Source organism: Papilio xuthus, unplaced genomic scaffold, assembly GCF_000836235.2.
Source record: "Papilio xuthus unplaced genomic scaffold, Pxut_1.1 DF827679.1, whole genome shotgun sequence".
NCBI classification, from domain to species: domain Eukaryota; kingdom Metazoa; phylum Arthropoda; class Insecta; order Lepidoptera; family Papilionidae; genus Papilio; species Papilio xuthus.
This window is the reverse complement of record NW_013530970.1, coordinates 4348007-4420095: the sequence shown is the minus strand read 5'-3', so window position 1 is coordinate 4420095 and position 72089 is coordinate 4348007. Positions and strand designations below refer to the sequence as shown.

The following is a 72089-nucleotide window of genomic DNA, read 5'->3' as shown; positions in this document are numbered from 1 at the left end:
CCAGGGGAGACGCATAGGAAGGGGAAATATCCATGTACTCTGTCCATTAAAGATATGGTATTTATAATTGCTATCTATGGATAGCATTCGCCATTTCGGCGAATTCAGAAGACCATTCACTTGTTTGCCAACTTATTATATCTGAAAACATTCATACTGAAGGATAAATTAAGATTCTAATGGTATTTTCAAATCGGTACGGTAGTTTTTGAGTTAATTCGTTCTGACTAATCTTACTTTTCACTAATATTATAAATACTAATGTTTGGATGGATGTATAATATGTTTGAACGTATCTCCAGAACGGCTGTATAGATGTCGCAGAAATTTTGGATAGATGTAGAACATAGTCTGGAAGAACATATACGCTCTTTTTCTTTCTAACACAACGCGGACGGCGTGCGACAGCTAGTTTATAAATAAAAATATCATACAGTAAATAATTTTATTTTCAACACTTTAAATGTCATACAAATGAAACATATCATACTTATATATTTATATAAAAGCTATATAACATACATATATCATAACATCATAATATACTATATAAAGATTATGACAAGTTATATATTGTATTTTTAAACTATTATTAAACTTTGGCAATATTATAACACTAAACTGATATAAAAAAACGACTAAACACTCACGTATATATGTCCGGTGGCGGCACCGACTAGTTTCGAGCCCATCGGGGGCCCTTCATCAGGATGAGGTACTGGTATTATTTCGCGGACGCGGCCCTCAGCTCACTGAACTAGCTCACGCTCTCTAGTCGGTGCCGCCACCGGACGAATATACGTGAGTGTTTAGCTGTTTTTATATATCAGTTTAGTATAATGTCTCACGAAAGTTTGAATAATTAAATATTATAACACATACAATAAAACATATAAATAAATATATATTTAACTTTTAAAGCATACTATGTTATACTTTCAAGTAAAATTATATTTTTATACATAATTATCCTTTTTCTATTAATGTTGCATGTAAAAAAAATTTAATCAGTAAAAATTATATTCAATTCATTTATAATATAATTATAATATTATTTATGTAATTAAATAATAATCTATAGTTATAAATAAACGTCCCAATTAATTTTACTAATAGTGTAATAATTTATTATTATTAAGTTATTAATTTAACAGTGGTAGAGCACGCTTTAACATCTTCGCACGAATTGTCCCGGCTCGCCCGGTGAAATACAACGACCACACAGAAGACAGGCGTGAAGTGGAAGCAATTCCGCGTACAGTCTGATGAGTGTGCGTCCCGGAGACCTAATTTAGTCCTTTTTCCCTTCCCATAGTTTTTCTTATATGAAAAGCATGGGATATGGAAGTGGACTTTCTGGATGAGAGGATGCATGGAAAGGGAAAATATTTTCTCTCTGTGCATAATCTCCTCCGTCGATTAAAGGTAGGCAACGCATATGCAATTGCGTATGTCTATGGGCAACGGTCACTTCACTATTTCAGCGATTTCGGTGACCGTTCGCTCGTTTGCCACCTTATGATATAAAAAAAATATATACTAAAATTACACAAATCTATAATCTATAAAAAACACTATAAGATAGACCTATCTTACGAAAACAGTTACATCTTTTAAGAGACCTCATAAGAGATATAACTCTTTACTACATATGAAACATAAAAAACTAAATAAAAGCACAATTCTAATTCCTTAATAACAATTTCAAATCTTAACCCAAACACATAAGGTTCATATTCCCTTACAACTCAACTACTATCATGCCTCATGAAATACCTCTCGAAGAAATGCAGCAGTTCGAAGCAGACTTCAGCCAATATGAGCGCTATGACCATCCATTCTAAACGGACGTGATGTCTGTCAGCTGCCCACGAGGAGAGCAATTCTAACAGTTCCACGCAATGGGAAAGACGCTCGTTCAGTACCTAATATAGACATATTCATCATCATCATCAGCTCATACGTCCCCACTGGGGAGCTCGGAGCCTACCCTATGTTAGGGGGGACTAGGCAGTCAACACTGGCCCAGTGCGGGTTGACTTCACATATATCTTTGAATTTCTTCTCAGATATGTGCAGGTTGCATCATATTTTATATAGATATATATATATATATATATATATATATATATATATATATATATATATATATAGAAATATTATTAGACCCTTTTTCCACTAGCGAATAGCTTTGTTACGATTTATATTTCTGTTCTGTTTCTTGTTTATGGCTCTCCCTCATCGGATTGGGCCAATGTCAAGTGTTTATGGTTCTGTTTAAACTTGTTAGAGACTATGATTTATATTTACTAATTATTATAAATGGAAATATTGATATTTATGTTTGTTTAAAGGTATCTCCAGAACGGCTGAACTGATCTTGATGAAATTTGGCATGCATGTAGAACACAAGTGATTTCCGAGACCAAAATTTGCATTTAAATCAAAAAAAAATTGTCTCAGAAGCCAATGTAATGCCTTAATAACCTTGACATAAATATTAAATTACACCTAGTGCAAATTGAAGTCATATGACGAAAAGAGTTACATCTTATGATATATAACTCTTTTCGTTGCATAGGTTGATATATTTATAATGCAACATACCCTTGTTCGCCTAGGTATGGTGAAGTAAGCAACTGTATTAGAATACAATCTCTCTAACTCTTCTTCTTCCCAGTAAAAATCAGGTGTGTCCAATAAATCAGATTCCACATTGAGTCGATGTCGCAATGAAAAAAGTTCCCCTAACTTCCTTACTACCTGAAATAAACATTATTTTAACAATTAATACAAAACTCTTCTTTTTTCAGAGGAATCCTTAAGCATACTCCGCACCCGGGATGCAGTGATGTGGGTTTCTCTTCCAGATGGAAAGCATACCCACTTAATTCCTCTGTTCCTACGCATATAAGCAAGGCCAAAGTAATGCAATACCCATGGCATTAGTGTAGGATGTGGAGGTCTAACGCTCAGGGCGCTAGACACAAAGGAGCGCCATAGGTCTAAAAATTACTATCTCAGTCTCCCTAAATGCATGGTATTAAAGGGGTGTTCTATAAATCTCGCCCAGGGCGCTAGTAAAGATGTTACTGGTATTAACAATTTTAATCTATCAGAAATTTTTATATCAATCTGTCTTCATAATAAAAAAAGTTTAAATAAAATATTTGTACACAAAAAATTGTTGTTTTATTTGACTTTTATGCAAGAATTACAAACTAAGGATGTCACCATTGTATCATATCTAACCGCGGGTTTCTGAGACCAAAATCATCAATCATCAAAAACAAGTGAAATTATGTTATGTTTTATATAGAGATTTTGGTGTTCCCACTCCGCACCAATAATTTAACCATAAATTCACAAAATTTATGGTTAAATTATTGGTGCAGTAACTATGGGTATAGTTAGTATCAATAAGTTATGGATTTAATAAATAAGAATTTAATGTATATTTTTAGGGTTCTGTACCTCAAAAGGATAAAAACGGAACACTTATAGGATCACTTTGTTGTCTGTCCGTCTGTCTGTCAAGAGCTTTTTTCTCAAAAACACGTGAAGGTATCAAGCTGGAATTTATTTAGTATCAGTACTTACTTCTTTCTTATCAACATAAGTAGCTCCGTCCCTTTCCATGATCGCACTATGTTCTCTCACGGAAGCAGCTAAGGACTCCAAACGTGCTTCCCAAGCCCCTAGTCGAGCTGATTGAGCCATGGCATGACTAGAAACATACAAATAAAATTACAAGTAAAAGATTCAAAAACAACAATGAAATGTAAATATAAATTAACTAGTTGTTGCACGTGAATTAGTCAGTTCTGAATTTAAAAAAAACTTAATTAGTAGCCTATGTTTTCTTCCAGACTATGTTCTACATGTATGGCAAATTTTAGCAAGATCTGTTCAGCCGTACTGAATATACCTTCTAACAAACATCCATCCATCTAAACTTTCGCATATTAGTAAGATTACTATTGTATTGTTTGCAGTTCTCTCTACAGTTTTTATTTATCTCTGATAGATTGAAAATTATATATTTAATAAGAAAAAAAGAAATATGTTTACACTCACCTAAAACTATACTTTTCTAAAGAATTATCTCTGTCTGGTACTAAAACGAAACAGGACTCTTGCAAGTGACATTTTTTACTGTAATACAAATATTATTTTTTTTACTAAAAATATTCATTAATTTTTAATTTTAAATATAAGATTTTAAAAAAAATTATAAAATATACAAAAATAGCTGTTGCCTGCGACTCCATCCGCACTGTATTAAATAAAAACATAATTAGTAGCCTATGTGTTCTTTCCGAATATGCGTGTCAAATTTCATCCAGATCAATAAAGATGTGGCGATGATACCTTCAAACAAACATCCATCCATCCAAACATTCACATTTATAATATTAGTAAGATAGATCACCACCAGCTGTGGAATCTCATTCCTTAATCAACCAGTGGTCAGGGCTACAGAGCCAGAAATCTCCTCACTATGTCCACAGTTTCTAAAATAACTGCACTGTGTACCAGGCATTAATCCTACTGTTTAGTAAGATCTTCTTAAGATGATCAAAGCTCTTCACAATCAGTCCATTCACAGATATAACTATCGGAATAATATTATTATTTATACAGTAAATATAAAGTTTTAAATAAATACATGTATATAAGTAAATAATAATTTGAAAATATACTCACACATTTGGTTGATATACATAAGTCATCACTTCTCTTTCTCTTTCCACAACATCTTTTGGATAACTTTCTATTTCATACCTGGAATATTAAAAAAAAAACAATGTATCCCAATTGGGTTATAGATTATCTTTTAAAAGATCTATATGTAATTGTGGTTATATCACATACAAACCTTTTAACAAAATCTAAAACATTGCTTGCTTCCAATTCTGTACAATTCCAAAACACAACTGCACCCTCTTTAAAAAAGATTATTTCTCTGGGTTCAGTACCTATTGTGTAGACAGGGTTTGCAATTACAACATCTCCCACTTCATGTGCCTTTAACCTTAAAAAAAATTAATTGTTTCCATGGTCATTGAGTATCCATAGAAGTATTAATTGGAAAAGGTGTATCAAGACAAGCCTAAAGAAATCCATAGTCTCTCCATGACAGACATGAGACAAACAAAATAATGTAACCAACAATTATGTTTTCTTTTGTTGATTTGATAAATGATTTTGACCCCACTGCTAATATTTAATTACTGCTGCTTACTAATGTTAATTTAAATTAATTTCGGCAGTTTGACTAAATTAAAAATAAATGTTACAACATCAGGTAATTACGTCATAATAACGAAAAATTACAATATTTTGTGTAACCTTACTTTCCCGGTTCATAAAGTTTTTGTTGTACTAGAGCTTCCTTTAATGCTTTCAAATCGTAGGAATTTGCTGTTGCATAAGCAAAAGTTAAATAATGTCCTTCCTTCTTCGTTAAATCCTCAAGTACCGCCTTTTTGTGCGCTGTCTTCTTTTTCAAAGGTATACTGGCGTTTTCTAAAGCAACTACCGGTTGGATGGTATCGGTAGTGAAATTTCTTACTATTAACTGTCGCGATAAATTAAATACATCACTTCTATTATTCAAAAACAATTTGACCGGCGAAAATTCGACTACATTGGAAAGTGTGAAACTCTTATTGGAAATGTTTCGGATCGCACTAACGGCAATTCTTGTTAAATACACTGACATGATTATATATGTATCGGAACAATTAACATTAAGATTATAGTAATACACTTAAAAACTACAAAATCAAACTTTATTCTTATGCATTTACTAGGTTAAAAACTATTTGTTTTGACGTTTGAAAATGACAATGTCAGTGAGTGACACTGACAGTAATGATGAGTATTATCAATACCAGCACCAGATAATAAAAGTTGAACCATTTTGTACGTGGAAGAAATATCCTAGGATGGAGAGTTCGAAACGTAGCAGCTAGCAGTCGTGTATACGGTTATTTAGCAAAGGAAACCACGAACTAATTTTTATTATATCTTTTATAAGATTGCATTAAAAATATTTATTTGTCAACAATTTTAAATACACAATTATCATTCAATTAACATATTTCCATCTTCGGCAGTCATTAGGGTGTGTAATTTCCTCGCAAATTCAGGACCAATCCGCCTTGCTCTACTGCCTGGGACTGCCGAGCGAGTCACTCCTAATTCTGCCACTGTCTTCACACCTTCTGGCAGCTTCAAAGTCTAAAATAATAAGGAAAATTGTATGATTTTTTTACATTAGTTTTTGCTTTAATTTGGTAAAAGATGGCGCTGCAATATAAATCGAATAGAATTCACACGATAATTTGATATTTTAAGCATTAATAAAAATATTGGGTACCTCATACAAGTCCAACGGTGTTTTGTACTGTGCGCATAGAGCACGCGATGTCTCCAGGCTGCTTTGTGGCAACACCGCTAGCATTTGCTGCCATAAACAACTCAATCCGTTACCTTTAAAAAAATGTAATGTTAAAAGTATTTAAAATGTTAAAGTCAGTTATTATATTTTTTTCTGGAAAAATAACTTAGTAAATTACCTTCTTTATCCACTGAAACGCATTTCTTATTATCCCCGCGCATGTAGAAGTCTGCTTGCTCGTCGCAAGCGCGTTTTAACTGTCTGAAACATACAAAAAACTGCTTAAAACGACCGCGATCAAAACAACATCCGTTATAGCGACCAAAATCTTGGATGTTGACTCATTTATTATGAGGTTCAGGTTCTACCTTCTAAACCTTGTCGACTATTAACAGAATATTGCCTCATTTTGTTATCCATCGTTTAGTCCGGTTTGATCTGTATACTTACAATAGTTGTGTTAGAACATATTCTGGCTATTCGTATTTTTTTTAATTACGCGCGGACTGAGTCGCGGGCGATAGCTAGTATGTCATACAATTCAATGCAATAATACATACTTGTATGGTGCTTCCGCTATCGCTTTAGTGAACTGCAAAATGAGTAATGCAAGTTCATTGGCTTGATTCAACACAACTGTATCACATCCTGTACTAACAAGCAGATCTGAAACAGAATAATGATATCTTATTAATATTATAAATGCGAATGTTTGAATGGATGGATGTTTGTTTGAAGACATGGATGAAGAGATGGATCTCACTAAAATTTGGCTTAGGTGTAGAACATAGTCTGGAAGAAGACATAGGCTACTAATTAAATTTATATCACTATATATAGTCTAAATCATTATGTACATTTTATGTTTCTTTTAACTTAGGCACAAAATTTTTGCATTAGTCCGGGAAATTCACGTTAAGGGATTGTAAAGGGACTTATTTATTATCTTACCGGAGATAGCCATTTCTAAATCCACTTCGCTCATAACCTGATTGTTCGTTCTTTTCTTTGATGCAGTTCTAAAAATAGTCACAAATTTAATCCTACAAGAACATCTAAATACCACATTCTTTTCGGATGAAAGATTGCATGTGGCTGAAATATTATTATAAACCGAAGGGTGCCGGATTATTGGAATGTTCGGATTACTGGATTATAGTGAAAGTCATCGGTAAGGTATAAAATAAAGCATTTTATAGAGGAAATAAATGTATTGGATTAACATGTAGGTACATATGTAATTAACTAATTTTAAAATAATCATAAATTGAGGTCGGCTTATGTGCAGTTGTACTTGAAAATTTTTTGAGGTTAGACTGCTAGTTGACGACTCAGCGACCAAAGCATACAGGTATAGAGGCAGAGGGTGCCGGATTATTGGACGTACCCATGTATCAAAGTGCCGGATTAGTGAGATTATACTGTAGTAACTTACTTGAAATATTCCTGTTCACCAAATATAACAAGTGTCACTTTGACATTAGCTATCTCATTGACAGTAGCAATGTGTTGTGACAACTTGTGTTCACATATGTATTGAGCAGCGTCCGCAGCTATCATCACATAGAGCCCACGATCACTGACTTCGTGACGTGGTGTTATATCTAACTGGAATTGTGAATAAAGTATTTTAATAAAGCTATATTTCTATACCAACCTTATGACCCAAAAACTATACAAATAGAACACAAATTTAAAATTATATAATTACTAACTGTCCCTGGTGATTCTGACCGCGCAGGATTAAAATAAAACTTAATAAGTTGCTTATGTGTTCTTCCAGACTATGATCCTGACATGATGCCAATTTACAGCGAGATCAAACATCCATCCATCCATCCATCTAAACATTCACATTAATAATATTAGTATGAAGTTAGATTACCAAACAAACTTACACTAATATTAAAAGATGAATTTCATTATAATTTAAATAAAAATCATCGTCAATCAGGAATAAGTCAATTTTAAAGTCACTGGTATTTCTTAAAGTCGGACAAAATCAGACATGACTGACTCTGGTCAGTAATGTTTTAACATATGTTTTGTTCTTTACTAGTCTTACAAATACTTACTTCTCCATCTTTAGAAACCAATGTTTGCGGTACACTTCTCTTCCACAGAACCAGACTGGGATCAAATAGTTCTAAAGAGGTGACAATTTTTGCACCACTGGGTGACATTTCCCGTTCTATGTCACCCGCATACCACTTTTCCAAGAAAGATGGATGCACCTCTACTTGCATGTACTGTGAAAAATGTATGTTAACATATATGTATCATGATACTAGGATTTTTTTTAATGAAATGTAATTCCCTAAATATGTGACTAAATACTTTCTAAACAGTATTTGTACTCCAGAGACTTGCCTCCAAACCATAAGAGCCCTTTGGCATTCTAACTAGAACTAATATAAGTCTGTTGTAAAAAATTTGTATTTTATACAGTAAACTTTAACCATTTTTAAACCATTTATCAAAATATTTTGATGATAAAATAAAAATTATTTAAAACTCAATTTTTTATAAATGAATGTTGTAAGTGTGGTAATCGAGAAGTCTGGAGCAAAGAGAGAACTTTTGTCTTATAAATGTTCATAGAGCTAAAAAGTTATCATATTTGGTTCAATAATTAATCTACCTCTATGGCATTGTGTTATCAATTTTAAATTATTACCTTCATGCATTCACCAGGCTTATAAATCTTATTTAATTCTTGCATCTGCTTCTTTGCAGCTTTTTCTACGGCTGTCTTCTGCTTGGCGCTTTCTCTGTCAGATTTTTTATTTCTACTACCCTCCACTGCCTTGTCTGTAAACCAATAATTCCTAAAACATTAGATAGTAATCACTAAGACAGTTTATGGCAAGAAATACAACTGTGGAAGTCTATGCGCTATCGCTTCACTATTTTGGCAAATTCATGGGGCCGCTCACTTATTTGCCACCTTATAATATAAAAAACATATCTTTTTTTATATCATAAGGTGGCAAACGAGCGAGCGGACACCTGAAATCGCTGAAATAGCGAAATGACCGTTGCCCATAGACGTACACATTTGCATATGCGTTGCCTACTTTTAATCAACGGAGGAGAGGATGCACAGAAAGAAAATATCTTCCCCTGCCATGTATCCTCTCATCCGGAAAGTCCACTTCCACTTCCGACCCTTTCCTTATAAGTAAAAGGGTGGGAAGGGAAAGAGGACTAAATTAGGCCACCGGGACTCACACTCATCAAACGAAACGCGGAATTGCTTCCACTTCACGCCTGTCTTCTGTGTGGTCGTGGTATTTCACCAGGTGAGCCGGGCTAATTCGTGTGATGATGTTAAAGCGTCTTTACCACTGTTAAATTGGTTACTGAATAAGAAGAATTTTGCAACATAATGTATTTAAAATAGTAAATAATTTAAAAAATATACTCATAAGGTACATGTTTAGCAAAGAAAAGAAAGAATTACAGATTAAGCCAACAAAGATTTTAATATTTTTATCTTCAAAGCGCAAATTTTACCATTATTCGTTCTTGTATTTTTCCTTGTTGATTGTTCGGACCCGCTATTTGAAGTTGAACCTACAAGAAAAAAAACAATAGTCTTGAATATGGTAATGAAGTATTAAATAATATACATTTAAAAGTATATAGCTGAGGTTCTTTATAAAAATGTAAAATTGAATATAAAGATTTGTCTGTGATCTTTTGTGATGATTTAAAATCCGTATTCTACGTTTGATTTTATACTTCGGGTAGAAAATAAGTCTCGATCAAGGCATGCAAATGACGATTACCGTACCTGAATATGACAGGTTCATGTCCACCGCAGGCAAATCCTCCAGACAATCATTATGATTCTCTTCTGGGTGTGATGATACGTATAAATCATAGCATAAGTCGTCAATACAATCAATGTTTTTATTTGTGTATCCGTTTGTTATACTTCGTAATGTTCTACTATCCATGATTATACCTGAAAATTGATATTTACACAAAAGTAATTCATGATTTCCAAAATTTACATAATACAATAATTTTGTAAGTCGTTTGCGCTTAAAAGTTATTTATTTGTGAAGATTTATTTTAACTTAACGCTCAATTCAAATGAGAATAGGTGTATAAAACTGTCAAAATGACAATTTCAAAGTCAAAATAATAAGCTCATAGACAAAGAACATATAAAAGAAGCTGATGATGAAGATGCATAGTTCTACAAGATCATGACCAGACGTGACCAGACGTCCCGTTTTAAACGGGAATGTCCCGTTTTACAGTTACGAGTTCCGGTATCCCCGACATTGACGCCGGGACGCCAAATTGTCCCACTTTTTAAACCGCGCGAAAATTTAAGCAGTCGACGCGAACGAATAGAATGGGCGGTCTTTGCAAGGTCTTTATGCCTATCATAATATCATCTATCTCACCGCGGGTTTCCGAGTCAAAAATCTCTGTTTGAAACATATTGTTATCTCTGTGTTGTCAAAAGTAATAACAGGGACGACGATATGTTTTGTACAGAGATTTGGTATCTGAAACCCGCGCTGCCCAAATGAATGTAATTTTTAAATATAATACTGTACATACTAAAATATAAGTGAAGGGCTCTATCACTTAACTTCAGTAACATTAGTAAAATTACAATGATATTTAATGTATTCATGCATATTTCGTAGGTATTTAGCATTAACTAGTGATATCATAATACTCGTACTTGATTGGTACTCGTACAAACATACATTATCGTTCGTAGGAAATGATACGTCTAACGCACGCTCAACAAGTGCTTATTGTTATAAGTTCGTTTGTTTAGCATCTAAACGACTGCATATAGATAGATAAGTCAGAAACATGACATCAGGAATAAAATAGCGCAAACCACACCACGCATCACATAAGTTGCGCCGACGCCGAAGTGCGCGCGCCGCGGCCGCCCCGCATCTCCCGCAAGTCCTGTCAGTTGCTAGCCGCCAGCCATTGGTCATTTCTGCGCCGGGCGTCTCGTATATGCACGTGTGTTGTGTGACCTTGAACCTTTGGTATGTATGTAATCTAGATTTACAAAATTTTATTTGCACATTTTTTTTGTTATTTGTTTTTCGGCTATCGGTTTTTATTTTTTAAGGGATATTTTTGTGTTTACTGTAGTTATATTATTTGATTTGTGGTAAAATATTGTGCAAAATTTATGCAAATAGCGCTTAAGATGTCTTTGTGTGAGTGTGAATTTTAACGGTGTGAATTATTGCAATCGATCAATTAAATAACTAACAATGGGGAAGATGCTACGCCGCAGTAACGCATTGAGCGCTAAATATGGAATAATAAATTGCAACGTTTGTTTAAAGTAACTGAAGTATGTTTACATTTCAGCAATCCCTGTAGCCTTGAGACGAGCACAATCGGAGTTCTGCGCTCGACTGAGTATATCCAGGTTTAATACGAGGTAAATTTCATACAATTCTATTTCTTTATTACTTTAATATTGGCATTTTATAGTTTGTATTTATTAGATCTATTCGGGTTTCAATACACGAACGCTCATAATTTGAACATTCGCAATAACGTGGCGTCCACTCGTATAACGCGTGTCTTCTTCACGTAAACTGATCGTTGCTCATTTGTCTCGTAAAGAACTTACCATAGAAATCTTACTTCTTACTATTATTATAAATGCGAATGGATGGATGGATGTTTGTTTGAAGGTATCTTCAGAACGGCTGAACAGATCTCGATGAAATTTTAAATTAGAATATAATCTGGAAGAACACTTATGCGACTAATTATGTTTTTTTTTAATTTCGCCCGAACACAGTCGCGGGCGACGTTATCCTATTAAATAAGGGACTTGCCAATAGACTATGTTAGTCAGTGACAAACTAATATCGTGTATTTATCTAGCAACAAAGTAACAAGTCATACACAAAGATCAAATCGTATCATATATTCAAGAGTTTATGGTATTACTTATCTGTATTATAAATAAATTATCTGTGATGCAACTCCTTTATTAACGAAGAAGTTTAGATAAGAATATTAGAATTATCATACAAGTGCTGTAAAAGATTTAAGTGTTTTATTCGAGTAAGACAGGACTATGATGGTGTAAGAAGAGATTATATGTGATCATACTGTAGAATCATATTTATCGAGATACTGATACTACGAAAATAAGAATTTTATTTGTATTGTTAGGAAGAAAATCCGATACTGGCCCGGTGTGGCGCAACACTAGCCTTACTAAAAAGTCGACGTTTATGTCCCCTCACTAATCACTCTGACACTTGACTCGGTAACGAAAGCGCGCCATTTGCACCAAAGGATTCTATAGTGTGTCTATAGATAGATTAGTTTGATAACTGACGTCTATAAAATATCGAATTAATTTAATATGAGGATTAATGTTGTACTTCTTGGACGGTTGTCATAGTGTTGGACCGTACGCGCATTACGAACAACTATGAACTATCGAGAATCGGTCTTGTAAAAATATTAATCGAACAAATAAATACTATAACTTATGTATTTTATTATTTTTTGATTTTACTAAAGATATTTAGCTATAATATATCTCGCGCAATTAACTAAAAAAACATTAATAATAGTTCTTTTTGTTTCCCAACATCTCAATTTTTGGTTTAATATTTTATTTTTTTACGTAATTTTGAAGAATAAAGTTGGCATAAAAAGAAGGAATTTCATTTATGTTGTGAATTAAAAACAAACTAATCTATCTATTATAGAATTGTTCGCACGCTAATAATAACTAGAGTTTATTTTATTACAGGTGTGATGTCTTCCCTACCTGCGGACACAGCAAAAGAATACTTTGACGCTATCGACGAATGTGATACAAGTAAAGTTGAAAGTTTGCTATCATCAGGTTTAATCAATGTAGATCTTAAAAATCCAACTTTCTACGATCGAACCGCACTCCATACAGCTGCTTGCAACGGCGATATTGAGCTGGTGCAACTTCTGATCAACAACTTCAACGCATCTATCAATATAACTGACTTACGAGGACAAATACCTTTAGAAATTGCTACAGATTACAGAAATATTGATATAGTCAAGTTTCTCATACAAAAAGGATCAAATAATTCTGAATACGCGGCTCCGTATTTGAATACAGAAGAAGTTGAAGCATTATTTGAAGCGGCCAGAGCCAACGATATCGCAGAGGTAACGCGACTGATCAATGAAAACGGTTTAGATGTGGACACTGAAGATAGAAGTGATAGTAACCGTACTGTACTAGAAGTTGCAGCAACTAACGGATACTACGATCTGGTTCGTGTTTTAGTAGATGAATTCCATGCTGATATCAACCATAATGATGATCTGGAAGAGAGCCCGTTGGTTATGGCAATGAATAATAAGCATGATAATGTAGCGAATTTTTTACTAGAACGAGGAGCTACGAGGGTTTTAGAAGACTCTAGTGAAGATTCTGATTTTAGTTTTAAATTACCTATTGATTAGTGTAAGTGTATAAGTTTTCCTTATGTGTATTAAGTTTAAGAAATATTATTTTTAATTATCAATATGGAAAAACCAGATGTTTTATCTTTGGATATGTTAAAAGCTATTCACGATCAAGTGGTAGTCAGCCAAATAAGCGGTGTAGTTGATGACCATATTGTATCTTGTTTGGAAATCACAGCGTTGGATGATGAAAATGTATGCCACTTGGATGAAATTTTACAAAGGAAACGATATTCATTTGAATGTCTTAGTAAAATTTCTTTTACGTTTTCTGATGAATTTGTCCTTATCTTTTACGATAGTATAATTTCGTCTTTACAATTGTTTAATTCAGAATCAATAGGAAACAAAGGTATAGCAAAATTAAATGAGTTTATGAACTCAACTTCGTCGCTTAAGGAGAAATTACTATTGTTGCAATCATTTCTAATATGTTTATGTGAAAGTGATTTCACGTTTTCTTTATTCGAACAGTTCAGTCCACATTACTGGCGTAGAAAATTATTATTATTTTCGTTGCTTAAAAAAAATGATGCTCTTGAAATAGAAAAGATCGAAGTCATGACAAAGGCAATTGAGGAACTAGACGAGTTTTTTGTAGTAAATGGATTCCATTGGAATGTAGACGATGTATTAGAAAAATTAATCTGTCACCCAAAGTTAAATATTTATTTGACTTTGGAAGTATTTTTAGTAATACGTTTGCGACCTGAAATATTTTACATCCTAGGGCGAGATGCTGCTTTATTTGAGGAAAAAATTAATGAGTTAAAATATTTATCATTTCTACAACATTGTAGTATTGCGGATCTTTTATCGGAAAATTACTTTGATACTTTACAATATATTTTAACGTTTCCATATCCGGCCATGCTAGAACTCGGAAGTAACATATCATCTACTAATTTTGAGCAAATGATATCATTCGTCGAATTGCTAAGGAAAAGTGGTTTTGAACGAAAAAAACGAGATGATTTTTTGGTCGCTATCAATTTCGAAGATGATTTGAATATATCGAAATCGAAACTAATTTTTCATATTATAAAAGGAATAATAGGTACCTTTTTTACGTGTTATAATTCTTATAAAGGTAATCAAGATGCCAGCAAACCCATTGAAGTATGTATAGAATGTAGGTGTTTCGATCCCCAAGTAAATTGTAAGTTACATAAGACCACAGAATGTTGCAATTTAATGTATTCGTTAAATAGTATATTGGCTAATTTAATGATACATTTCACCAACGCTGAAATAATTATTGACACCGTCAACACCGTTGTCGCAAAAATCAACAATTCTAAACACATTGTTGAGCTTATTAGTGCTTTAGAAATACTTGAAGAATATCAGGTAAACTTAGATGAATCGGAATTAAATGATTTAATTTTAAATTTCACATCTGAAAACTGTAAACATAAAGTGCATCAAACTGTCGTAGAAAGATCTTTCTCAGGCACTTATGAAAAATCTCTTGAACAAGCAATCGAGGAAATTGAAAATTTTAATCCAGGCCTCACTTTAAATATAATCGAGTTACTTATCGAAGTTACTGATGCATATGAAAGAAGATCCTGCCTTTTTCCAAACGATGATTGTATCAATACATGGTCTAAAAGCCACATAAAACTATGGGCCCCTTTAGCAAAAGCAGCTTACGTAAATGAGGCTGAAAAATTGGCGGTTCTCAAACGGTTACTCAATCTTACTTTCGGATTAAGCTTGAGAGATGTCCAACTGCTCGTCGTGATTGCTATTATTAAATCCAATGTAGGTAAAGGCAGGTTGTGTCAAGTCAACACTGGTGAAGGAAAAACATTGATTATTGCAATGGTAGCGGCTTTCAAAGTCTTAGAAGGACATACGGTTGACATTTATACCAGTTCGCCAGTTTTAGCTATCCCACAGTCTTTAGAATTTACCAAATTCTTTGAAGTCTGTAACATATCAGTTACAAATAACATCAATCCAAATTCTGACTATACCTGTGATGTAATTTACGGAACTAATAATTCATTTCAAAGAGACGTCCTCAGTGGCGAATTTAGAAAAACAAATATACGAAAAAAGCGAAATTTCGACGTTGCAATAGTTGACGAAGTAGACAATATGCTCATTGATGGAAACAATTGGATTTTAAAGTTGACAAGCGATATGCCAGCAATGGATCATTTGGAAACTGTATTAGCTGCAATTTATATTCAAGTCAAAGCCGTAGCTAGTGCGTTAATAGAAAAAAATGGAGTCGTTTATTTTAGAGAAGAAGATGAATCATTCGAGGAAAATGGAGACCTTAAAGCAGAAGTTAAATATAGAGACATTCCAATTGAAGAAAGCAAACGAGATTTTATAATAAGATGTACTATTACTCATATACGAAAGTTGATACGCGATACTGAAAACGAAACTGTGGAAGAAGGCTATCCAGAATTAAAAATTCCAAAACACTTACGACATATTGTTACTAAAAAACAACTAAACAGTTGGATTATTAGCGCTGTGCAATCAATATTCAATTATGCTCAAGATGAAGATTATGTTCTTTATAATGGAAAAGTTACAGTAGTTGATACAAACAATACCGGAGTTTTGAGAAAAAATACCACTTGGTCTGATGGCTTACATCAATTTTTGCAAATGAAACATGGCGCTAAAGTGGCGGCGGAGAACTTTACATCTAATTTTATATCTAACGTTGCGTTATTCTCTCGATATTCCAATATTTTCGGCTTGACTGGTACTCTAGGAAGTAAAGAAACGAGGACATTCTTACATGAAACTTACGATGTTGACTCTGTTATTATTCCTCCCTTCAAGCTTAAACAACATAAGAAACTCAAGCCTATTATTGTACCTAATAGGGAAATATGGCTTTATAAAATTGCACAAAATTGTATCCAGAAGCTAAATGAGGGCCGTTCAGCTTTAATTATTATGAATTATATAAAAGAAACAGAAGCACTCGCCAAAGTGTTTACAGAACAATTTAATTACAAAAATTCAAAGATAAAGCTTTATACAATGGACGATAACAGCCATGTGGTTGAGAAAGCTATGAATCCAGGAGATGTTATAATAACGACAAATATCGCTGGAAGAGGAACTGATATAAAATTGCACAAAACAATTGAAAAAAATGGTGGTTTACACGTATGCCTAACATTTCTTCCAATGAATTCAAGAGTAGAAGAACAAAATATAGGCAGGACATCAAGAAACGGTAACAGAGGAACAAGTCAATTAATCTTATTTGTTCCTAACAAGGATTCTATCTCTATCGATGTTATAAAAAAAAATCGTTCAGAGAGGGAAACATCTCAAATTAAAATGGCAACAAACACTGTAAAGAGGATTAAAGTTAAGGATAAAATTTTCAGGCAATTCTGTGATTGTCTAAGTGAAATACAAGGGCGCAGTTCGATTGTCAAAGAAACTGAGCTTAAATCAGTGGAGGAACAATTTGCTTTTTGGATAAAGATGCACGAAGATGAATTTGATAAAGTTGATACTGGAATATTTGAAAAGTTTGAAGAGTTCAAGCAATCTATCCTTGAAGATGATAGAAAAGGGACATTGATAAAAAATCCATATTTTTTTGTGGAACTTGGTAATAGTTACTTGAAAAAAAATGAATACGACAATGCTATTTACGAATATACAAAAGCTATTAATTTAGATGAAGATTTCGCAGAAAATGCTTATTATAATCGCGCTTGGGCCTATTTAAGCCAGTATGGAAACAACATAGAGAAAAACCAAAATTATATAGATAAAGCGATCAGCGACTTGAAAACAGCTCGGAAATTAATTTGTGAGAAAGAAAACGGCTTACATTTAATGCAAACAGCTTCAAGCAGTGATGTGTTTTCTGAACAAATAATGAATAAATTGAGTCTTTATAACATACAAAAAAACGTTATTGAAATGGCAATAGGACCCGACAAAGACGCCATTAATCAACAGTTAAAAGAGCTAGAGTCACATATTGAACAAACGAACGATTCGGATTTGAAAAAAAACTTAAAGTCAGTAACAAAAAAACTGAAGGAAGATAAAAAAAATATCGGCGTCCTTGGAAGAGCAATAGAAAATAAACGCAACATAAAAATAGAACCTCTATCAGATGATTTTATATCAAAAGATGACCTAAGAAAGTATAAACAAGAACTTGAAGAGTTTGAAATGAATGGTTGGCTTAAAGGTTTTAAAATAACTGAAGTGAAACCCATAGATTGGCTAAGTGTTATCAGTCTACTTGGCATAGGATTTGGGCAACTGATAATAGGCGCAGCCATAACTGTCTTTAGTCTCGGCGCAGGAGCGACTATTGGCATGGGTCTTATAACAGAAGGCATAAGTGATATCATAACAGCAGTAAAAGATGGTATAATTAATAGGGATTTCGATTGGGCAATGTGGGCCTTAATGAAGGTTATTAGTTTAACCGTGACTGTCGTTTGCGCCGGACTTAAAGCAATCAAAGACGTTGCTCGAACTGCTTATTCGGGTGTAAAGAACGTCGTTACTTCAGGTATGAAAGCTTTTAATAAAGTGACATCAGAAGGATTTAAAATTGCCGCAAAGAAACTTGGTTTTGAGTTATCAAAGGGAGTAGCGAAGGAAATAGTTACGCAATTAGTTAATTATGGCATCGATAAAAGCTTAATACCTTTAATAGAGGAAGCTATTATTGAACTTATAAGAGATCCTATTGAAAACGCACTTAGTGAAAATTCAAAAGTAATAAGTATGTTAAAATTAGACGTAGAAAATAAAGATCACGCGTACGAAAATCAAATAAGGGCTATAGGGCAGAAGTTGTTGCAGCCCAAAGAAAATAGCAAACTCCAAACTTTGGCTGTGCACACTGCTGGCTGTATTGCCGGTAACACAGGTTTTGGAACTGTTTATAAAGTAATGACAATACTCAAGGGTTCGGTTGATTTTAGTACGTTTGCCATAGATTTCATAAATAAATTAAATGAAGCAATTGATAAAATTGAATTAAAAAAAAAAGAACAAAGCGCAACTTGCGATCGTGTAGAAGAAAATCAAAATGAAGAAATTGTAGAAGAATCTACAAAACAATCTAATAGTAATAATGATGATATCGATTTGAATAAAGTAAAAGTACAAGATGAACAAGTACAGCAAATTAGAAGGCAATGTACACCCAGCGATTTGTCTTGTGAATTTGCTGGTTTAGTTTCGACGAACATGATTCAAATTATGAAAGGAAATATAGTTTCACCTATTACCCAAATGGCGGTTAACTACAGTGTAGATGGATTATCTTCTAAAATTAATAAATCTTTAGAGACTGAAACGGAGAAATTTAGAGCTGGTAAACGCATTTGCGATGATAATAATCGTCTTTATGAAAACACTAGTGCCGACGATACGACTGCCCAAATAAGTCAAGAACAGTTGGCCGAAGTAAATGCTTTAATTGATCAAATCGAGTCAGGAGGCCCAGTAACTCTTTTTCATTTAGGAGCCCTTAGTAAGGCAGCTAATGTTGCCATAGAAATTTATGACCATAACGGAGATCTTATGTTTCCTGTTCGCAATAATCACGGCGGGGAGCCAATTAAACTTCAGTATCACGGCCAAAACGATAACATTGGACATTTCACATTACTCGGTAAAAATGAACCCTTCGTTATGGGTTCAGGAGACAACATGTGCGCATTTAATTGCATTGCTCAATTGACTAATAAAGATCCAAATCAACTTAAGGCCGACACCGTCAACATATTGAGAAGTAATCAAAACGTTGTCGCCGCTCGGCTCGATGATATTAAAATGATCGAGACAGCACAAAATTCAGTTTTCAATGTGAAAGGTGGAGCACATTATTATGGAAAAAATTATTTGGATGCTATGCAATACATTTCAAGTTCAGAAGGAAAACATGGTTTTGATAACACAAATGCCGGTCATCCAGAAATTCATATTTCATACAAAGGGGATCCAAAAATTAGACTAGAAATGGTTTCAGACGCCATCGGGAAGAAAATTATAGTAAAAGATAAGAAGGGTCGCGAGATGTATAAAACTGGCAGCCAGTACGAAGGAGATCCAATTGTACTCCAGTTCAATTTGAATAAAAAGGATCCTCATGAAAGTTATTTCTCTGAACCAGGCGGAACTCAGAAATTATACTTCCATGAAGGCAATGATGCTGAATTTTATAACTATCTGGGAACAAAACTTAAACAGAAACCTGAAGATATTAAAAAGACAACAACTAAGAACCTCGATAATCTGAAAGTACCAGAGAACGCCACTTGCGTGGAAAATAAGCCTTCAACGAATGTACCACCTACAGGTTTCTTTACTAAAGATGATGAAGGTTATGTCCTAGATCATGTACTTAAAAGTAAAATCGTCCAAACAAAAATGAATCAAATAAATCGATACAACGCTCAACTTAGAAACGGTAAAAAATATACTAAATCCAATATTACAATTCCTGTACAAGATTTAAACATACCACGAGATGTTACCGCTGGTCAGTGGGAGAACGGAAAACTGATCCGTACATTCACAGTCAAAAGTGTATTTATTCTAATACAACACCATGATAAACATCAAAACAATCCAAACGCACAAGTACAAATTCAAACAATATATCCCATATATTGATATATTTTAATTAGATTTTTTACTAATATATTTTCTAAGCATACATTATCGTAATCAACTATTTTCTAATATAAACCTTTTTGATATGAGAATATTTTTTTTAATAGTTACCTGGTTTTTATAACGTTTGTATATCTATTTTTTATAATAAAGTTTTCATATTAAATCGTACTTAGTTTTATGTTTAGATATAAAAAACCCACAACATTTCTCGTTTACCAGAATATTTTTTTTGTTTTTCATATCCGAAACGACGTATGTTGAAAGTACCTTTATGTTGTTAATTCTACCCAAACAAAGTCACTGCTAACAGCTAGTGATAAACAATATCCATATTTACCATTATTAGCTCAATAATTGAATAGTCACAAACGGATAAAAAGCACACGATGAAAGCAAGCTCTATCGATTTCACATAACTCTCATAATAAATCACACGGCGTCAACTTTCGAGGGCCCTAAACTACAGGGTTGCGACATATAAGTTCTACTGTATTATTATTTTTTACATTATTGATAAAAGAATATTTACTTTTTACCTTGTTGACAGCCCTAATGTGTTTAAAGCCAAAAACAATTAAAAACAAAACAATTTCAAAACAGAGTTAGCTTGTTTTGAAACTTTTTAAATTTTCGAATAGTGAAATGGAAGTGGTGTTTGAATTTGGAATACTTGCATCACAAATCAAAGTGTTTAAATGCTTAAAATACAAATAGAAATAAAAAATGCAAAGTTTCTTGCCCTTGCATTGCCCTCGGCAAGGGATTGTTTGGGCGCAAGCTGAATTTATTCAAGCCTTTGCAATCCGACTTCTACGTGAGATATGAGAGGCTTTGTCATAGAGCAACATCCTATAGATGGTCTCAAAAATTTTTGAAGGGCTTATAAAATAAACAACATGACGAATGAAATAACATGGACAAAAAGCAAGGTTTTCCTATACCAAGCTTTTTTATGTACGTTTTTTAATATAAATAAAATTGGATGCCAGAGCGAAAGAAAAATACTACTTACATACTTCTGAATTGTACATTATAAGTAAGTCCTTGTAAATTCAAACACTTCCCTTCTACTACCCATATTTCTCTTTATATTTTTACAGTGAATATTAAAAGGGTAGGCACGAAAGTGAAACTAAAATAATATGCAAGAAATTGCATGCAATAATTGGTTAAGTGTTAAAAGTGTAAATTAAATCGTATCCTTTCATTCAGGGACCAATTTATGTCTGTAACGAGCTTTACTCTTTGCCGTAGGGATCCCTCATTTTCCCTCCTCCTGCAGTCTGGCGTTGTTTACGAAGGCGTGCGGCCGTTGCTCCGAGTCTTTGCCGCGCGCATGTCGAATTTAAAAATAAAACTTATTTAGCGCGCACCAATATCCTGTTCAATGGATATGTGCATTGTTATTTTTAAACAGTGAATAAACATTCCAAGTTTTATAATTATTACCGAATACATTTTAACAAGTGAATATTTAAACAAACAAAAATAAATTCTCGGCAGTGCAACCAGTTCGACTGCTTTTCTTCAATTTGATATTTAACTATAGCCGGTAGAAAAAATATAAACACAATTGTTTATTATGAAATGTTATTTATTTAAGTGAATAGTGAATATTCGATATTACTTCGAATACTTTCATCGCCTCGAAAATGGATTGGCGGGAGAAACTTTTCGGCAAAGTTCTTGTTAAATGTGATTCACCGGGTACACAAAATGGCCAATTCGAGAATGTGCCAACATTGGAAGCATTGGCGGACTGCGTGGAAGATGGGGAAGGAGCTGTTTGTGGGATTTATTTCTCATTTGCAAACATCAGCGACACAAGTGATGATTTTGGGGTTAGGTTGGAAGATGTTTATAAGAAGGTTGATCCTCGGTTGAAGGTTGTACAGGTGGTCCTGTGGGCTCACGTGGGGACACCGGAGGGTCCTATCGAGAGGGAGACGGGATTCCGACGGAGCTTGACCGGCAAGCCGTGGTTTGCTGTCCCATTTCATGATGTCGATATAAAGGTATGCGAATGGAGTAACAAATTGACTATAAACTGACACTCCTGAGTTAGTATATCTAGATTTACCATGATGAATAAACACTAAGAGACTGTTAGGTATTATTAAGCTCTTACCAAGAGTGATATTTTTTTTAATCTGGTTGACCAATTATTGTTTTTTTCCTACTACAGTAAAATGAAACACAATCCGTAAACATAAATATTCATTTTATATCCTTCACATGCACTTAAATCTTCTATTTTGGCTTATAATTTTTCCTTTTCTTCACCATATCCTGTCTGTCTGTCTATTTTATTTTCATTTAAACTTTTATTAATTTTTGTTTGACATGAAACGATGTTGTTAGGTTTTAACGACCGTGTTTTAAGCGAATAAACAAAACGAATATAAAGATTTTTAATAATCCTAACAAATAAACTTTTTTCTACAATTTATTTCTCTTTTCTTGACACGGTAACAGTACAGCAAACATGTTTTATTAAGACTGATTCATTGCGACGTTTATTACAGCTACGATAAATTACGAGCACACACAACGATATTAAAACCTGAATATTAAATTAAAATATAAACAAAAAAACATAAATGCGAATTGTTAAATGGATGTATATTTGTTTAAAGGTATCTCCAGACCGACTGCATGGATTTAGATGAAATTTGACATAGATGTAGAACAAAGTTTTTTAATTCCGCGCGGTCGGAGTCGCGGGCGACAGCTAGCATTATATATAGTAAGATAGATAAATATAATAGGTGGTTAAGTTAGATTTATGTACAAAAACAATTAAAAAAACCGTTAAACACTACGGTGGTCTGTTTGTTGCAGTATATTCACCCTAAGGTCGGACTCAGTCGCTATCCGCTGATATGTACTAAACCCACTACAATTGCTTAATTAAAGCCGCGCTAATTGCCTGTCTTGCCTAGCTTTCATTTCACGTCGTGTGATGTAATCAATCTTACTATTATCATAAATGCGAATATTTGGATGGATGGATAGATGGATGGATGTTTCTTTTAATTTATCTCCAGAACAGCTGCATAGACTTCGCAGAAATTTTGCATAGATGTAGAACATAGCCTGGTAAAACACATATGTTACTTAGTTTTTTTAATTCCTTACTAATATTATAAATGCGAAAGTTTAGATGTATGGATGTTAGATGGTACATCCCGAACGGCTCACATTTCAATGAAATTTGGCATTGATATAGAACGTAGTCTGGAAGAAAACAAAGGCTACTAAATAGGTTTTTTTAAATTTTACGCGGACGGTGTCGCCTGCGGCAGCTAGTTCAAATTAAATAATCTATGTTTTATTCGTAATGTTACATTCATACATCTGTTCAATTTTTCGTATTTATAATATCGAGGAGCGTCGGTGGCTCAGGGGTCAAGCACTCGACTTGCAATCTGCAGGTCCTGGGGTTCGAATCCCGCTCTGTACCAATTTTTCGATTTCCGATTTACATATGTACATTTATCCGATGTTCTTACGGTGAAGGAAAAAATCGTGATGCAACCTGCACTTATCTGAGAAGAAATTCAAAGATATGTGTGAAGTCAACCAACCCGCACTTGGCCTGCGTGGTTGGCTATGGCCTAATCACCCTTAACTTAGGGTAGACTCCGAGACCCTCGGTGGGGACGTATAGTGAGCTGATGATGAATATCAGTAGGCAATAATTAAATAATAATAAGTAACATTTATATATGCAGAGTATTACCCTTGTTAGTAATAATTTTGTATAATAAAATATAAATAAACTTTTTTAATCTCTCTTCAAGTTAAATGATCAACCTAATACTTTATACCTTAAATTAATATAGAAAACTGAGGAATTACAAAATACATCAAACGTCTGTATTTTACGAAATGCGCTTTACAGTTAATTAACAAACTTTCAACCACACACTCGCAACTTTTAGTTGTGTTTCCAGGAATGAATTTACAAAATCAGTTAATGGAATTTCATACATTAATTATGTTTTTTGCTTCTTATAATTTTACTATTATATACTATATTAGTATATATACTGTATTCTTCCGTATATGTCCAAAACGGCTACTAATTTGATACATACTTTTGTGGCCCTTCGTACACAAGATAACGTAAATTCTTTGATACTAAAACGGTATCTATAATTTCGTTGAATCGTTGACGCGAGTCGTCTATTCGGTTATTACAGCCATAGAGACTTCACGACTAACACAAATTTACAAAAATATTGGCATCGCGATCTTGAAAATCGTAGCTACTATTCTCAAGAGGATCTTGATGAACAGATGGCGAACGACTGACTTTGGCGACGTAAGAATAAAATGTCGGCGACTTGTCTCTGTGTACTAACCTAACTAACCTAACCTCTTAAGTCTTAGCGAGTTATGAGGTTAGGTTAGATTAGTTAGGTCTCAACCGTGCGGTTTGGGCGAAACTTCCTGCCTCGCACAGCAGCGTTGTGGAATGGTCGGTCCTCGGCGGTATTTCCAAACCGCTACGACTTAGGGTTCTTCAAGAACCGAGCTTATCACTACCTCAAAGGCTGGCAACGCATCTGCGGTTCCTCGGGTATTGGTCGTTGAACACCTCGGTGATCCCGCAGCTCGTTTGCCCCCTTCTGTTATAAAAAAAAAGTTAAATTACCGGGTCTTGAAGATTTACTTAGCTTTTTAGTACAAAGGGTCTTACTATGTTTTTCTTGTTAAACATTTTTCTCCACAAAAGTAATATGTCTGTCAACCCCACGTTATGAAAAAGACAGGGAAATATGATATGTGGCGCCCGCATCATTTCTAAATTTACATATATTTTCTGTATATCAATGCAAAACAACGACTATAAAAAAAAACCGTCTACAAATATCTAACTCAAGCCGGCATCCTGTAGAATTGTAAGAATTTCCCCGTCAAAGTTTCTACGGGCTTCCATTCAAGCGTACGCAATGCGCCCCCACTGTAATTACTAAAAGGGGGATGTATCACCCTAAATTACTTTCCTACCCTCGTTCACCCCCTGGGGGGGATATTTTTTAGTATAACGCTACTTAGTTCAGATGGATACGTGGATTGTCATAAGGGGAGGGTTGCCGTTCTTTTTACGCGAATTAACCGATTAAATTTAAATTTGTTTTATAAGGGTAACGTGCGCATCTGCTGTGTTATAATTGAATGCATAAAAAACCGTTCTCGTTTAATTATTTTAATTATTTCTTTATAACTAATAAGTTAACAGTTAAACTAACGAACACGAAACGTTACAGTAGGTATAGATATGTACAAAAATAGTGATTCAGAGTTCAAAATTTCATTATTTTATCCAAGAAACTAATATATTCAATTGGACTTTGCCTAAAGGGACTCCTTTTAATAAAATATTTTAGTGAATTATTCGTTTTTTTTTTAATAATATTTTATTTTATATCATAGATTTAAGACTTCATGTAAACATAGAAATAAGGATATACAATAAATTCATACTATATTTTCTTTTATTGGCAAATAATTTGTATTTTATAGAAACGTCTCAATAGATACTAGAAATATATTGAGTCGACTCTTTATAAAAAAGTTACATTGGCTAGAGTTTATAATGAGCTTGGATGTACGAGGAACAAAAAAGACGCGGAGTATGTCGCTCGACGTTTGACGTGTCGTCGCATTAATTTTATCTTATTACATTATACTCCGAGATTTATAAAACATACTTTACATCCGGAATGTCATATTTTTGAGATAAAAAGTACCGTATCTCCCAATTTGCAGACCAAATTACAGATGCTTACTAAATTTGATAAGAATTGGTTCAGTAGTTTCAGAGTTTATCGCATACATGCAGCGTGACACGAAATTTTTATATATAAAACATATGCAAACATTTAGCATTAGCAACAACGACGAATTTTACTATAATAGTTTTATAAATGCGAATGTTTAGATGGATGGATGTTTGAAGGTATCTCCAAAACGGCTGAACAGATATCGATGAAATTTGACATACATATAGAACATAGTCTAGAAGAACACATAGACTACTTATTATGTTTTTTTTAATTCGGATGGCGTCGCGGACGACGGTTAATAACATATAAAGTAGACATAAGACTTGAATAAAACTAATTCAATTGCGTTACTACATTATATTCCCATATACAGGGATGAGGTAATCGATATTATTAGCATATGTCGCACAATATGAGAATTCAAATGTGTTTTTTGGATGTAACCGTGGGTAGAATCTATTTAGCTAAGCTCTTTAGGTATATCTAAAATTGGACTTTGTTCATTCAGAAAAAAAACAGTAAAGGAAAAAGAAGTATAACAAAAATGAGTCATATTCGAAGATTGTCTTTTCCCAATTCTATAAATAAAAAGTTATTACGAGATGTGGGATAAATCTAATCTAAAAGATGTATAAATATAATCTAATATAATATATGTGTAGATTAAATAAATCTTACTAATATTATGAATGCGAATGTTTAGATGGATGGATGTTTGTTTGAAGGTATCTCCAGAACGGCTTAACGGATCTTGATGAAATTTGGCACAGATGTAGAACATAGTCTCGAAGAACAAATAGGCTAATAATTAAGTTTTTTTTTAATCCCACACAGAGTCGCGGGCGACAACTAGTATAAAATAAATATCAATCATTTACAATAAATCTAGTTTAGATTATGATAAATGTATTATTAACATAGCAGATGTCGGAAGCTTGGACCCACGCGTTCAATATAAGCGATTAATTTCGAACGCATCTTCACTAGGGAGACGGTTAGTGTGACCGTTTATTTTAAGATTTAAGGACAGTTTGGATTTAAAGAGTAAAAAGCGCTTATAAAAAGTAAAAAAAATATATTAAGAACATTTAATGTTGCAGTTAATAGAAAAAGAAAAGTAGGTATATAAAAAAATGTATAATAAAAATTTATACATTTTTCTATTATAATTCTTGGTTTTACTTAGAAAAAAGTAAGAACAACGTATCGTTAAAATGAAACAATAACATAAAACTGTCCTTAGAATCCCAAGTAAATATTGTCACTAACTGGACACAGCGTGTGGCGTGTGCACACGTGCTCAAACACACATAGACGTATGTTAACACGAAGTTGAATAAAAAAACTAAACTGCACACCCGGGCAAAGGCGATTTATTCAGCCATGAACGTTAATAACACCCTGCTTAATTATAACGGTTAACGATAACGCTATTAAGCTCAAAGAATCGCTACATATGAGACGCCCATTAAACTATTTTACATTTTCGTTTATATAACATTTTAAATGAATTCAAGTTGATTAAAATAACAAACCTGGAGGCTTAGATAAAGTGCTTCGAAGCGGTTCCATAACGAATTTCACACGTGACTCCGTCCGCGAGGAATTAGAAAAACACTATTGGTAGCAGCGTAATGTTATATAGCCTAAAGCCTTCCTCTATAAATGGACTATCCAACAAAAAAAGAAATTTTCAAATCGGACCAGTGGTTCCTGAGATTAGCGCGTTTAAACAAACAAACAAAGAAACTCTTCCGCTTTATAATATTAGTATAGTTTATTGTCAATTCTATACATTTTTGAAGTCCGCTATGGAATCGCCTCAAAGCGAATGCATTTTGTCTAATCCCATAGATTCCTTAAGAAAAATAACATTGAATGGTATCTTCATTTGGAATGAAATATCGTGCTATCGTTTACCACTACAGTAGAACTAAACAAGACTATTTGCACACAAGCAAGATATGTTCTATGGCACGCAGACACCGTAGCATTGTTCAGTCCGTGGCTGATTGTCGTTGGTACCAGAGTCCTATTATTTTGGAATGCAACGAATAATCAAAGCGGTATGTCATCTTGCCTGCGTACTAAATTTTCACGTATTAAAAAAACTGATTACTTCGTTAAGATTGCCATTTTTTATTGACAGGCGCGACAATAATCTTTTTGGATCTATTTACAGAACGATATTGAATCTTAAATCCAACCAAAATTATTCCCAAACTAGACAAGCTGTCCTCTTTATTTACCTAACCACATTAATTAAAGTTAAATTACATCTGAAAAACAGACCTCTTTATAACAGACACGTTCAAACGATATTTTATAAATCTTTGAATAGTTCAACGTTAATAACCTAAGTTTACATGTACTTAACGAGACGTAAGTACCAAATGGCAACAAACACATATTTAAAAGGCAAATAGTCTGGCATAGCAGACCCGTTCAAAGGCGTAGGGAAACGAAAACATTCCATTCATGGTACAGTCTAAAGCGCAATATGCCAGACTCGAATTAATTATAACCTTTGAAACATAAAATGAAGCAAGTTATAAACTCAACTCTATTCAAAAGCTGTATAGGTGATTTTTTATAGGGCTCGTTTTGATATTGTATACCTCACTTGACTATAGACGATGTTGCGTACACTGAAATCAGATTTATTACCTTCAATTTGAAGCTGTCGCCCGCGACTACGTCCGCGCGGATTAAAAAAACAAACTAAATAAGTAGCCAATGTGTTCTTCCACACTATGTTCTAAATCTTTGTCAAATTTCAGCGAGAACCACGCATCTGTTCTGTCTTCAAACATCCATCCATACATCTAAACATTCGCATTTATAATACATGTACATTTATTTGTCATATTTCTAATATAATACATTTCATATCCAAAAAAAATAAAAATATACAAAACATATTATATTAAAAACAGAACACCACCGGCTGCGGGATCCCATGACTCAAACAACCAGTGGTCAGGGCTGCAGAAAGGAACCTTCTGACGATGCGCGCGGTTTCTAGGATAACTGCCTTTTGTATCGGGCCCTTAATCCAACTGGGTAGCGAGAGCTTCTTGAGATGTTGGTCGAAGCTCTTCGCTATCAGTCCATTTATCGATACGACTATCGGAATAATGGTAGTCGATTTCATACGCTACATGGCGGTAATCGCGTGAGCCAAATCTAGGTATTTTAACACTTTTTCCTTTTCAGCCATATATTAGTAAGATTAATTTGAATAAACTAAACAAAAAAACAACTAATAATAAACAACAATTATAATTTACTTAGATTCTTTTGTTACATGTTATGGAGAATTTTCACTTACATGAAATCTGATCGATTTATGTGCGTATCACGGAATTTTTTATCTACTTATACATTTAGAAATTAATAAAACAATTTCTCATGAGTTAGATGTGTGATCATATCTAATGCCCATTTAGGCTGATCTCCAGGTACCCTGTGGCCTGCATCCCTCACCATAATTTCCACCAGCTTGCCAGCCTGCTTCACATAACCAGCCAACTCTCCATCTACTTTCCACTGGTATCTCTTAGCAGTCTTATAGTCCTCAGATCCAGTAAAATTGAGGTGCCGTAAATAGTTAACTACTGAGGTATAGGGAATCATAATATCAAGTTGACCGTTATAAATAACGACATAGTAATGATCCAAAAGTTCAGTCATCAGTGGAGCTACAGATTTCATTGCATCTTCAATTAAATGATTTTCAACTTCATGTCCTTGATGGAATGTTAAGTTACCAACGTGTATAGCTCTTCTTACAAACGCCTTTTGTAGCATAGGACCAAAATCTTCAGAGTTCATGTAATCTTTAGTGTGCAAATAATTAAAGTAGAATTCAAAACCTGTCATATTGCGGAACACATTACCTAGAAGATTTTCAAATACCTCAAACGCTTTATTCCATTGCTTCTGCTGAATATATTTAATGCCTTTCTTTTCGTTGTCCTCAAATATCTTAGCTTGATTCCAGTCTAACAGACCTATTTGATAGAGATGTTTACTGTATACAATCTGATGTTCTGGATCACTGAGACCATTGCCAATTGCTAAAGCTTTAAGGTTAATTTTAATATTTGCAGTTGGGTTCTTTTTGTGTATTGTATATGCAAACGCAGGTATATATTTGCCAGCATAGGATTCACCCGTAATGAAAAATTTGTTCGCCTGTAACTCAGGGAACAACTGGAAGAATTGTGTTATAGTTGAATAAAGTTGTTCACCAATTTGTGTCTCATTACTGCAGTAACCTTTAGGATCTTTTGTGAAACTAAATCCGGTACCAACTGGGTTATCAATATAAATAAGATGATGACTTATTGCCCAATTATATTTGCGTAGTTCAATTTTTTTATCTCTCACCCGTAAAGGTCCATTTTCAGTGAACAGTCCATATAATGATGAATCGCCAGGTCCACCTTGCAGCCAAACTACAACTGGTGCATCTTTGTTGTTTGGTATCATCGCTGGGAAGTACCAGAAGAACTGATTAGAATCGTACTTCTTGTCAACTGTGAAGAACCCGGCATAGCTTTTAATCCGTAGTCTTTCCGTTAATGGTACTCGGGCTAGTTCCCTAGCTACTGTTATGTTGCCACTTTCAATGTATGGAGTTAGAAATAAAGGTGATCCGGTGTCACCGTGCACTTGGCCATTAATATTTAACTTTGGATACCGATGCAAGAAACAATAAGTCGAAACTAACACTTCAAATAAAATTAATAAAGTTGTAAAAAATCGCAACATCATCTTTACACGACAAGTAATATTGATAGTCGGAAAAGAAATAACGTGGAAATAAGTGTTCGACAATAAATATGTAATGAGTATCAAGAAATGTGCAAACAATCTCGTAACCCTAACCTTTTTTATCATTATTAAAACAATCAACAATTTAATTTCAATACCTCTACTATACATGTCAATATATAATATTGTGAATTGTTTTGCACACTAAAAAAAATCAAAGAAAATGCATATGAGTCCAAAACCAAGAGTGTCAACTATCTTAAAGATTAGTAGTGTTTTTTCCAACTCATTAATTCTATATTCTCTTTATAAATATTTAAAATGTACTTTACATAGTACAAGAAAGGTGAAACAAAACAGGTACAACATAATAAAAGAAAACAGTCTACCCGAATACAAAATTTAATTATAAATGTAGGGTGCAAGGGTCTATTTTGAGTCCCCTCCTATTAGCCATTGTTGAGAGCTATACTACAGTCAAAATACGGACTAAAGTCAAGCTGAAGAGACTCCTCAAGTTTGCTTAACAAGTAAACACTTGGAAAAAATCTTTTCAGTGCTGAAAAGTTTGAATTTTCAGAAACGGAACATACGAAATTATTTGCGCAAGTATGGTTTTAATGGATGTCGATAATTTGTTTTCTTCGTATGGTTGAAGTAAGTTTAATAATTCCACTAGCCAAAAAAATTAGTTCAATATTCAGATGCTTCGTTTTGCGTATATATTTTTATAATCTAGGCATATTTGTAGGAAAAACGTACGCTCTATCTTATACTATACAGTGTATTTATGTTACATTTTCCTTCATTTTCATTTCCATGGACTCTGCATAACACAACAGCAACACACGTCCTTTGAAGTGTCGTTGCTAACCCCGCAGATGTTTATAACGACAAAGGGAGCTTTGACTTTGCATTTCCAACTTTGAATCTGCAATCCTGCATGATACAAGTACTTATACCGTCACTATTGATTCCGTCGGGCTCTGGCTAGACCTATTAATTGCTTTGTATCAGAACAAATAACAGACATCGTATTTTTAATGCTTACTGGAAGGGTTTTACTATAAATGTAGATAAGTTTTATATCTTGTAACTTGTGTAATAAAGTCCATATTTCCTTAATTGTATCCGCTGTATTTAAATTCTTCGTCTCAATGTTAAAATAAGATTTTTCTGTCTTCCTTTCTTCTGGTATTGTTTGCTCTATGTAAATCTCTGGACGTCTAACAATGTTTACATTGTGTTAATCCGAGATTCCAAAACCTTTCTTACTTGTAGATGCGATTCAAAATTTTTTCGATTTTTGTTTATTACATAATGATAAATTTCTTCAACTTATGAATTCTTAACTTTGATCACTGGTGTATATTATATAGTGGGTTTATTATGTTTACTATCACCCATACTTTCAGCAGTGATAAGCCATTATCTATATATATAAAAGAAAGTCGTGTTAGTTACACTATTTGTAACTCAAGAACGGCTTTACCAATATGGTTGAAAATTGGCGAGGAGGTAGCTTAGAGAAGGACATAGGACTATTTATTAATTTTTTTTCGAATTTACGCCTTGAAGAGCTGCTTTTTATTTAACTTACTAATATTATAAATGCGAATGTTTAGATGAATGTGATATGGATGGATGGGTGTTTGAAGATATCTCTAGAATGGCTGAACGGATCTCGATTAAATTTCGCATACATATATAAAATAGTCTGAAAGAACACACTACACTAATTAAGTTATTGTATGTATCCACGCGGACGGAGTCGCGGGCGACAGCTAGTATTTTATAAAAAGATCAGGTAAAATAAATCTGTATATATACCTATTATTCACATTCATATGTAGTTTGTGATAAAAATAACACGAATTGAAAGCCCGTCTCCCATATCGTATGAATACCATGGGGAGTTGCATTTTAGATTGTGCCCGTATGTGCATGAAGGCTATTGTTCCAGCTCAGTTGTAACGCGATGCCCCCTATTGACTGCCGATGGTACTGCAACAAAACGCTCTTAATTATCTACAATTTATGAACAAAAGCAAACTGGTGTCTGAATCAGAATCTCTCTAGCTTATAGCGGAAATAAAAATATTATTTGACTATAATAAGTCGTAACAAAAAATCCCATAATGGTTTTTGTTAGGCTTCCTAAAACAGATTTTATTATATTATATTCTTGCGATAAGCTTTTATTTTAAATTGGTTGTCCAAATACAATAACATAGAACCTTATTCCGCTAAATATGGATTGCATTCTTGGCAAATATCTAGCTATCGTAATGGCGCGTTGTTTCCCACAAGACTGACATCATCTTTGGCAATAACCTCCGAGTATCACACGCTCATCTATGTTGATGTACTAGCTGTCTGCCGGCTATGCTCGTTGAATTAAGTTTTATATAAACATTTATAACATTGCCTATACTTCTAAAATATACGGGCATGTAACTAGTCGGTGCCGCCCCCGGACGAACATGCTTGTTTAAGCCGTTTTAATATAAGCCTATAAATATAAGTAGAAGAGAATTTCCATAATCATCTGAACAAATATCTATGTTTTTCATAGGTAATGAGACAGATAAAAATATATTTTGATTTTGTTGAGAGTGCCAGGCACGAATATTCGTGAGGAAGTTTTTCTAACGGCGTCGAAAAAAATTGTGCAAGGCCCCTACCAGACATAAAGTACACCGATAAATCTGATACAAATTTTGCCATATTTTGACTATAACGATACGACGGCGAACGTTACGAATTCGTGCTAGGCACTCCAGTGTGGCTAGACGTAGACTACTCGGACATAAATTATTTCTTTTTAATTATATAATTAAATTAAATTATATGCCCTTTAAAATATCTTAATCTTATTAATATTAATAAGTTATGACAGTGCATAATCGCAAAGCAAAACTAACGTGCGTGAGGTGAGACATGAATTCACTTATCTCTGTATTGCGAGGTCAACGATACCAGACATACGCTCCATATATTATAATGTATTATTCAATGAACCGAGTGGGTTATCTTAAAGTGCCAACGTGGCTTTAGTCCCCGATCGATACAGTTCCAGCGAAATTGTTCAATATACCGAATGGAATAAAATTTCATGTTCGTAAGCTTATACGAATTTTGATTTTATGGTCCACCTTTACCCGTCATCGCAGATATTTTATGATGTAAGAAGGGACACCAAATCCTAAATACTACTCAGAAACATCGATAATAATCTTAACCCTGATTAGCCTAGAGTTTCAATTTTGATACCAATCTTTTAAACCGAATGTTCACATTACTATTAGTTTTTTATAGGTTGGCTGTACCTATTTTACTGTTGTATAATATTCTTTCCAACGAAATTAAAAAAAAAAATCATTATTGTTTTATATTATCAAGCAAACACAGTAATATTAAAAATAAATCACTTTCGTATGTAAATCAGGCTACTAAAGGTTAAAAATGCTACAAAACAACCATAGGACAGTTGCTTAATCTAAACTTACCTAACCGTAATGCTTGTTATTTCTAATTGAAGGTTAAAATCGACAAGACACTATGACACATGTAATATTTATTTTGCCAGCAATGTCAATAACAATGTACATCAGACTGAATGGGGATTGCAGCAAAACATTTTCAAGACGCCGCGCAAGGGCCCGCGCTAGGTTGACGTCTCTACAAGAGCTCTCCAGAGGCCCTCGAGGCCCGCTCGTTTGCATCACGCTTTCAACACGGGCCTAAACACGCTTTTTTATGCGGCGAGTAATTCCGAGTTGTTATGCGGCATAGGAGGCATATTATGAGGCGGATCATTATGGCGGACACTAGAAACTCGACAAAAGCGACTCGAAATTAGTTCCTCCCTCTACTCTCATGTCCTCCTGGTACCTAAATCACTTTTAGGCTTGAAAGCAATTTGAAAATATATCGATTTAGACTTGTTTACATTTTAAAACTTTGGAACGCAGCACAAGTCAACATTTATAAAATATTCTATAACACTGGCAGGTGCAGAATTTTCATCAGAGTCGTCAAAATCGGTCAAACCGTTCCGGAGACTATCCGAAACAAACACGACCACGCGAACAAACATTCAGAGAGTCAAAAATTCATACAGACAGACACTTCAATTTGTTACAATTGGAAAAAAAATATCGTAGGTCCTTGTATATTTTTCACGTGCAGAAGTTATATGAAATCAGCACCATAAGAGAGGGCAATCAAAACACAACAAAGGTTCTCGGTGCTATCTGCTCGTATTCGGTACACTTTTTTCCCTTTCAACCGACACTTGGGAACAATGAGGGCTCCCGATAAGGCAGATATTGCTTCCCTCGCTTTTGTTACCGAGCTCTGCTGTGCTCGTATTAAAAATAACTTATTATTTTTCTGTATACGTCTAGATTTTAATAACATAGCAATAAATTAATACCTAAGTCTTTTTCGATATTTTTCTCTCTTCAGTACTTATGATAAGTAACAGTAACTTATGTACTTATGGACAGAGCGAAGTGGAAGAGACGGATTAGAAAAGCTGACCCCACCGCCTTGTGGGATGCAAGCTAGGCAAAGAGAAAGAGAGAGAGAGAATACCTGTAATAAGTAATTTTTTGCATCTTTACGCTATATACAATAAAATGCGAATGATATTATGTTTTATTCATTTTAAGAATTAAAATTAAAGAGGAGGTATAGAGGAGTAGTACATACTGTGCCGACCCTCAATAGGGATAAGGGCAGGTTGATATCGAGTCTAAATCTAACATTTGCTAATTTAACAATCATAAAAATCTTGTAGAAAATTCCTAATAAACTAAAAACATATTATGTAATAGGATTTGATCTGGTGTTGATAGTGCGTAATTACGTTATCTCACACCACAGACAACGTAAACAGAGCGCTAGTATCGCAGTGGGGTTGCCATAATCGGCAGTAATTTACCTAAGCTGGGGTGGCGAGCGGAGCGTAAAGTACAAAACCGAGAGGCCCTCCAATGATTCAGCCGACCGTGACGCCACTTAGGGCCTACAAGACTTGTTTGACAGATTAAAGAATCTTGTCAGTTTTATAGTAACGTTTATTTTTGACTAGATACTCAGTCAGGCTTCGTCCGTGTACAGAAAAATATAGCTAATGTTACTGGCAGATATTTGGGTCTATTAATAAATGTTTTTTTTTAAATTGGTTTATTATCTTTTAAGATAAACTTGAAAAAACTTTTCTTTTTAAAAGTATGCATCGTTATTTTGACAAACATCAAAGATTGGAACTAAAGCAAATTAAAAAACTTTCATGGCATTCATTTACTGTAGGTTTAAAATTTTATATGAACTTGGTTAAGTTATTCGTGTCTATAAACTTAACTAAAAGCACAAACTTTGCTTAAATAGCTCCTACTTCATTATATTATCGAACTTTTGCCGACTTTTATCTCGATCGCCTTTTATCAGATCTCGGAGCGAGGGGAAGTTTTCCGGCTGCTATTCGTGTGCACTTTATGAAAAGATTTTACATCAATGTTGAACCTTTTTTATTACCAAGTTGTAAGCAGACATCTAGACATTTTTTGTTAGTACTTTAGTAAATATTTCTAGATGTAATATTTTTTTAAAAGGAAAAAGTCGTGAAGTTGCAACTCCTATAGTTAGTAGTAGTGGTAGTGTAGTAGTAGTAATACTAATATTAGGAAATGCTTATTAAAAATATTAAAAAAAAAAAGATTACGTTTACATGTCAATTCTTCCAAAGATATGTTTTTACACAGGTATGTCGGCAGTGAAAACCCACGGTAATATAAAGTTCGTATTCTTGAAATAAATAGTCAGATTTGAACACAGAAAGTAATCAGATAAGTGAAGGTTCGCTCGATTTCCTCACAGAGATCTCGGCTGTAAACAGGTCGCGGGATCGCGGGGCGGAGTGCCCCGGAGACGTTGGTTGCCGGGCTTTTAGCTGATTGCTCGACGTTCATTGTGCCCGGTATTACTCACAGCCGACTGCAACGAGGCCTGTTCATGCTCCAAATATACCAACTACATATGCGGTTTTTGTTCTATCTCAATGATTTTGAAAAGTGTACTTATATCCTTTTCCAATATTAAGAAGACTATGCACAATTTTCGTACGATTTTAAATATCTGAAAGGAGGTTCGATAAACGTATTATTGTAATATTGAATACAAGGAGAAAAATATCTTACGACTAGGAGATGTTTCTGTGGGATGGTATTATGAAATTTATAGATCTAACTAGATGTCTAGATATAAAATATATAGCCTTCAGGCTTTTGATTACAAAAATATGCCGTGGCTCCTACGATCTTGCGTTATAAAAAAGTGTGTGTTTACGCTTTATTATATTAGAACTAGTTCTCGCCCGCGACTCCGTCCGCGCGGAATTATAATATTAAAAAAAAACCTTAATAAAATATAAAAATTCTTTATTGGGCAAAAAAAACATTTTTCACAAAATTTTGTGGGCTCTGTCTCCGGAACTAGTTAATACTGTGTTTCAGGAGACAGCACCTTCTCTTATGTATTGCCTAAAGTTATATATAGTTTCCGAACTTATATGCAATTAAATATAGATTATTATTATTTAAATATAGTCTATGTGTTCTTCCAGACTATATTCTACATTCACAAATGTCAGCAAGATACATGTCAGGTGTAGGTGTTCTGGAGATACCTTCTAACAAACATCAATCCGTCTTAACATTCGTATTTATAATATCAATAAGATTAGTAAGATTCTTAGTTAATGGGATGATTGCTTAATACATAAGCTTATTTTATCATACACATAGTAAATAGTATCGTAAATATATATACATTTCACTACGTTACAACGGAAGTGTTAGGTATGGCCAGCGTATATCAAACAAAACCAAAATAGCCGTCAGTTATCCGTCGACATCCGACTGGGGATCTATTTATAACGCGTTAATTATCAACACGCTAACTGTTGAAACAAACATATTTGGATTGCCCATCAGTGTGTGGTTGCCTTTATGTCTTCATTTCGCGGCTTTACACGATTAAAGTTATTACACACTATACGTTAATTTGTTTTGATAATATCGTCATCGGCTACCCATTGGAGTGGCTAGACCTTAGTCAACCACGTTGGCCCAGTGCGGTTGACTTCACAGATATCTTTGGATTTTACGCAGATATATGCATATTGCATCACGATGTTTTCTCTACCGTAAGAACGTCAGATATCGCATTTGTTAATGTTACAGTAAATAAAAATAAAAATATAGAGATGTTTTAAAACTCTTACGTAGTAATAATTTTTTGTACAAATCAACTTTTTATTTCGTTTATTGCGCGCTAGAGTCGACAATACATTTGAATATACCACACAATAAGATATGCTAATATTATTTGTAATTCCAATTCGAAAAAACGTTTTATTTTTTATAGTCTGTCGTCTCTTTGATGCCACAGAAATACCAATTGTATAAAACGATTGTCACGTAGCTATCCCAAGGTCGTTCTGCCAGTATCATTCCTAGCATTTTTATTTAAAGACGAGGAATCCTAAATTTCTTCATCGTGTCGCAGGTCGAAAAATTATAGAATGAATAAGTACCAGAGAGCGTCGGTGGTTCAGGGTTCAAGCACTTGACTTGAGCACCAGGACCTGGTTTCGAATCCCGCCATATACCAATATGTATTTCGATTTCCGATTTACTTATGTAAACCGACATTCTTACGGTGAAGAAAAACATCGCGATGCAACCTGAACATAACCGAGAAGAAATTCAATGATATGTTCAGTCAGCCAGTCAGTCTGTCAACCGACCCGCACTGGGCCAGCGTGGTTGACTATGGCCTAGTCACCCGTCACTTAGGGTAGGCTCCGAGCCCCTCAGTGGGGACATACAGTGAGCTGATCATGATGATGAAGTACCAGTAACAACCCGAAAAGATCAAAAAAAAGAAAACTTTTTTTCTTGACAGAAAAATGGGTGGTTTTTGCCTTTATGTATGTGGGTTCATATGTATTATATATCAATTCCTTTATAACAGTTGTTTTTTTATTAAAAAAATATAGTGTTATCTAAATGTGATGCCTAAATTAAATCTATAAATCGCTTTGCTTAAACGAAACTAATATAAATTGATTACTAAACATTTAATATAGCATCTCCTATTTTTTATTTCGCATAAAATCTTTTTAGTGGATTTATTAGTTCAAGAGGCTCGTAAACAAATGAGCTTGTACATTCTGGTTGAACAGCTACTGCTTGCGCTACCGTTGCGCTAATTGGCACACCTCATTCACGGCATATTTATAAGGGCTTATTCACCATGAGATACCAGTAGCACATAACTATGTAATACGTTAATATGTAACATATAGACGGTGTCAGACTTGTCACAAATCATGCCTTTTTCCTATTGAGTGTTGACACAATATATGTTCACTACATGTTTAGCGGCTGCCTGAATTCTACCTTCTTACATAAATCTTTCTTCTATTTTTCTCGTCACTGGCTGCTTACTAAAATGATTGCCAGATAAGATTTAAAAACTATTGTTTTGTGACAAAAGACGAACGACCCGACTTTGTTATCGAAACAATTTTCTGAAGACATATTTGAATAACAGAAGGGGGCAAACGAGCAGCGGGAACACCGAGGTTCATAAGAACATACAGTTATATTTCTTTTGTTTATAGTAAAGAATAGAGAGGCAATAATTTATCAGAAGTGTAGTATGTAAGTCATAAAAATATTATCTGAAGATAAAGATAGGTTTTGTGATTGTCTCTGATGACGCCCGTAAACTCGTTAGCGCAGAAAAAACTACCCTATGATATGCCGTTATACATCACCTACCTTCCAATCTAAGCCCCATTAAAATCGGTCCAACCGTTTCGAAGATTACCCGAAACAAATGATGAACAGACATAGAGTCAGAGAGAAATTTAAAAAAAGAAAAAATGCGGACGAATTTATAACCTTCTTTTTGCATTCTGCTAAAAATTGATTTTCGTAATAAGCAAAATAATCAAATACATTGTGTTTACGAAATATGAATATTACTTTTGATATTATATACATACACTCCATTTATATCTTTATAATATCTTCATACTTATTTCTATGAATACATAAACTCTTAAATCTATGATATAAAATAAAATTAAAAAAAAAAACGAATAATAACTAAAATATGTTAATAAAAGGAGTCCCTTTAGGCAAGGTCCCGAAGATACTGGCAGCGTTCCCCCTCTGTACAGCTAAACTAATTCTTTGACCGAGGTAGCTGCCAGCTCTTCGGTCCCCTGTGATGTCGATTAATTTTTTGGAAATGTCCTTAAAGTCTTAAAGCGCTACACACTCCATTTTGTACATAAATATTTTAATTTAAAATACGTTGTGTATAAAATAAAATTGTAAATATTAAGTTTTGTTTGAATGTTGAAAGTTTTGAAATGAGTTTGTTTTTAATTTTAATAATCCAATTAAATATTTTTACGTTCGCATCTCGGAGTCGTAACATTTATAATTTTATTTTAAAAATATTATTCCTATTCCTCATTTATTCATAAACTTCAATTATGTAGAAGAAACATTTAAACGAAACATTCTGCTATTTTTACCAATGGAAAATTAAAACGAGTAAAAGATTAATTTAATATTAATTTTAAACAGTTGCGCCTAACCCAGTTTTAACGTCATAATGATGATTTTAAGCAACTAGCTGTGCCCGACTTCACTCCCGTGGAATTCTGTCTTTGGGTAACATTTTATTTATATAGGCTACTTATTTTGCTAACACTTATAATACAGAACATCAAAACATATTAAACTCATAAAACATTCACATAAACCTCAATTATTCTAATACTTTCTCAAACTTTAATTCCTAATTCCCTCTTGTTCTAAATTTCCAACCGCCTTTTCAATCCCTTACAACATTTTTTCGCGTTAAAAAGTAACCTATGTCCTTTCCTAGGCTCTAAAATATATGTGTACCAAATTTCATTTAAATCGGTTCCGTAGTTTTGGCGTGAAAGAAGCCCAGACAGAGTTATTTTCGCATTTATAATATTAGCAAGGATTAACTTTTCATAACACAACACAGAATTTTAATAAAAAAATATATGTTTATTTTCTATAATACAAACACTGCAAATTATTCATATACAGATTTAAGAGATTTAAAATCAGAACGATCGTTTGAAAATTCATAAAAATACTTAAATTTTTACAAAATATTTTACGGAAATAGCTTAACGTTGTTAAGTGTCATCGTCTCTGTTAACTGCAGAGCGCTTATTTGGCAATTCATAGAGTTTTCTGATAGAAATAAACAAGCAATTTATATATCAGTAAGCATAATAAATGTTTAGTGCTTTAAACTGTATTTTATTAATGTATACCAGCAATAAAAACTTGATATCATCATCCTTCCCTTATCGCTATTGAGGGTCGGGACAGTATGTACTACTCCATACACCTCCAACAGCCGTCATATCTGAACCCACCGCCTTACGCATATCCACTCACTATATCTATTCTTTCTTTGGTCTTCCTCTATCTTTGTATCCATAATCAATCTCATTACTTTAAGTAATCAAAAAATTGTTTTCACTCTGCCAGCTAGCGAAGAATTTTCTTCTATATATATATATAAAAGAAAGTCGTGTTAGTTAAACTATTTATAACTCAAGAACGACTTTACCGATATGGTTGAAAATTGGTGAGGAGGTAGCTTAGAACCAGGAGACGGATACTATTTATTCCTTTTTTTTCGAATAAATGCCTTGAAGAGATGCTTTTTATTTACCTTATCTATATATTAAGTTTTTTATATATCCTCGTGGACAGAGTCGCGGGCGACAGCTAGTTTCGTATAAAAAGCATCCGTTTAATTTCACGGCATATTTATTCAAGTCAGTCAACTGTGGGAATGGAAATTTTATCCAATAAAAAACTTATATTAATATGTAAATAACTGATGAAACGAGTAATTGGTTTTTAGAATTTATTGGAAAATAAGAAAAATTAAACTTTTTAAAGAATTGTTTATGGTATCTCATTGAGTGCTGTCTTCATTGTCTATGTCTTTACTATTTGAAAGATTACCATAAACATCACTAAAAATAGAAGGACGTGCTTAAAGTGTAGGGTAGTTAGAAAACTTTAAATGAAAGACATACAACGTTTTCTCGAAACTTCCTGCCTCGCATAGCAGCGTTGTGGAATGGTCTGTCCTCGGCGGTATGTTTTACTTATCGAATCATACTTAAAAAAATATTTTAACGTGTAAGTTGTCACAAATAATTTTAAATATTCGAAGTGTAAAATCATGCTATGAATCCCGATTCTTTAGAACATTATACTAAACAAATAATTTACTACCAACCTAACACAAAAACTTATTTGCAGCGCCGTCTAACCCAGAAGTACAGCATCGCAGTGGGTGTCCCTACTTTAGTGATCCGCGGCAGACCGGTGAGGGACGCGTTATTGAACGACCCAGGGGGTGAGAGATTCCCTTGGCCTGCACCGCCACTGACGGACGTCCTCCGAGGAGTGCAACTCCAGGGTGAGACGGGGAGCAAGCTGTTTGAAGAGTTACCAGGGGATACTGTCAGAGTGTTCTACTTTGCCGCGCATTGGGTAAGCTTTGTAAACATGTTATCTAGTATTTAATTTGGTACGTCTAGAACTAGGGTACTCTACTCGATGTGCCTCGAATACTAAACTTAGCTAAAGCTGTATCGACCAATTTATAATTTAAAAGTAATCGAATCAATGCTTTCTGTTTGTATGTCAAACTTTAAAACCACTTTTTGTCGACAACAGATGTAGTAGGTTTTGCTAAATAACTTTAGTTAGAATTAGTTCCAAAACAACTTTAGATATGATTTCTTAAGATAGTACAAAAAACCACATTATGATTTTACAAAGAAATTAATGTAGGTATGTCCCTCTTTATTTAACTTTAGTGACAATTGAATTGTTAATCAACGAATATTAAATTAATTCCATTTTATTTGCAGTGCCCACCATGTCGTACATTTGCACCGAGTCTATGCAACGCACTAGCGGCGGTGCGCAAGCGCAGAGCGAAGTATGCCAACACGCAACTCATACTGGTATCCAGTGATAGGTGAGCAATAATAGATCCTTCTAATATTATAAATGCGAAAATTTAGATGGATGTATTGGTAGAAGGTATTTCCAGAATGGCTGTACCGATCTCCCTAAATGACATAGATGTAGAACATAGTCTGAAAGAATACATAGGTTACTTATTACCTTTATTTCTTCATTCCACGCGAACGCTGTGGCAAGCAACACCTAGTATATTACGAATGCGAATGTTTCGATGGATGGATGGGTGTTTATAAGAAGGTATCTCCAGGATCTCGCTTAAATTTGATATAGATGAAGATCATAGTCTGGAAGAACACATAGGCTACTGTTTATTTTAATTTGTCCCGGTCGGAGTCGCGGTCTAAATTAGTATTATATTTAAAATTTAATTATTTTTTTTCTTGTTCAACCGAAGTCCAGTATCGTCAAATTTCTTGTAGTGTAATGGTATAGTCTTTTCGTGTTATTTAAATAGAATAAAAATATATCTTTGTCATAAGAATATGATTATGATAAAAGCAGAAGCTGCATAATAATATCAACATCGACCAAATGTTCCCCAACTTTCAGAAACAAATTCGATTTGTTTGCGCTTTCAAGCGAATAATGAAATTTATGTCGAGAGTCTGCTCTGGTTCTAAACAAAACAGATGTTTATTTCATCTGCTTTTGATTTGTATATTTTTAAATATGGAAAACAGTAAAAAAATATGATTAAGAAAAAAAATGTTTTTTTTTTTTAATTTTATGACCTGGTAACATAGACTTTTAGGTCATTTATAACAAATGAAAGTCAATAAGTAATTCCTACTACAAATTATTGTTTTAAAAAATTATGTTAAATCATTATTTCTTAAATAACTTTACTTTAAATATCTTTATTTCTAAACTTTTCAAACATAATTCTAAGAAAAATTACAAAACCACGCCCCAAATAACAATTACAATGAGGGTTGGCGTAATATGAAACTGCAGAGGAAACAAGTCAGAAGAACAAGCGAAAATAGACCTTATCCTTATGACCTTAAAGGAAAAAGTAGAATCATCTAAATCCACGACATGCTTACATCAAGTTGATATCGCTGTAGAATAGGGTTGCCAAAATTAAAACCGGAATAAAGATGCAACATCATATTTTAAAAATCTTACGGACAGAACTTTCATAATAGTTATGTCACCTAATGATAGATCATAGCTTATTTAGCATCTAAATACATAACAAATATATCATCATTGTCTACGAGTCATTCTCGTTGTGGTCATCCACAGACTACTCAATAATAACGAGTAATAAAAAACCATCGACAAAGAGTCCTGCATCAATATTTAATTATACATAAGGAATATCCACAATAATACCGGAAGTCTGGTCACTGCAACGCACACGAGTCTGTTTACGGAGAGCCATCAAAAGCGAAGTGTGAAGCTTTGACGAGCGGCCACTTCTCGTTTGTCTGTGAAAACTAGCTCCCATGTATTTGTCTCCCTCAACGTTACGCCAGCTTACAGACTGACCCTCATAACACCCTTTCCAATTTTACGACTTTCTGAATTACTTTCCTATCAATGTGAGAATCAAAGATACTACTCTGTATATATAGTTATAATATAATGAAAAAGTCGCTTAAAAATGATCGTCACTTGTTCGTATGAAAGTAAATATTTAACTTAGTAGTTTTTGTAATAAATAGCTTTTGAATAATGTTCTAGCTCTAGCATAAATTCAGTTTAATAGGTAAAACTAGAATTGTAATATCCAATATCTTCCCGTACCCGTCCCCGGAGTCACGTCCAAACTAAAGGAATAATCCCTCGGGCCTTGCACATCCAATAACGGCACTAGTAAGGTTCCAACAATCGATTATTTGAAGCCAGCAAACAAAGGCACTACTAATGTCCCGCCTGGCTGAATATCATACGATTAAACAGTTATTGCTTACAAGGGAATTAAAAAAAAACTAACACTACGATCACAATACCCTTTAAGTGTTAACAAATAAAATCAGATGGCCGAATAAATTTTGACCAACATAAAAAAAAATAGAAAAAGTTTTGTTCTCAGCCAAAAACATTTAAATCGAGGATCATCCCCATAACCTAGAAGTCAACAATTTAGTTAAAAATTGTTGTTTTTCTTTAGAAAATTTATTCAAGACATTAATTAAAAATAATTACAGACGTACATTTTTTAAATCATCAAAAAGTAGCGGCCATTAAGTCAATAACAGCATTCAGTGAACGCGTCCGTTAAAAAGCGCGGGAAGTCAGCGTCAAACATGGCGTCGCGGTGGCTGACTTGGCCCTTTAATTTGGTCTGCGTCGTTATCGCCTTAATTTAATTGCTCGCATTGCACACCCCTTCGCAATTCAAAAACTTTCTTTTAAAACCTACTTCTTTGTCGGCAAGCCTTCCTTTTAATACAATCTTTTTTATCATTACCACGAAAATTATTCGTATTTTAATTCTTATTTAAAAATACCTAAATATCTTCTAAAATCAGGATTAAATTACTTGTGTTTTTTTAAGCTTATTTTCTTTTTGTACGCTATTATTCTTGTTATTTCTCATTATCTATTCCCCCCCCGCACACACACACACACACTCCCACACACACACACTTACACATACTGCATAAATTACCACCTACTTAAAACTTAGCTTAAGAGAACTATCACTAGAGGCAAAGTCCTAAGAAACTATAAAATTTTGTGGATCAATAACGATTTTTTTTTATTTATATCACTAGCTAGTGAACGCATTTCCTATGAGTAAATTATTTACATTATTTCCATTAAATTCATGAAATATTTACTACATAGTCTTACTAATATTATAAATGCGATTGCTTTAAAGTTATCTCGAGAACGGCTTTATGGATCTCCCTGTATGGCATAGTTGTAGAGCATAGTCTGGAAGAACACTTAGGCTAACTAATTAAGTTTTTTTCCACTACGCGCGGACGTAGCCGCAGGCGACAGCTAGTCTGTAATAAAAAATAAATACACAAAAGAGAATTGATGTAAATTTTAATGAATTCACCACCGATAAGTTGGAAACGGGTGAATGCACTCAGAAATCAGGGGATAGCCAACTAAGTTGGAACAGTTTGGGCAATTCGTTACCATAAATGTCTCGGTGGCTCGAGGGTGCGGTGATTCTCTATTCATAGATATCCTCAACGTATTTCTATGTAAATATACTACAACGTTACTGAAGAAAAACCCACGATCTATTGACACTAAAAAAAGAAAAAAAACCTTTTTTTTTGTTAAAACAGCAAAAAACATTAGTTTATCTATACTTGGTATTTTAGTCATGTTAAATATGCTGGAAAGATTAAAAAAAATTAAAAAAAAAAACGTTTTTGTTTTGTTTTTTTTTTTTTATAAAGATGAACCAATATCTGTACACAATACCAATGATATAAAATGAAAAAAGCGCCGTAATTAAAAAAAAAGTTAACAATACAACTTTTGCTTACAAATGTTAATCAATACAAATACCCTCCCTCCCACTTCAAGGGTTCCCCCCAAAAGGGAGGGTCTTGTAATACGCCTACATCTTTATTTGAGAATTTTCCACCTTCCCCCCCTCAAGCAGTTTCAAACCAAGTTCATTAATATTAATACATCAGAGAAAAATATTACATCTCCATTCTTTGTATTGATTTTCTTACAAAATATAAGGAATAAGCTTTAATATTATAAATAACGCTTATTCTCGAGAGCGTCGGTGGCTCAGGCTCACTTGACTTGTAATCTGCAGCTCCTGGGTTCGAATACCGCCATGTATTTTTCGATTAACATATGTACATTTATCCGACGTTCTTACGAACATCGCCACGCAACCTGTAAAAAAATTCAAAGATATGTGTGAACAACCTGAGCCAGAGTGGTTACGCCTAAGTTAGGGTAGACTCCGAGCGTCTCAATGGAGATGTATAGTGAAGAGAATATGATGATATTAATTCTCCAATGACTTGATAAGTTTTCAGCTTGGCCTGATTCTCTAATCATTTAAAATTTTAATTATATCCATCATATCCACTCAAAAATGAGTCGTAAAGAAATGAATGAGGAAATTTGTCACAAAAGCCATCTTATAATTACTTTATTTATCATTAAACTACAAGTAAAATTATAATAACATGACATATAGATAATTGAATTTTGTTACTAAATTACATGGCATTGTTCGGGACGCAGACAAAGGATCGCGTTACGTAGGGCTGTCAAATATAAATAAACATGACGCGAATTGAGGGCGAGAGAAAAATGACGACCAGTGACAGTTACCAGCCCTATACTCCTTAATAAATGAAAAAAAAAAACAATGTCAACACTCAATCCTTATCGAACGAACACCAACCACGATGATATTAAAAAAGTATACTAACAGCTAAAACAAACGCAATCGCAATTCCTGTCTATTGGCATCTGATCAATTAACATTAGGGGTGTCATTGTGCGATGCCCACTTCTATAAAAACATCATTGTCAACTCGAAGATCTGACAACCCTATTTGCATACGAAGGTATCGCATTGTTTGACAGGATTGTATAACTTATCTATAATTAATCTAGCAACATATTTTGTCCAGGGTTACCGCAGCCGAAAGAATGCTTTTAGCATAACTTGAGATTTATAGTACTACCTTTAGACATTATTAGTTAGAATCCTTTGTCGCGAATGGCGCGCTTTCATTACAAAGTCAAGTGTAAAAAAGACTAGTAAGGGGACATAAACGTCGATATTTTAGTCAGACTAGTTGCGCCAGTACACCGACAAATTGTCGGATTTTCTTCCAAACACTACTTAAATTGCTGAATAATTTTTTGGACTTTTGTAGTTTCAGGTAGAAAATTTTAAGCACAATTGATAGACAAAGATTCGCATAAGCCAAATAGAAATCATTAAGGCAATATTCTGGGCTTCTTCACGTCACTCTTTAGTCATAATTTTAGCGCTCTAAACGTATTTTTATCTACTAGATATCAAGCGATTATTATTTCCAATCCAATCCAAAACAGACTGAGTTTAAATGTGTCTGAGTTTTACGGTCGCAATTACAAAAATTACATTTTAAATGTAAACATTTGAGCGCGCGTTTTGCTTAATGCATGCACGCACACGGGAAAAACGAAGCTATTACGTTACATTTAAAAACACGTCGCATCATAATCACTGTTAGCTCTACCGGAAGACGATGATTTTAAAAACATTTTATATCAAAATAAATATAAAAAATTGCAGTTAATTCATGCGTACATAAATATAAAAACATAAAAAGAACGTATTTACACGATTTAAATATTGCAATGCCTCAATTTTATGAGGTACTAGCAGTAGCGACTTCGTCTGTTAGTAGTTTCGGAGCCTATTCAATGCAAACGGACAAACAAATCTTTTCTCTTTATAATATGAGTATAGACTAGCTCTTAAACTATAATATCGACAATATTGTTAGCTCTTAGGCTATAAAAATAATTGCATATCGAAATCCCTTGTAATTTCAATCAGATATTGTATACTCTTAACCTAGCCTATGCAAATGTTTAAAAAGTAAAAGTAAAATGCTGTTTTTATCAAGTACTTTGATGCAGTTTTGTATAAGACGCAATCAAATAGCTTATAATATCTTTATAATATTACAATGCGAATGTTTGGAGGCATGAATGGATGTTTGTTACATGGTATCGCTGAAATTTGACACGATGTAGATCTTAGCCTGGAAGAACACTGAGGCTACTAATTAAGTTATACAGCCAGTCTAAATATAAAGCCATATAATACATTCGTATATGGGCTTAAAGTGTTATTCAATTTAAATGGTGTTAATTAAATGTCATCGCATCCATCACGTCTGCTCGTTTGGGATTCATTATATTTTTGGAATTAATATTAACGTAGGACGAAGTGACAGCTTTGTGTCGTTCGTTATTTACGATCATTGATATAAATAATTGTCTCTTATGTTGTAGCAATTAAATCCAGTGAGAATTACAGTAAAATAAAAATAAAATGAGTCACACGTTTGTGAAGCACACATGATTTTTTTCTATAATTACACGAATTATTATCTTGTTGTTCGATATATTCCTACTGTAACTTTTAGTTATTTAAGTAATTAGATATTTAAGGATAAAACTTAGGTTAGTTTTCTAGTAAGAAACCACATAGCTACGACAAAATTCCAATTGGTCAATTTGGCACGTCGGGAACCTTAGTACTCGTCTACCCGACGTGCCAACTCAAGCATAGGGTACTATATTTTTAACTATCTCTATATCTTTTTATTTAAATATGATAAATAAAAATAAATGAATACAATTCAACGTTCAGTTGGGGATTGTACGCGGTTGTTTTACGAATACTCGCCTGTGTCAGCCCTATTTACCCTAACCATTAGCCAGACAGGGAGGGGGACACCTGTCGCGACAGTCGTCTACTGACGTCACGTAGTATAAAAATATAAGGTCTATTCACACATAGGATAAAAATAACCAATTTCTAGAGTAGCTACGACCGAAAGCAATGAATTTGTCTATGACAATTCCATAGTCTTAAAAACGATACGCACCATACAATTAAATTTATCACAATTAATGAAGTACAATAATTATTATATAAATATTACTACATACTGACTAAGGCCTTGTCCTAACTTGGATAGTCTCCGACCCTCTCAGTGTGGACTTAAGGAGTTGAATAAAAAGAACTGACTGTCGCCCGATACTCCGTTCGCGCGGAATTAAAATAAAAACATAATAAGTAGCCTATGCGATCTTCCAGACTATGTTCTTAATGTATAGCAAACTTCATCGAGATCCGTTCATTCGTTCTGGAGATACCTTCAAATAAACATGCATCCATCTAAACATTCGCATTTATAATATTAGTAAGAGTAAGAAGTAATATAGAAAGCTTATCTATCTTTGCTACTCTATCAATAGCGGCCATTAATCAAACAATTGCATCCTCATTAGAACGAACAAATCATATCTCTACAACACATACATTAATATAAAAACCTTATTCCTTTGTAATAAAATTCAAATCTAAACAACAATATAAATGTCGGCAACTTTATCAAGTGCTCTACACATTCTAAACATCCGTTGATGATGCGAGAGCTCTAACATCAAAGTCAAATAATGCGTATATCTGATCGAATGCAGTCTGAATGACCCCTTAGGCGCGCAAATATAGTTAAATAAATAGTGTATATGTCGACGTACAACGACAACATCCTCTCTATGGCACGGTCAGCTGTAAGAGAACTCTTTAGAGTTAAGCTTACCAGTACATCACCTGCACCTTAATGTATTTATTCCTTTAATTTTTTTTATATAAATTTAAATATTACGTTACATAATACAAACCAATAGCCTAATGGTTAAGGTTACGGATATCCGATCTCGAGGTCGGGGGTTCGAATCCCGCCATTCGACTATTGTAAACCATATCCTAGCACAAGCCTAGTTGGAATGGTAAAAGAAATATTAGTAAAATTTACAAAAAAAAACTGCTAATATTTAAAAAAAAACTGCAACTATTTTCCTAAGAAAGTCATCATGTACACCGAATCAAGAAGTATCTGAAATAAATTCAAAGATATGTGTAAAGTCAACCAACCCGTACTTGGTCAGCGTGGTTGACTATGGCCTAGTCACCCGTAACTTAGGGTAGGCTCCAAGCCCCTCAGTGGGGACGTATAGTGAGCTGATGTTGATGACACCGAATCGAAGAATAATTTAAGGAATCTACAGGACTATTCTGTATTGGTATGATACGGCGTTTAAAAAAAAGACAAAGTTTTTTATGATAGTTCTTAGTGGTAATATAGGACGCTATTATACGAATTGCAGCGAAATTAACAAAGATATGTACATTTTCGTGTGACTTAAGTAATTTAGCACCAAAACTGTTAAACGGATTTAAACATTTTATTTTAAATATAATAATAAAATGTTCATGTCAGCACAAACGTTCGTTAGGCAAGTTTTATCAAAGAGAACGCCTATTCAAGTCTTTAATCAGTCCACGAGAGTCGAATCAAAAGATTAATTTGAACTTTTTCTATTAATTTAGTTCGTCGAAATATCAGTAATGACTTTTCGGTTAAACTTTTAAACGAATCATTTATTTAAAAAACTAACTGTCGCCCGCGACTACGTCCGCGTGGATATATATTAAAAAAAACTTAATGAGTATAGCCCACCCATCCATCCATCCACATCACATGCATTTAAACATTTGCATTTATAATATTAGTAAGTTAAATAAAAAGCAAGCAGCAAGCTCTTCAAGGCATAAATTTAAAAAAATGAATAAATAGTATCCTATGTCCTATGTCCACCAATTATTAGCGATATCGATAAAGCCCTTTTTTGAGTTATAAATAGTGTAACTAACACGACTATCTTATATATATATATATATATATATATATATATATATACATTTTTTAATATTTGTAAAATATTAAAAAATGTAAAAGCTAAAATTAACAGAATACCGCGTTACTTATTCTAAATAATCAGAAATAAACTTCCAAATTTATCGCTTCAATAAAGATTTCTAATAAAAACGGCACCCGGTTAATACCGTGCAGGGTTACCCGGGTCGCCCGGATTGTCTGGATTACCCGGATGACGATAAAACGTCCCCCCTCCCGCCCCTACAATTTACGACCTCATTCACCCGGCTCCCTGCGTACAGATGTTTATCGCACATTACAATATCAAACAAACGGTGTTAGATTAAACAGTAAATAATATTGAGAACTAGCTATCGCACGCGACTCCGAATGTGGTATTAAAAAATCTTAATAAGTAGCCTATGTCTTCTATAGGACTATGTTCTTCATATATGTTTGTCAGCGACATCTATACAGTCGTTCTGGAGATATCTTCTAAGATCTGTCTTTCCATCCATTAAAATATTCGCATTTATATTACTTTTGACGTAATTAAATCCAAAAGTTTTATAACTTTTGATTAAGTCTATTATGCCTTCAAAGTATATCGCGAACTTCCTTTTAAGCTTCCGTAATTTGCCTTGACATCAAAAGTTAGAGGAATATAAAACTGAAAAAAAATGTTATCTAGGCATCCAGAATTGAAAAGGTTTTTTGGTTATTAGGTAAAATTTAAATTACTGCACTGTTTATTCCAAATAATACATTATTACAAAATGCCCACTTGAATAAAAACGCGTTTAAGTTTTTTTTTACATTTGAAAACCCTTAAATATGGAACTGGCTGTTAAGTTTAAATAATACTGCGACAGAATCCATTGTACAAACACTTTAATTTTCCTTTGTCTTGTTATAGCAGGTATAGAAAAAAAAACATTGCACATTTTTTAAATCCGAGAACACAATAGACAAAGGCTATCTACGGAGAAAGGTCTTACATGTGTAAACATATACATTTCTCTTTGTCCTGCAACTGGTCGCAATTTACATCAAAGAAACTTAAAATAGTAAATTATAACAAAATCTAGTCAAAATCTATATATTTTATTTTACTAACCAAACATATTTTTAAGTTAAAAAATTCACAATAAATATCTCGATATATGTAACAAGATAAACGAAAAAAAAAATAATTTCTATCTGAAAATCCGTACAATAAATTTCTATTTGCCGACGTAAATATAATGCTGGCAACATAAAACTCGCTTTTCCCAACGCCACTTTACTTTTATGAGCTGCAGTTAATGGTCCGCGGTGGAATGATGGCGGGAAAATATAACACCCTCTAGCATATTTACCGCCCAAACTGACAGCACTCTGTGTTGCCAGTCATATTTATTACGTAGTAACTGGCAAAGGCGAATTGGAAAATTATTGTTATTTAATAACTATTGAATGAAGTTATGCTACTGGCTGTTCCTAGTTAGAAGGCCTAAAGAGTTGCAGATATTTACCAATTTTCATGTTGTCCTAGTACGAAGGGGAATAGGAAAATAATAATTCGAAATCGGTGGTGCTATTTCGCTAGTTAAAAGTTAGTTTTCACGTTAAGAAAAGTTTAATGTTGGAAAAAGTCTTTGTAAAAAAGTTTTGCTTATTATTTAAAAAGAAGTTGCGACGGTCGCGTGCCGACAAAATGTTTTTGAACTTTCTTAAGTTCGTACTGCATATTAAATGAAAAATCGAGTAGAGAACTAAATATAACAATCATGTATTTATTTACTTACTAACAACTTACCGTTGAACAAAAAACCGTTGAACGTTAATTAAAAATCTTTTATACCTTTTAGTAAAATCACATTCCTATTTTCACTCCAGCAAGTTTTAAACACACTCGACCAATTCCGCGTGAAATCGTAAGCCAGAGTAAAGGTTTTATAGGCGGAGTTAGATCGTAAAACCTCGTATCTTATTACTTCAGCCCCATTAAAACCGTCACGGGCGCAGTAATAACTTTATCTAACAGCTTTTACTTGCCACTGTGCAATTACTACTTACCCTATCATATTAGTAGCACCCTTGCTTTAAACAATAACATTGAAAATATTGAAAACATTTTTAAAGTTTTCGAAAACCAATTAAAGAACACCAAAACAGCAATCCAAAAATCTACTTTATCGTTTAGACCAACAACAACTCACGTCCGTAAATTTGAGTAGACAGAGACCAGCGGACTCGCATTTGTCCTGACAAACCTCTCTTGCTTCTTCATACATTTACGAAAACATGCACGTCGGTTTCGGGTGCTTAAAATATCGTTCAGACCCAAGATTCTCATTATAAAATCTTACTAGAGGTGCACCCAAGAATATCCCGTTTGACCTCAAAAACAGATATAAAAATAATCTTCTAGTTATTTACAAATTATGTAAAAATTCTAGGAGCGAGCAGTCGTACAAGCGTAGCGTGTCATCAGTAAGCGCGGCGGGGGCATTAGCAGTCCCCTGGACAGCGACGGAGGCTCGCCTGGCATTGCCCACCGCGCTCGGCGTTGCCGGCATCCCCGCGCTGGTCCTCACTGACAGCAATGGCAAAGTCATCACCGCTAACGGCAGGCAACATCTCGCTGCTGATCCTTTGGGACTGGTAAAAGAAGCTTATGAAAGTATTATACGTATAAAACCAACTTACAACCACACTCACAGTCGTTGGATAGTCACTTGCGTGTCCTCTTATTGATTCCTTATACTAAATCTAACTCCGTCAACCATGGTGACGAATAAACGACGGAATACATCAGAAAACGAGGCCTCGATTATGGACCACGTTTCTGTGGTGATTAGTACGAGTTTATGATTATTTAATTAATTATCTTTATACAATTTATTAACAATATAATCGGTAAAATATTAAATAAAAACTTTTGCAGAACTTCCCATGGGGTCATCGTCCGGTGTCATTGCTGACTGAACAAGCGTTACTCAAGATGGCGCGCCATCCTGCCGTCGTTCTGTTTATTGGTATGAAGACTACTAACAACATAAACCGCTGTATTTTGTAAAAAGCAAGACAGAAAAGAATGAAAAAGTATTTAGCTTGTTTCATTCAACAAACAAAAGAAATAAACTCACACTTTCCTAATGACTTTGTTCATTGCATCGCTCATTACCTTTTAGGTTATGGAACTTTTAAATAGTAAAAATAATATTTATCATATTTTCCAGATGACGAGGATGCTGAAATAGAATTCTCTGAATCCGTACTAACACCGTCAGCGGAATCTTACTACGAGGAGTGCAGTATTCAGTACCCTGGATTTTGTCCCTACCAAAACTCTTCAGACGATGAAACTATGGATTTCGACTACACTACATCACGTTCAAGAGTTAAGAAGAAATCGTTCAAACATGTTATGTTTTATATTGGCATCGATGGTACGGATAGTGCTGATATGCTACGAGAACATATAGGCTTAGATGATGCTGTACCATTACTCACGGCAATAGATTTCCCCAAACAGAGAATGGTCACAATGAAATATGGCGACGAAATCACAACAGATTCAGTACAAAATTTCGTTGACGCTTATTTGAGCGGGAACGCAGATTTCAAACCTTTAAAGCCTTATAGTGAGAAATGTTAGTTTATGTAACTTCAAAGTAATAAATTTTATTTGGATTTTGGAGAAAAATTAATTTTCTCAAGAAATGGCGTTCCCGCCAAAATTAGATTAAACCATAGACAAAAATAAAATTTTTTTAATCACCTTCCAAATGACAGCATGTTTCCATTTATGTAAACACAATTAATAAGAAAGCAATAAGCTTAATTAATCTAGATGCGAAATTTTCGAAACGTAGAAAGTAGTTTTTAAAAAAGTATTTATGAAGTAAATTAAAATTATGAATGCGGTAAAGGTGAGGTGAGGTGGCCTTATGTGCTGCGGCATTTGAATTTTACACTAAAATTTGCATAACAGCACAGAAGACTATTCATTTCCTGCTCCAATAAATATTTAAAGACCTGCCTCAGGAATACAACATAGGTCAATTGATGTACTCTTGTTAATCTTTACTTCCTGGGTAAAATATTTTTTGTTTTGCAATTTCAATAGAATCATTATTCAATATTTACCTACCACGATTAGAAATAAGTAGTCTGCAAAAAGTATTTTATAAACATAGGAGTAGTATGTTTTGTTGTTTTCATTATCGACTAAATTAAGCTATAGTTTAACCAGCAATGTAAAGATCCTCAACTTATGGCGGAAAAGTATGGAATTATGTAATTCCTTTGTGCGCGTGCAAAGGCGATTGAAGCGCCCCTATTCCAGGGTTATTACATTCCTGGTTAGGTTATATTCTGAACATGTAATTCTGTAGCATTGTAGATTTTTTTTAATTTACATTTTACATATGATATCAGTATTAAAAATCTATTAATTATTTTTATCTGTAATGATGTTAACATAATAGTAATAGACATAGACAACGTTTATGTTTAATTTAATTTTCGATCTGTGATTCGATTGTTTTTTAAATTAAAATCTTCATATTAACTAATGTGTTTTGTATTTATGCCCTCGTTTCTCATTTAAACTACTGCGATGTATGTTAAGGATAAAAATAAAATGTCGCTTAGAGTAATTATTGCCATTGAAGTGGCGGAATGAAATTTTAACATACGGCCCGACACTGCTCACATAATTCATAATGCACAACAAATAAAGTGTATAGTAGGTATAGATATTGTATAAGGACCATACGCGAGTATATCCGATGCTACGGAATGTTCCAAACAATCACAAAATCAAAATTATTTAATAGTTCATATTGAATATTATCATATTCATACATCACAAAGATTTCCTGTCATATTAAAATCTATATTATTAAATCATTAAAAGCTGGAGGAAACATAATTAATGACGAAAATCTAATATTTTAAAAACATTTAAAAAAGCAGAACCACAACTAATTGTTGTTTAATGTATTTTTAATCTGTGTCAAAACAATGGCTTGGTTTGTTTCTTGTCTATGGCATTTTGTCTTTTGGCTTTGATCGGTAGACGCCATTAAAGTAAAGTAAATCTTGCGAAATTGAATTCACGTGCTATTACGATTTAGAAAAATTGTTTACCAATAAAAACAAACAACAAATCGTAAGCAATGGCTGACAACGACGATCTTCTCGACTACGAAGATGAAGAGCAGGCAGATCACCAAACCGCCGACGGAGCAACGGAAGCGGCGCCAAAAAAAGAGGTTAAGGGATCTTACGTATCGATTCACAGTTCTGGATTTAGAGATTTTCTCTTGAAGCCTGAAATTTTAAGAGCTATAGTAGATTGCGGCTTCGAGCATCCTTCAGAAGTCCAACATGAATGTATTCCACAAGCCGTTCTCGGAATGGATATTTTATGTCAAGCGAAGTCCGGTATGGGCAAAACTGCCGTGTTTGTCCTAGCAACCCTCCAGCAACTTGAACCGTCCGAAAATCATGTTTACGTTTTGGTCATGTGCCATACTAGAGAACTAGCTTTTCAGATTAGTAAAGAATATGAGCGTTTTTCAAAGTATATGGCGGGTGTACGTGTGTCCGTTTTCTTCGGTGGTATGCCGATACAGAAGGATGAAGAAGTATTAAAAACTGCGTGTCCTCACATCGTAGTTGGAACGCCAGGAAGAATACTGGCATTGGTAAATAGTAAGAAGTTAAACCTTAAACATTTAAAGCATTTTATTCTCGACGAGTGTGACAAAATGTTGGAATCATTAGACATGCGACGTGACGTACAGGAGATATTCAGAAACACTCCTCACGGAAAACAAGTTATGATGTTTTCGGCTACTTTGAGTAAAGAAATTCGGCCAGTTTGCAAGAAGTTTATGCAAGACCCTATGGAAGTGTATGTAGATGATGAAGCCAAATTAACTCTTCATGGACTTCAACAGCATTATGTCAAACTGAAGGAGAATGAGAAGAACAAGAAACTTTTTGAACTTCTAGATGTGTTAGAGTTTAATCAAGTAGTAATATTTGTAAAATCCGTGCAACGCTGCATAGCACTCGGTCAGTTATTAACAGATCAAAACTTCCCGGCAATTGGTATTCACCGTAACATGACCCAAGATGAGCGTCTATCCCGGTACCAGCAGTTCAAGGATTTCCAGAAGAGGATTTTAGTTGCAACTAACTTATTTGGTCGTGGTATGGATATTGAGAGAGTTAACATTGTCTTTAACTACGACATGCCAGAAGATTCAGACACTTACCTTCACCGAGTGGCCCGTGCGGGAAGATTCGGTACAAAAGGCTTAGCTATAACTATGGTATCTGATGAAAATGATGCAAAGATACTGAATGAAGTGCAAGACAGATTTGATGTTAATATAACAGAGCTGCCCGAAGAGATTGAATTGTCAACATATATTGAAGGACGATAGACATAAGAAATTGGGTTTCATTCCTTTTGTACTAACTTGAATAAGTCTAGATGATTACAGTGTTGTCTTTCATATTGTACTTGGTTTAGTAATTTGATTTATATTCTAAGAATTACAGTGTGTAAGTGTATAGGATGATTCTTTATAGAGTGATCCTGATAGGATACAAATAAAGTTAGATTAACAATAACAAAATTAAAGTGACATTTCATACTATTTTTTGTCTTATTTATAACCATTATCATAGTGTAAGGAAGAAAATCTGACACTGCTGGTGTAGCGGCGCAACAACTAACCTTATTAAAATATCAATGTTTATGTCCCGTCACTAATCAATCTAACCCTTGACTTTGTAACGAAAGCGCGCCATTCGCTTCAAATGATTCTAACTAATGTCTAAAAGTAGGTACTTGGGTTTATACACTAACCCATAGAAATCAAACAAAACAACAATCTCTATCAAATCTGGGTAGGACATTCATGTTTTCGAACAATTTTTAAACCCTGCATTATTGGTTGAACAAAGTTTAATTTTGTCTGGTAAACAACTCAATCTTCTCGGTATTTCTTTACAAGACTACATACATTGAATGTTTTAAATAGAATCTTTTGCCATCTTTCTTACTTGCTTTTAAATGTGGTATACTTTTAACTTCCGCAATAAATTGTAAAGAATTTACACTAAAAATATGGAAGTAGGTTCTAATAACAACCTCATTTAACATATCTTTATTTACTCAAATGTTACATGACCAATATGAGTTACTGTGAAATTCCACCATCTTTCGACATAATTATTGTTTTCTTTGTTTTTTTTTACCAAGAGTAAAAGGGATGACAATATGTGTCATGTTGAAATATTCAACAGTGGAAATCTATAGTAAACTGTTAAAGAAATGAACAAGTGGTTATCACAACAGTATTTATTTACCTTATAACTATAACTTATTAAAACAGATTCATTGCTTATAAATTATAAAAAAATAAACTAAAATCTACTCTAAAATTAATAAAAGGTTTTCTCATGAGTCAATCTGGTAATCATATCTAATGCCCACTTAGGCTGATCTCCAGGCACCATGTGACCTGCATTCCTCACTAAAATTTCCACCAGCTTGCCAGCCTGCTTCACATAACCAGCCAACTCACCATCCACTTTCCACTGGTACCTCTTAGCAGTCTTATAATCCTCAGATCCAGTAAATTTGAGATTCCTTAAGTAGTTAATTGTTAATGGATAAGCAACAATTATATCAAGTTGACCATTATAAATAAGGACATAGTAATGATCCAAAAGCTCAGTCATCAGCGGAGCTACAGATTTCATCAAATCTTCCTTTAAATGTGCTTCAACCTCAGGTCCTGTGTGGAATGTTAAATTCCCAACATGTATAGCTCTTCTTACAAAAGCCTTTTGTAGCATAGGACCAAAATCTTCAGAGTTCATGTAATCTTTTGTGTGCAAGTAATTAAAGTAGAATTCAAAACCAGTCATGTTATAGAATATACTCTTGCCATCAATTGTGTCTCCATTTATTAAAATGTCAAAAATCTCAGATGCCTTACTCCATTGCTTCTTTTGAATGTAATCAATGCCCTTCATTTCATATTCTCTAAAAGTATTGGCTTGATTCCAGTCTAAGAGACCAATTTGGTACAAATATTTGCTGTAAACCAGCTGATGTTCTGGATCACTGAGACCATTGCCAATTGCTAAAGCTTTAAGGTTAATTTTAATATTTGCAGTTGGGTTCTTTTTGTGTATTGTATATGCAAACGCAGGTATATATTTGCCAGCATAGGATTCACCCGTAATGAAAAATTTATTCTTCTGTAACTCAGGGAACAACTGGAAGAATTGTGTTATAGTTGAATAAAGTTGTTCACCAACCTGTGTCTCATTACTGCAGTAACCTTTGGGATCTTTTGTGAAACTAAATCCAGTACCAACTGGGTTATCAATATAAATAATATGGTGGCTTAGAGCCCAATTGTACTTGCGAGCTTCAAATTTTTCGTCTCTCACTCTCAAAGGTCCATTTTCTGTGAAAAGTGCATATAACGACGTAGCTCCGGGTCCACCTTGCAGCCAAACCAAAACTGGTGCATCTGTGTTGTTAGGTATCATCGCTGGGAAGTACCAGAAGAACTGATTAGAATCGTACTTCTTGTCAACTGTGAAGAACCCGGCATAGCTTTTTATGCGTAGACTTTCCGTAAATGGCACTCGAGCTAGTAGCCTGCCAGCCGTTATGTTTCCGCTCTCGATGTATGGTGTAAGAAATAAAGGTGATCCTGGGTCTCCATTTATTTGATTATTAAGATTTAACTTTGGATACCGGTGTAAAAAACAATAAGCCGAAATTATAAATTGAAATAAAATATATATAGAATATCGAGACATGATACACGTGAATTAACAATGAATTACGGAAAAGAAATGAACAGTTATATAGGCTAGGTAACGATTATCTATAAAGGTGCAAAAGGTTATCGCTTTAAATACCGTCAACAATAAAGTTGATTATAATAATAATGTGCTCTACATTAACATATGTGCAAAGAATATGAAGTGTTAAATATTTTGCATTTGATTTTATAAAGTTTATAATCGTGATAGATTCACACACTCTGCACCGGAATATAAGCAAAATAAAACATTATTTTCTTCAGCTACCCAACTCATGTCACTATTTCATATGCCCTTTGGTCACTACTTCTGTTCTGTCAATCTGGCACTCGAAATCACCAGATTGCAACAAAGCGCTGTGCATTTTATATGTGAATATCGATTAAAAATTAAGATATTAACACAAATCATTTAATTAAAACGGACACAGCTGTAAAACAATTAATAGATTAGTTTCGTATGCATAAAATTTAAATATTTGGCGCCATTGGCTATTCAAGTTTGGCGCCAATTGCCAAATGTTTAATATTTTGAAATCTCTGCTTTATGGGAGCATAACTTTACTTTGAATTCAATGTAAACTGCGATATAATATAAATTTGACTTTTGAAAATTACGAAACACAGACTACACAATAGAATTTTTGTATCTATTAAAATCGTCTAACGCCAATGCCATTTTTGACAACATGACAACAACTGTAACTTGTTGTAAACTGTTATATTTTCAACAATAAAGAATGCAAAATGAAATCTATTAAATGCGGAATTAAATAAAATTAATGAATATCTTGGACTATATTAACAAACAATGATAACTAAACTTAATCTATTAATATTTACAACTTTAATTTCTTTGAGGACATGTACCATTTTTCCTTACGTCTATCCCCGATTGAAGTTAGAGGCGAAGACACCAGACGTTGCAGGCGACGCACTATTTCTGACACCTCATTTAGAAGACGGAAATATCTCACTAGCTCAAAACTTATCGAGAGTACCATTCACCGAAAAATTAGGATTCAAAAGTTACTCCGGCTTTTTTACTGTCAACAAAACGTTCAGATCGAATCTGTATTTTTGGTATTTCCCGCCATTTTCAAAGACCGAAGAGAGTCCTGTCGTTTTATGGCTGCAAGGAGGTCCGGGAGCGAGTTCTTTATTCGGTCTTTTTACTGAAATAGGTCCGCTAGTTGCTAAATCAGGCGGATTCGGTTTGCGAAGATATCACTGGGCCTTACATTATCATTTACTATTCATAGACAATCCGGTTGGAACTGGCTTCAGTTTTACAGAACAAAAGACAGGTTATTGCAAAAACGAAGAGTGTATAGCTGAAAATCTTTTCAAAGCTTTGCAACAGTTTTTTGTGTTGTTTCCCAATTTGAAGAGCAATGAACTATACATCGCTGGCGAATCTTATGCGGGAAAATATACAGTGTCTTTAGCTATGTACATACATCGAAAAAATAGTGAGACAAACGACGTACAAGTAAATTTGCAAGGTTTAGCTCTCGGCAACGCTTACTGTGATCCAGTGAATCAGATGGATTATGGCAACTATTTATATCAGCACGGTTTATTAGATAATGATCAACGTAAAGTTTTCTTGCATGTACAAAATAAAATTGCCGAGAAGATAAAACAGAAAAATTGGGCTCAAGCCGATTTATTAATGGACAAACTAATGGATGGTGGTTTAACGAATACGTCATTTTTTAAAATGTATACAGGTTTTAATTATTTTTATAACTTCATGAAGACTGAAGATGATGAAGAAATAAGTATTTTCAGTAAATTAATACACAACGATAAAGTTCGACGTATGATTCATGTCGGCGGTCGTCCGTTCAACTCTGGTGAGGAAGTTCAAATGTATTTGGCATACGATTTGTTAAAATCCGTAGCACCAACGATAGAACAGCTCTTATTGAATTATAGAATAATGTTTTACAACGGACAATTGGATATTATCGTTGCATATCCTTTGACAGTAAGTTTTTTGAGAAAATTAAAATATCCATCGGCGTTTGAATATAAACATGGTTCCCGTTTAATATGGTTTGTTGATGAGGAAATAGCGGGTTATGTGAAAAAAGCAGGCAATTTAGTGGAGGTTTTGGTGAGGAATGCTGGTCATATGGTACCTCATGACCAACCAAAATGGGCTCTCAATATGATCATGAGATTTATACAGGGAACTTTTTAATTTTGTTATATATAATAAATGCTATATTATCATTATTCGAATATGTTATTTTAATAATTAAATTATTTTACTATTTATGTAATTTAACCGTTAATAATGAGTTATAAAAAAATTACGAAATTTAAATCAAGATGGATTCAAATTTAGTCAAATTAAAAACTAATGTTGACTTATTTAAAAAAAAACGATATCACTTTGTTGGCACAACTTACTTGTCTATTTAATAAATAAATTATAAAATAAATAAAAAAAAACAAACTAAAAACTAATTACAATTAAATTTAATATCTTTATTGTCAAGGTCATGATTTATTTATTTTAAATTTTATTATTTCCAGTTTCAATTTTTCGCTTAACATAATTTATTTTATATCCAAAGCATTAAAATTAATTTTATGCTAAATATCAACATATTTACCATTACTTCAGCAATATTTTTCTATTTACTTATGAATTACATAATATTTTTTCTAGAAACATGCAATTTTCAAGTTTTATGAACATTTCAAGAAATAAATTGAACGTAATTGATTTGTTTGGATATTATTTAAATCAATTATTTCTGAACATGACTATAAAGTGTGATTATTAAAAAAAAACATACTAACTATTGAGGGAATTTCATGTTATTATAATATCAATGTTTTTAAACTTTGAGCACTTATATTATTCTAATTAAATAAATATTATCTTCACTGGTTTACTGATGAAATTCGAATTCAATTATTAATTTTCAGTCATTATTAAAATGTATTATTTATAAAAAATACATTTATTAAACTGGTATCAACTACACTTATTAATAATTAAAATAGTTTTATTAATAGTAAAAATTATTAGCCGTCTTCTCCCGCATCCATTGTGTTTTGCTGCTTGTTTAAAGATTTGAATACTATTAATAAGAGGATTATTAAATCTGTGGTCATAGATCAGACAATAAATAAATTTTTACTCTGTATGACTTATTAATATAGTTATAATCATCAAAAAATGCTATTTCATTTTGTCACATTTTCATCGAAAAATAAAAATTAACACATTTCCTTAATTTTAATTTTTTCTTCAATTAACGAGTGTTACTCGTTACTAATATTATAAATGCTAATGTTTAGACCAGTCTTTCCCAATGTGGGCGATAACGCCCCCTTGTGGGCGCTGCAGGTCTCAAGTTGCGGGTTATAGTTAAAGTTTCGTTTAGAATTCTCCATTAATATACATATATGGGTCACAATAATTAATTAATTTAATTTGAAGTTATAGCGGTTTTTTAAATATGTGAAAATAAGGGGGCGCTAAAAAATATTTAATCTCAAAGTAAGCAGTAGACAAAATAAGTTTGGGAACCACTGGTTTAGATGAATGGATGTTTGTAGCTATCTCAGGAACGGCTCAATGGATCTGGATGAAATTTGGCACAGATGTAGAACATAGTCTGCAAAAACACATAGGCTAATCAAGTTTTTTTTTTTTTTAATATATAATAGTGCCTTCAATATTTCTTAATAATTTAATTGCTTGTTCTGTTAAGTAATAAATTGCATTTATCATATTCTGACATATGACCACAGATATAGTATTATTCAGGCCAGTAGAGCTGTGAGTGCGTCTAAGAACTGCGCTCGTTGTGAGGTAGGCAGAGTTATGACTGATGTATCAACATTGTCCAAGGAAACTGTGACACCGCTTTTCGTTGCCGCTTGCTCGAACGCCGCACCGAATAAACTGGAAATATATATAAATAAACATTTCAATATAAAGTTTACGTAAAAAAAATATCGTGACGTCATAGTATCCTAATAGAAAAATAAAGTAAGTAAAACAAGTTTTTTAATATTTTTTTTCTAGTATTTTAAAATCATAAAAAAAAATTACTATTAAAAAAAAACTCTTAGCACTAGAAGCGAAGTTATTAAGTAAAACACATAGAAATATACGGGAGAATTGATAACTTTCCAACTTTTTGAAGTCGTCTAAATATACCTACTTTCTTGGTTCCTGTTCGAATCTTGGCGGCAGTCCTAGCAGTATAGAGGTGTGCGGGTCGGTCGCGGCGCTCGCCAACAGCGGCCGTGCTGCGCCACCAGCCGCCCAGCGCGCCGCCTCGCCCAGCCACAGCGGCCCGCGCACCACGCTCGCCTCCGGTGTGCCCTGGATACACCACATTCATACAGTTACTAAATTATTTAGTGATATTTGGTAACTAAACTCGTTGGAGTTACATTTAGTAACTAATCTACTTAGAGTAACATTTACTAATTAAGCTCATTGGAGTCACATTTATTAAGGTAAACTAATTGGAGTTGCATTTAGTAATTAAACTGATTAGAGTAACGTTAAATACTTAAAATCTTTGGAGTAACGTTTAGTAACTCGAACCGTTGGAGTAACATTTAGTAACTAAACTCATTGGAGTAACATTTAGTAACTAAACTCGTTGGAGTAAAATTTAGTAACTAAACTCAAGTTGTAAAATAGCCTTAGTAACTATACAAGATTGTTCGATTTAGCAATTACTTAAATAGGAATTAATTAAAAATACTAATAAAAAGAAAAAATCTTACATCCTGCACAATAAAATAACTAAACGGTCCAGCCAACAGCAGTTTTCTAGCGGAGAGTGTCGCATGGACCAAACTAGCGACTGCCTGTAGACATCTTCTCGCGGCTGCAGACCCTTTGCGCCATGCCTCGTTCTCACCTGACACCTCCAGCGCGGCTAATGCCAGCTGGAATCCCTCCGCTTTGGGCAACGTCTCCTGGAACATTTTATATAACTCGTTTATTTATTTATTCTTTAGTTACATTTTTTAATTTAAAATCAACCGAATTTAGTCCTATACTGCTCGGAAAGATGAATCAATTGATACCTCACTAGTCAAAATCAATTCAAAAGGTTTCTCTCGACCCTTACTAAGGAACTTACATACATACAAACGTACATAAAAACAGACTTACATATGCAGAAAACATCATCCTCTTATCAGAAGAGGCTAAATGGCAAGTATGAAAACTACTAAAGACCATATAAATAAAATTAAAAAGAGAACTTAACATATCTCATTCCAAATAAATGATAAAAATCTTGTAAATATAATAAAAATGCTACTTTCCTTTCCTCTATTCATATTTTAACTTTGGAATAAGTACTAAATTGTAAAAATGAGTAATAATGACAATAAAAATTAATGTAAAATTCTTAAAACATTGTAAAACTTGTAAAAATATTGTAAAACTTGTAAACATTTTGTAAAACTTGTAAAACTCACGTGTTCAATGAGAGCCATGATAACATAGACCGCGTCTAACGCAGCTAAGGGTGACATATGTGGTCGTTGCAGTATGAAGGTTGCTTTAGTTGGTACGGGCAGTTTGTGTTTAGGAGCTGCAGTTTCCAATGCTGTAAGGAGGGACCTTCGGAGTTCTACATCCATTGAACGGTATGCCTGACGAGCTTGTTGGAGAGGAAACCTAAAAAAATAAAAAGAATTAAATAAAAGTTTATAAGACAAAAAATAGTCAACAATTTGTTTAAAAAAAAAAGATAACACCTTTTTATCCTTACAGTAGAAAAGTTCATCGAAAAATCAAGTAATAAATTATCTTAGCAATATTATAAATGCAAAAGTTTGAATATATGATTGTTTGTTAGAAGGTATCTCCTTAACGGCTGAATGGTTCTTGATGAAATTTGGCATAGATGTAGAACAAAGTCTGGAAAAACACATAGACTACTAATTTTTTTTTAAAATTCCGCAAGACGGAGTAATAGGCGACAGCTAGCTTAGTAATACAAATATCCCTTTTGCACACAAATCGGATTTATCAATGACTACTATTGTTATTGCTACAGTAGTAGTTGCATTTTTAACAAACTTTTTTTTCTCTGCAGAAATGTCCTGACAAATATTTAAGTGGATTACTTCTTACCCCATATCAGCTAACAACTGTCGTAGTCTTGATGAACCGGAGCGAGCGTACAATTTGAGTTTGGGTGCCAACATGGCGGCGTGGCTCAGTGCTGCCTCTAGCGTCCATTCCCGGTACAACGGCAACCACGCATCTTTCTCCATAACAACGCATGCTGTCTGGAATATTTATACAATGTTACTGCCGCACTCAGAATCATTATGCGTGCCCTAAGTGTAACATTTCTAGACAAAATCCACACAGTATCTTCCATAGTCACCGAGTTTGTATTTTACTAATATTATAAATGTGAATGTTAGGATGAATGGATGGATGTTTGATGAACGTATCACAGTAACGGCTGTATGGATCTCGCTGAAATTTGGCATTGATGTAGAACACATTCTGGAAGAGCACATAGGCTACTAATTTTGCTTGTTATCAATTCCTTGGGACGGAGTCGCGGGCGACCGCTAGTTTTTTTATATAAATCACATATAAGACAACAACATGTTTTAATTATAGTTTCCTAGTGGGACTAAACTCGTGCAGAAACACAAGTCATCATCATCAGCTCACTATACGTCCCCACCGAGGGGCTCGGAGCCTACCCTAAGTTACGGGTGATTAGGCCTTAGTCAACTACGCAGGCCAAGTGCTGGTTGGTTGACTTCACACATATCTTTGAATTTCTTCTCACATATGTGCAAACTGCATCACGATGTTTTTCTTCACGGTAAGAACGTCGGATAAATGTACATATGTAAATTGGAAATCGAAAAACACATTGGTACATGGCGGGAGTTGAACCCAAGACCTGCAGATTGCAAGTCAATTGCTTGACCCCTGAGCCACCGATGCTCTGGAAACACAAGTATCAAAACATATTGCATAGTTCTTGGCTATAATGTCCTTAACTATGTTTAGCAAGTAATTTAGGATATGTTTTTATACAAATTGTAAAAAAATCATACTGTGTATGTATGTCCAACTTACTCTATTAGCAGTTGAATCATCATGCCGTCTAGCTGCAGCAACATAGCGATGCAGTGCTTCAGCATCTAACAGACACCTTGCTGGGGACCTAACATAAAGCGCTGCATGCGCTTCAGCAGCAACAGCGGCCGCCCAGAGTGCTGCTTGTGATAAACGAGATGCCAGCGCTGATAATTCAATCAGAACACATGCACTCTGGAAGGAGGTTTTCATTAAATTAATAGAGAAAGCTGATAATAAATCTATGTTTAAGTCGCGAAGTTATTAAGACAAACAGGTGATAAATCGCGAAATTGAGGCTTATGAGACTATCATAGGAGCCAATGAAACTGAAAATTGACTATAACAAAAAATTAACCAAAACCACTAGATGTGATGCATTGTAAGATAAGGTTTATCCCCATTATCTTAAGGTTAGTCCCATTCAAAGCAAATGGATAAAACTTTAATTAAGCAAAAGTGATTTAAGATATACTTACTGGTTTCCCATAGTAAGAGAATTGTGTGTAATTAAACATAAGAGTGTGTCTCCGTTCCTCCCATTCTTTGCGTGCCCTTCTGCGCTCCACCAATGCTTCTAACCCTTCTCTACCACTTCCTGATTCTTCATTCTGAAAAGATAGAAATTTCATAATTAAATATAAATATAATTTAAATGATAATTTAATAAATTACAGGTCATATTCTATTGTTTTCGTTGTTTTTTTTTTACAAATTTAAAATTTGTTGCACTAAACTTTATATTGTATTAAAGCAAAAAGTATACTCTGATTAATTAAATTAAAAAAAAAGGATAGCCCAATAAATGCAGTAATAGTTTTAGCTAAAAATTCCTCAAAGATGTCTTTTTCTTTCCAAAATTGTGAAAAATACATATTATGGCATATACAAATTCCTTTGTTCATATCATTTTTGATTGTTACTTTTTTCTTATATTAATATATCCAAATATGCAGTAAATAGAGGGTAGTAAAATTTTACAGATATATTAAAAAGACTCACTTCATCATCTTCTTCATCTCTGAATATGTCATCGAAATTAGGAATGTTTTCCTCATCATCCTTGTACACTAGTCTCACCTAAAAATTATATTAATAGGAACTTAGTCTACCGTACCAAACATATGAATACTATGACCAAAATACAAAGGAACTTTATATTCCTGTCTTGTGATTGCTTTTCTTTGACTTAATTTACTTACTTTCAATATAACTTTTACTTTGCTCTACCTTCCTTATTACTATAAAAGTTTTATTTGATAAAAACATTATAAAAGGTAATGATTATTTTGGATTTTAAATGATAAAACATGATTAAATTATAGCAACACTACTTAAACATTTACAAGAAGTTTACAATAACTGTAAAAGATTACTTAATATCTTATAGTAAAGCATTTCATTGTAAACATAAACACATAAGTAAACAATAATAAGGCATTTCAGAAGTATATAATGAAATAGTAGCAAAGGCAGTTATTATTTCATAAATCCTTTGGACTATCTATATGTAAAAAGCTTACCTGGCCATCACTGTAAACATTACAAATGTCTGTTGGTTTGTGAGAGTCTAACACAAAAAATACAACTTCCTCATCAGGTTGTAAGATGTCCACTAAATCAATCGTACCACCACAGTTAATAAGTACCACATATTTAATCTCTTCATTGTTTTCTTCATACGCTGTCTTTAGTTCCGATATACCCCCCACGGGCACTAATGTATACGATATATTATCACATTTAAAAAGACCTTGCAGTATTTTACAGGCACATATCGCATCAACGTCGTAGTGAACTAGTAAAAGCACTCTCTATAACAAAAATACACTTTATCAATAATAAACTCCACAATGCACGTTTTAGTTTACATTCTTTGACACTTACGTTACCCAGCAGAATGTTATAAAAATCATTTCTTATGTCCTCAATGAACATTTTTAAATACTAGAGAGTTATAACTTAAAAGATCATCTTCCTGATGTTTTTAAATTAAATAAAAAGTACTTAACACCCGCAGATTTCTATGGGGGTATATTTTGATATTGACAAAACAAGTTTATCTGTCAAACTGTCAACTACAAAGTTATGAAGAACAGTTTCGCGCCAAAATTAACGTCCATGTTTAAAGCTACTGAAAAAGACTTGTAAATTTTACACATTTGGTAGATTTATGGCAGTTACATTTGTGACAGATCATTAATTTTATTTAGGGCACCTTAAATTTGTATTTCAAAAATAAAATATAGCAACTTATTTATCATGTTATATAGTTTAAAAACTAAATTGTTCTAACTTAAAAAATCAAATTATTTTTAAATTATGCTATTATTAAAAATATAAACAATTTTTTGATACTTAGTATACGTTTTTTGTTGTATCATTATTGCGTTACGTATAATATTACGTAGTCAAAAAATTGACAAGTTATTGAGTAATTGCTTAAAAAAAATTATTAAAATTTGAGCATTAAATTAATATTTAAATCCATTAAAGCATTTAAATGGAGCAATTATTTACGTATTTTATTAATCAAGAAAATGTTTAGCAAATAATTTAAAATTGGATCTGGAAATAACCAGAGAAATAATTGAAAATTAAACATAATTAAAAAATACATATTATTTACGTTGTTCAAAAAATGTCTAATTTCATTAATTAAATTACATAAAACTAATATATGTACTGAATTTTGCATTTTTCATGCTAATCGCGTGCAAACAATTCCTGGACATAATCATGTTCAAGCTATTATTTAAAATTAAAAATAATTAAAATAGAAAAAACATGGCAGTGACACGTAGTTAGACTTAAATGGCGATTGCATTGATTTCTTTTTCTTCAACACTGTAAAGAGGTCTATAAAAATATGAAACCTCCTTGGATGAGATGCTGCGTGTTTGCGTGCATTAAATTCATGATATGAATGTGTTCGGGATGATCCACTGTTACAAAACAAGAAAACTTCTCGTCACAGCAAAGTTTTTTCGCATTCACACCGGATAATTTTATGCAAGCCAAAATTTCTTTCTTCTTTGAACCTTCTTTGCTACTACAACTATTTTTTATATTATAACGTAAACTTAAAAATGTAGGAAAAGATAAATGACTAAATAATTATAGGTTATTACAACTTAAAATTGATTTAAGCCACATTTTGGACAGTGAATCATTATCTAATACCCAATATAGTTTATTTTAGTTTGGTATTGCTATCATTATAATTTAGATTATTGTCCCAATATAGTTATTATATAGCAACACCAAACTAAAATAAACTATATTGGGATAATAATTTAAATTATTTCTTTTATTAACATTTTCAAATACTTACGTTTTCCCTTTCCAAAGCATTTCCAGCACTCCTGCGCATTCATCAATCCGGAGCCAAAGAAGAAGTTATTGTGTGCACTTTCAATATGCAAGTTGTCCATCGCCGTGGTAAGTTTCACCGTGTCTACTGGACTTTCGATAGGCGTTACTGCATTCCAGCGATTGCTAAACCATAAAAATAATAAAATCTTACTGCCGTAGGAAAAGTTACTTACTGGTGATTTAAATATTTGCTTAGTGGAGATTTTCCATAATGAATTTTCATTAACTAAATTAATTTGATAAGTAAAATCTGCTCAGAGTTCGAGAAAGTGCAAGCAAAAATATTTACATTACAGTTTCATGTCAAAATGTAGGAAAATACCTCCAAAAGTTTTTATTAATCCTGGTCTTCATGATGTATGTAATGTTCCACCAGACGATCTCCGCTGCCATGGTGACGAGCACGAGTGGCGGGGCGTCGTCGTCAGTGGGCGGGGCGGGTGAGTGCGGGGCGGGGCTGGGCGCGTGGGGGGCGCCGCGCGTCAGCCGCTCCGGCACCGGGGAGAACCGGCACCACTGCACCTTCGTCTTGTGGTGCTTTAGGAACCGTAGCTGACGCTGATTGCTCACGTGCCAAATCTGCAATATAATCAACATAAGTTGTCACTCGCGAATTCTATTGAAAAAGACTTAATTTATAGCCTATACGTTCTTCCACAGTATGTTTTAAATTTTGTAACTCTACACCTCTCAAGTCAGTTCTAATCGGTGATTCCGAAGTGACTAAGACATCACGTTTAATGTTAGATTCCCAAGTAAGATGTTGCCGATCGCGAGTTCGATAGTAAATAACGCCTTTTCGATTCAAGACATCCGTGCCGATTATAATCGGTGTATTCATAAACTCTGGACGAACAACGTGCAAATCTACGTTTAAAGTGATCTTGCTAAATTCTATTGATAGAGTTATAAAATAAGTGGACTTTATTTCTTGACCGCCAATGCCTCGCAATACTTTAAAGGCAGGCTTGCAGGCGTATTTAAAGTGTTTTAACAAGTGGGAAGAAATTAGTGATATACTTGAACCGGAATCGATAAGAACGTCAACTGGAATCCCTTGTACAATGGCTACGACAATATCGTTACGCCT

General features: G+C 33.7%; 9 protein-coding genes across 9 annotated transcripts in view; 4 read left to right on the top strand and 5 right to left on the bottom strand.

Moving 5' to 3' along the window:
• The window catches only part of LOC106117635 (required for meiotic nuclear division protein 1 homolog), a 5985-nt gene extending 140 nt beyond the window's left edge, over positions 1-5845 (bottom strand). Inside the window, exons 1-7 of the mRNA XM_013312022.1 lie at positions 5358-5845; positions 4880-5035; positions 4708-4785; positions 4078-4155; positions 3601-3727; positions 2608-2763; positions 1777-1925 (exon numbers count right to left, since the gene is read on the bottom strand). Coding sequence (XP_013167476.1) covers positions 1777-1925; positions 2608-2763; positions 3601-3727; positions 4078-4155; positions 4708-4785; positions 4880-5035; positions 5358-5725 — 1112 coding nt within the window. The 5' untranslated portion in view covers positions 5726-5845. The remainder of the gene's footprint in view (positions 1-1776; positions 1926-2607; positions 2764-3600; positions 3728-4077; positions 4156-4707; positions 4786-4879; positions 5036-5357) is intronic.
• Positions 5846-6018: 173 nt separating this feature from the next.
• Positions 6019-10541, bottom strand: mms4 (Methyl methanesulfonate sensitivity 4). The gene is made up of 10 exons (XM_013312037.1): positions 10203-10541; positions 9923-9982; positions 9084-9217; positions 8482-8655; positions 7842-8014; positions 7358-7425; positions 6967-7072; positions 6585-6667; positions 6386-6498; positions 6019-6246 (listed from the first exon to the last, which is right to left on the bottom strand). Exons 1-10 carry the CDS (start codon positions 10366-10368, stop codon positions 6091-6093), a joined length of 1233 nt encoding a protein of 410 aa, XP_013167491.1. The 5' UTR covers positions 10369-10541; the 3' UTR covers positions 6019-6090.
• Positions 10542-11141: 600 nt separating this feature from the next.
• Positions 11142-20638, top strand: LOC106117816 (uncharacterized). The gene is made up of 3 exons (XM_013312265.1): positions 11142-11439; positions 11774-11846; positions 13188-20638. Exon 3 carries the CDS (start codon positions 13949-13951, stop codon positions 20531-20533), a length of 6585 nt encoding a protein of 2194 aa, XP_013167719.1. The 5' UTR covers positions 11142-11439; positions 11774-11846; positions 13188-13948; the 3' UTR covers positions 20534-20638.
• A 1163-nt stretch (positions 20639-21801) lies between these two features.
• LOC106117863 (nucleoredoxin) lies at positions 21802-56165 on the top strand. Its single transcript, XM_013312348.1, has 6 exons — positions 21802-22551; positions 42525-42758; positions 43142-43251; positions 54100-54304; positions 54588-54678; positions 54883-56165. The coding sequence occupies exons 1-6, from the start codon at positions 22189-22191 to the stop codon at positions 55299-55301; spliced, it is 1422 nt and encodes a 473-aa protein (XP_013167802.1). The 5' UTR covers positions 21802-22188; the 3' UTR covers positions 55302-56165.
• Positions 29598-31168, bottom strand: LOC106117864 (venom serine carboxypeptidase-like). The gene has a single exon (XM_013312349.1). It carries the CDS (start codon positions 31108-31110, stop codon positions 29725-29727), a length of 1386 nt encoding a protein of 461 aa, XP_013167803.1. The 5' UTR covers positions 31111-31168; the 3' UTR covers positions 29598-29724.
• A 603-nt stretch (positions 56166-56768) lies between the features above and the next one.
• Positions 56769-58320, top strand: Hel25E (ATP-dependent RNA helicase 25E). The gene is given in 1 exon segment (NM_001312713.1): positions 56769-58320. A coding segment is annotated over 1 exon segment (1278 nt). The 5' UTR covers positions 56769-56826; the 3' UTR covers positions 58105-58320.
• A 695-nt stretch (positions 58321-59015) lies between these two features.
• On the bottom strand, positions 59016-60889 carry LOC106118001 (venom serine carboxypeptidase). Its single transcript, XM_013312553.1, has one exon. It carries the CDS (start codon positions 60506-60508, stop codon positions 59111-59113), a length of 1398 nt encoding a protein of 465 aa, XP_013168007.1. The 5' UTR covers positions 60509-60889; the 3' UTR covers positions 59016-59110.
• Positions 60890-61220: 331 nt separating this feature from the next.
• On the top strand, positions 61221-62760 carry LOC106117696 (venom serine carboxypeptidase-like). Its single transcript, XM_013312100.1, has one exon. The coding sequence runs from the start codon at positions 61325-61327 to the stop codon at positions 62720-62722; it is 1398 nt and encodes a 465-aa protein (XP_013167554.1). The 5' UTR covers positions 61221-61324; the 3' UTR covers positions 62723-62760.
• A 1441-nt stretch (positions 62761-64201) lies between these two features.
• On the bottom strand, positions 64202-69780 carry Cdc45 (cell division cycle protein 45). The gene is made up of 10 exons (XM_013312014.1): positions 69512-69780; positions 69148-69438; positions 68627-68704; positions 68104-68235; positions 67625-67819; positions 66650-66807; positions 65989-66190; positions 65284-65478; positions 64707-64870; positions 64202-64444 (listed from the first exon to the last, which is right to left on the bottom strand). The coding sequence occupies exons 1-10, from the start codon at positions 69560-69562 to the stop codon at positions 64303-64305; spliced, it is 1608 nt and encodes a 535-aa protein (XP_013167468.1). The 5' UTR covers positions 69563-69780; the 3' UTR covers positions 64202-64302.
• Positions 69781-72089: the final 2309 nt, after the last annotated feature.

Coding starts and splice junctions, on each gene's coding strand:
- LOC106117696 (XM_013312100.1), top strand. CDS start 61,325: ATGATAACTAAACTTAATCTATTAATATTTACAACTTTAATTTCTTTG.
- LOC106118001 (XM_013312553.1), bottom strand. CDS start 60,508: ATGTCTCGATATTCTATATATATTTTATTTCAATTTATAATTTCGGCT.
- mms4 (XM_013312037.1), bottom strand. CDS start 10,368: ATGGATAGTAGAACATTACGAAGTATAACAAACGGATACACAAATAAA. Junction 9,218..9,922: donor AAATACAAGAACGAATAATG/GTAAAATTTGCG, acceptor ATTGGTTTACAG/ACAAGGCAGTGGAGGGTAGT. Junction 6,247..6,385: donor CACCGTTGGACTTGTATGAG/GTACCCAATATT, acceptor TTATTATTTTAG/ACTTTGAAGCTGCCAGAAGG.
- LOC106117864 (XM_013312349.1), bottom strand. CDS start 31,110: ATGATGTTGCGATTTTTTACAACTTTATTAATTTTATTTGAAGTGTTA.
- LOC106117863 (XM_013312348.1), top strand. CDS start 22,189: ATGGATTGGCGGGAGAAACTTTTCGGCAAAGTTCTTGTTAAATGTGAT. Junction 43,252..54,099: donor ATACTGGTATCCAGTGATAG/GTGAGCAATAAT, acceptor TAAAAATTCTAG/GAGCGAGCAGTCGTACAAGC. Junction 54,305..54,587: donor CTGCTGATCCTTTGGGACTG/GTAAAAGAAGCT, acceptor AAACTTTTGCAG/AACTTCCCATGGGGTCATCG.
- LOC106117816 (XM_013312265.1), top strand. CDS start 13,949: ATGGAAAAACCAGATGTTTTATCTTTGGATATGTTAAAAGCTATTCAC.
- Cdc45 (XM_013312014.1), bottom strand. CDS start 69,562: ATGTTCATTGAGGACATAAGAAATGATTTTTATAACATTCTGCTGGGT. Junction 68,236..68,626: donor GAGATGAAGAAGATGATGAA/GTGAGTCTTTTT, acceptor CTATCTTTTCAG/AATGAAGAATCAGGAAGTGG. Junction 65,479..65,988: donor TCATGGCTCTCATTGAACAC/GTGAGTTTTACA, acceptor AAAATGTTCCAG/GAGACGTTGCCCAAAGCGGA.